Source organism: Manacus vitellinus, unplaced genomic scaffold, assembly GCF_001715985.3.
Source record: "Manacus vitellinus isolate BGI_N305 unplaced genomic scaffold, ASM171598v3 scaffold_7_pilon, whole genome shotgun sequence".
Classification (NCBI taxonomy): Eukaryota; Metazoa; Chordata; class Aves; order Passeriformes; family Pipridae; genus Manacus; species Manacus vitellinus.
In genome coordinates, this window is record NW_021940813.1 from 8,699,873 (window position 1) to 8,771,961 (window position 72,089).

A 72,089-nucleotide genomic window follows, 5' to 3' on the forward strand; every position below is an offset into this window, starting at 1 on the left:
AATATATGGAATCAAGCTCAAAATGATGAAATTTCAAGAATTGCAAAAGACAGGGAAAAAAAATCTCACTTGAAATTTCTATCTGAAGTAATTTTATTGGCTGAATTGTAGAGTCTGGTAAAAAATGGGGCACATATATAGATACGGATTTATTAAATGGAAAAACTGACAGATCTAAACTATAGTCATGCTAATGAAACTATAATTAAAATTTCAATAGCTTGATTATAGTAGCAGAAGAAAAAAAAATTCAGCAATAAAGGACATTAAGTCCCTGTTACTGATTGAAGAAATTTAATAGAACTATTCAGTACATACCCGTGTTTTATATTTTTACCATAGAAGACAAGAGTTATAGGAGGTAAAAAAAACCCAAACCAAAACAAAAAATTTTTACCTAATTTTTCCTCTGGTCAAAGACATTGCTGCAATCAAATTACCAAAACCAATGCACCTTCATTTAATCTACCCTTCCACAAATTGAAAAAAATAAAAATTTCGTTAAAATGCAAAACTTGTAATCATTTTTTACCATTCTGTAAGTACCTTTGAAAACAAACTCCATGTACTGTCTTTTTCTCTGAATATGCCTGGAATTTTCATGAGTACAGGTTGGGGTGCTACATACGGATATGACAAAGCACAAACCACCAGCCTTTATGATTCCTGTACTCTGACCTGGACAGCCTCTGAATGCCCATGCCACCTTTCCACATGTAAGAATACATATTCCATTAAGGAATAACTTGTTGTTTTGGGTTTTTTTTCCAACTCTTCATTGGAAATTAATCCTTATAAAGATTTCCTCTTTGGAGAAGCTGCCCATAGCCAGGATATCTATTTTTCTTATTCATTGTTGTATCAAAGGTCCATATGTGCTGATGTACAAGGCAGGAGAATTGCTTACAGACGAATCTTCTCATACAATCATAGAATTATAGAACAGTTTGGGTTGGAGGGGACCTTACAGAACCTTTAGTTCCAACCCCCCTGCCATAGGCATTTCTGTGGAAGGGGCTCTGCCTGCAGCTATGGTCAGAGGAACATCCTCATTCCCTCTTCCTTTTGTTTTCAAAGATAATATCTACCTTTTCCCTCCCTTTCTCTCACTAATGCTCCTCTCCTCAGGTCCTTGCTATGACAGTGCACCTGATTTAGTAATTACCAGATTAACACCAAGACTTCCTAATGCTCCTATGACAGCTCAGGGTAGTGTCAGCTATAGCACACGTAGAAAATGTAAGACATTTGCTCTTTGGTAAATGAGATACAATGATTATTATATCATATTCGATGACTCTTCAGCTGTGGTCCCTGCCATGTCTCTAATCATGAACTAAATTGACTGACCTGACATACATTCCCATTAACTGCAAGGAAAATGTACTACCACTACTGAGTATGGAAATACACAGTACCTGTCTTTTACATCTACCTTTACTGCTTATGCCTGGGAGACAGTTTGGGAAAGAAATTTGGCAGTTGTGCTCCTCACATACAGAAGCAGAAGAGTTTGGGAATTATGTGGATTCACAAGAAATATAAGTTTAAGAAAGCTTTCTTGCCTTAGACACACTCAAAAGAAAGATTTAGCAGATCTAATTTGAGAAAGGCCAGAAATCATGAATTTCAGTGGATGATCATAAAGAAAATAAGAGGCAAAGGCTTACAGAACTCAAGAAAATTTTAAACCACTGATGTTTTTGAAACTCACTCTGAAAGATCTGTTGTGTCCTTCTATCTAGATCATTTAGCTGAGAATGAGGACCGGCAACTGTCAGTCTTGGTGGGATGGCTAATGAAAAAGACTGGAAAGGCTGGGATCTTTGCTGAAATTCTTGTTTTATAAGGTCAAAAGATCTTCAAAAAGGACACAGGAGTTTTAGGTGACCACTCTTACCTTCATTGTGGTTAAGTGTGTGCACTCACAGCACATTACAGAGCAGTTATTGGAAAGAAAGCTGTGTTTTTCTAAAGGTGCTGCAATGACTGTAGGATAGCTGTCTCATTTTAGGGAAGCCTAGTGTTGGGATCTGGTTGTAGTCAAGATACATAATCCATGGTGTGAAGGCAAGAAGAATATTTAAATCACTCTGTCACTGAATTTCCATGAAGCCCTGATATTATTTTAATATTAGTAAGGGACAGGACTCAGGGTTAGCTGATTATTCGTCTGTACCATCAGTAAGACAAATAAAGGGAAAATAATTAATTTCTTCACAGCAAAAACCTACTCTTCTGATTCTTCTTTTTCACAGCATGTAGAAGTAAATTTGTTTCTGAAGTGACTGAATGTAATATATATTCTGTCTAAAAACTGAAGATGTGTAAGTGGTCCAAAGCATTTCAAAATCTTAGAAAACTCCAATATGTAGAGCTGAGTGGATAAAACCTGTATGCTGCTCTGAAGTTGTTCCAACCATGAAATCTGTGGCTTGGTTTTCAGTGGTGTGAGGTTTGCTTTGGCACACATCATGTCACAGAGTTGTGCCACATCTCCCTGTGCTTCTCCCTCACAGTCAGTTGCATCTCTGCACATCCAAGAAGAGTCTTACACACTCCATTCCAATATTTGCAGTGCAGATGGCAGGACTTTGTAGTGAACAGCAGGGCTCAAACCTGAAGTTCTCCAGTGTTACCCATCTCCACATTTATAGTCAGACTGGCGCTCAGAACCAATATGGATTTACAAGGTGTCTAAAATTGTAAGCCTTTTTTTTTTTTTTAACCTACATCAGCTTATTTTGATCCAGATGCCATATTCTGGGAGAAAATAAACTTATTCACTGCTGTGATGCAATAGCAACAGGATTTCTGCAAATTCAGGGTATTTATTTCACAAGTAGTTAAATTCATGTTTTACTCTCTGCATTTCTTTTCTATTATTTACATTCAACAGAAAATGCTTCACAGAATGGAAAAGTGAAGATAGCAGAATATAAAAAAATACATATTCATCGGTGTGAATATTCCTAATCAAGAGCCAAAATTAACGCAATGTATAGGAATACAAACAAAACCCTTTAAACTGTTTTTTTTATTCAATTAAACACATGCTTTCTTGTTAAAAAAAACCTCACAAAACAACAGAGAAAACAACAAAAATGTCAAGATAAAGAAAAAATTACAAGCTGTATTTTGGTATAGAATTATTCTAAAGACCTTGGTAAAACCTTAAATTTAACAAAAACATTATTCAAGAAACTCATGTAAGCCATCACAGTTTTGAAGAAATAAGACCTGTAGATTAAGAATATCATTGCCTACACAATCCAACTTTTGAAAGCTGTAGACTGTTCTTCAGATAAAGACATGATCTTTGCTTCCTTTTAGCTTTAAACTTTTTAACAGACAGAAAATGAAAGCTTGCTTTCCTTTCCTGATTCACAGATAAAAAGTAGGTTAAAAATGTTGAGACCTGAGATTTGTATAATTATGTGTTGATAAAACTGAAAATAACCCAACTATGTCAGAAAAAAATTAAGACATTAATATTTTATTTTAAGTACTTCAGGTATTTTTTTAAAAACAAATGCATTTTTCATTCAGTTTGTATACAGCATTTTTAAGTTTTATTGAAAAACATAAATCAAATGTTAGATTGTTTATCTGCATTGTTAGTTAGAATACAGTTTCCTTTCAGAAATAATTTGATAAAAATCCCCACAAAAATATTTTTTAAATAACTTTTTTAAGTCACCTTTTCTCAACATTAAATATACATAAGCTGAAACAGTTAAATATAAACTAAGCAATGTAATTCCTTACATATGTAAATAATTCACAGTTTTTAGCAAACTGATCATTACTTTTTAGGTAATGAGACTAAAAAAAAGGCAGTAAGGCTCAAATCACTTATTAAAATCTGAAGAGTGGGAACTGTTGCTCCTACATTTGCCTAAATTGGGAACTACATTCACAGAACCCATTCTGTCCTGAGAAATATTTCTCCCCACTTTCCCAACTCACCTAATTCTTTTATATATAAATTCAAACCCAGGATAAGGGATTATTTTCTTTAAGAAAAAAAAAATAATGCATGTAATTATCTACTAGTGTAGATGGAGAACTCAGCATAGGTAGTTATGCCAAGAGCTGGGATAGAGTCAGACTTCTCTATATTCTGTTTGAAATTTCCTGTTTTCTCATATTTATTCTACTTCATTAGGAGAGGAGGAGTGTTACCTCAGAAGAAAAGCATGGAGATTTGATCAGATTTTAGGAATGAGGAAGACATAAGCTCATTTCCCCAAGATTAATGAAATCTAGCACTTAGTTTGAAGTCTAAAATAGCCATTGAACTCTGTTGTCAAATACAGGCACCCAAAATTCCTGATGTTAGGCTATCTCAGAAGACACAACTGAAACCAAGTATTTTTATACCTAGTATATATATGCATATTCTGAGCAAAAAGTAAATTATTTTACTTCAGAATAACTAAATGATCCATTGCAGCCTTCATGCAGTTAATTTCCTGTATGTGCAGTGGGAACAAGAAAAACCTGAATTTTGCAAGACCAAAGAGATATATCTCTGCCAAGATTTGTAATAACAGGCAATAACAAAATTTTGGCTTTAGAATTAACTGTAATTAACATCAGAGACTGATGATTTTTATCAGTTTTCAGAAGGGATAAGTCTAGATTTTTTGCGTGGAGAAAGCAATAAGGGAAAACAAACACGAACCATCACCATTGCTACAGCATTATTTGATGATGAATAGTTTCCTAGAGAATATCTTTTTATTTCTTAAGTTTTTTCCCCCTATGAATTTTCATTCCCTATCCCAGCTGCTAACATTATTACCAGAAGCTTCTAAATATCCCTAAAGAAGCAAAGTTGCAGTTTCTATTTTTAGTTTACATGAGTAGGTTTTCAAGCATATGTATTGACTTCTGGTACTAATTGCTAGCTCAGTGTAGGATGTAACAGGCCAAGAAGCACAAATAAAAAAAGATATAAATGCACCCCACTTTCTTTATATTTCTAATAATTAGCAAACATACTTTGATTTTGCACTAAAGTGGCATGTTCTCTTCAACACTCCTTTATGTTTAATTATAATGGTTGAATTTTCTTTCTGTATTTAAATTATTTTCCTTAGTTGCCACTGTCTTGCATTACAAAAATAACACTGTAATGATTTCCACATGAAGGTACAGAAAATGTAAACTCTTTATTGATTTTAAATGTCCTGTAGTTTCTTACATCCCAGCTGTAGATGCTGCCAAGTTTTTCTGAATCTCTGAAGATTTCTTTAATTTTGGAAGTAACTGAATAATCTTAATTTGTTCTTAATTTTTACAAACTATTGCTCCATTGAATGTTAACGCAAAATTACCTCAAATCTTTTTTTTTAAATTTCTTCATATAGAATTCTAATTTCTCTTCACAGATGTTTAATACTTCCTCTTTACCAAGAAAAGGAAGGAGTCATTAGAATTAAAGCTACACATCTGACACCCTTCCATTATGTCATCATAACATCTATGGGTTCCACCAAAATAGGGTTTTACAGTATACATTGTATATGTATACTGCACATGATCCTACTGCAGTCCATTGAAATAGCTAGGATCCCTCCCCCACTTTGTAGAGCTTCAGTACTAACTAATTTCAGAAGAAATTTAGAAAATAAGTACTAATGAGAAGCAAGATGGGGTTACTAAAGTATGAATACATTTTACTGTATATAGAATTTGGAGGTGATGGTCTTATAGTCATGATACCAGTATGAGATTACTTCTTTTCAGGGCAAAGTCATTGGACAATTTCAAGTGATATTTTGAAAGAAGTAAAAAACCTCTAAATATTGACAATACTGCTTTAAATTCTTTTTTAATCTGTAGTATTTTACACTTCTCCTACTGATGGCTTGACATGATCTTATACAAGGAGTAGAAATATAACAGGAATCTGTAAATCAAGTATAGGATGAGGCAAAACTTGAGTTTGACCTTACAAAGAAGAGAATTCCTGAGCCCATCTTATGTTGGGAATTGAACATGGCTCCAGCATTAGACTTTTATGCCATGTAGTCCTCTGAATGTATTAAATACTTTTTCCACATCTGAAGATGTATAGAAATAAGCATTCTGAAAGAAGCTTGGGTGTAATTAGCAGTTGATGAATCACTATCAGTGAGGCTACACAGTAGGGGAGAGAAATGATAATAAGCAGGAGGAATAAGGAATCTAAACAGGAGCTGACACACTTAGATATTGACTGTAGAAAAAAAGTTTGTTTTGTTTAGGGGTTTTTGTTTGTTTGTGTTGTGTTTGGGTTTTTTAATTTGTTGTTTGTTGTGTTTGGGTTTTTTTTAAAACAGCATAATCCCTTATTCCTTTCTTATTAATCTTAGCAGATACAGTGCAAAAGAATTTTAAAAAGGCAGAGAAGGGTATAAGTAACATTAAAAATCGTGTTTCTGGTGGTGAGCTTTGTGTAATTTGGAGAAGATCCTGTTGATGGATTTAAAAAATTCTGTTTTATCTGATTTGCATTTCAAAGATGAGGACAAGGAGGTCTGCTTGTGGGGGAAGACAGTGTGGGCAGCAGAAAGCTTGTTACTATGCTTCATTCGTGCAATTACTTATTTTTGTTACATTAAGTGGTCAAAAATGTACTACCTTTCTAGAAGTATTATAATTTTCAAAATGTTTCTCATTGATCAGTCTTTTCTCTTCTCTCTGAAGTATTTCAGTTTTGCAAGCAGGGTACTTTCTACCAAAGAATCTTCATATATACATTTTCTATCCAGTATTGGTGCTTACATTTGTAAAAGCCATTAACACTTATTAACATAAAGAACTGATTTTGAAGCTAAAAAAGAAAAGATATAAAAATTTTGTTCCCATGAATATATACCATACTTAGATATCAAACTAAATAATGGAAAATGTAAAGTATTTATATATATGTGTATTCCCTTTTACTTACCTGCATACACTCTAAAAATATGTGAAATATGTTAGTTGTCACAATTGTCTCTTGACTCTTAGTATACCACATTAAACATTTAAACCAGAAACCAGATACTGAATATATACTGGAAATATATTGAATTACTTGCTTCTCCTTTTTTGTCAAAAGACAGATGCTTTAAGGTTTGCTTTTCTTTTCTGTCCTTAATGAAAATCACCTTTTTTTTTCTTATGTAAAAGTGCTTCTCTCAATAGAAAATCTATAAGACGCTAATTTTCTAGAAGTACATTCCTATGTAGCAAATTTGATGCAAAATTCACTCCAGAAAACCTTTTATTTTTTTTTAAACCAGAAGTACAAAGACATCAGCAGATGCTGGTAAGGCAATTTTTCAAACTCGTAATTGCTATTTATTTCAGGAAATTAAAATCAAACAATAGTCAAATAATGCTTCAAAGAGTGAGATTCTTTTCAAAATGTATTTTCTTTGCTAAATACTGTGTGTGGCTGACTGGATAGTATACAAAGATCAGCTATCTCTGCTGCTGCTAATCTGGGAGGCAATTTGTTTTTATTTCTCTCAAAAGATAGGTTGTGTGTTCCCGAACATTTCACTTTGATCCACTAATTTTCACCTGTTTTACTGTGATTACATGGATGGATTGCAAAGAGGCTGTATCAGTTAAATTGCCAAGATAGGGGCACAGTGGTTTTCCCAAGAACAAATATGTCAATTTAGAATTCATCAGAAACTCACTGTGTGCAAAATATTTCTCACAGTTTTAAAAAGCTACAGATGGGTTGTTTGAAATACACCTTACTATGCAAAGTGCTGGCCACCCCCCTTTCTTCCAGACTATAGGAACCAAGCACAGGTGTCTGTTTGAAGTGGTAACCCAGACTTTTCTCCTGGAGCATTACCAAATTTCTTTGTGGCACCTAACACTCCACCTTTCTGTAAGGTTTCCAGGGTCTAAGCTTGTCTCCTTCTTTTGCAATTTCACTGGCACAGTTTCTAGGCATTGATTGTCTCTTAATTCCTCTTAGTAGCAAAGGGATCCTGTGAGCCAACCGCAGTAGACCTGCAAAAATCACCCCTGAGATCTCCATGGTATCTTCAGCCAAATCCTGGAGTTTCAAACATATCTTGTAGCTTATTTCTGCAGATTTCTCCAGATCTAACAATTGAACTGAGATGGATTTTCAGAGGACGTTGTAGAGCAACAACAAGAAAAATCACTCTGCAATTTGGGCAATAAAAACAATACCCTACCTTCAGTAGAGAAGGAATTGTACATGAACTCCTGCCTGAATTTTCTTTTCCCCAATGAACCGTTTTGTCCTCCTGAGGCACCAAACCCTGAATTTAAGACACATTTCTCCAAGTTAAGATTTCCTTGAGCTTTGTGGAGGGTTTCTTTATGCTAAGCATCAATATGAAATATCCCTCTTCCCCACACCTGGAGGGAAAGACTTATTGTCCTGAGAAGAAAACAATTCACACACCTTTAGATATAACACTGATATTTTCTTTTTGTTGTTGTTCCTTTTGTGGTTAAATTCTATTCATTCAGCTCCCCTCCCATATGCAAAGTACTCAGAAAACTCTTATTCTTCTAATTATGATGAAGTGTTCCTGTTTGATGGAAAACTGTGAATAAGTTAATTCTTGATCATACAGTCACACCGTCCTGGTTCACAGCAAAATATTTGTTCTGTGTAGATCTTATCTGACTTCTACAAGTCTACATGTTTTCTGCCACCTCGAGTGGGTGGTGGGTCAAAATCCACACGTGACTTTAAACTTTCTCCTTTTTGATAGCAAGAAATCCAACCTGTGTCAAGTTTTGAATAAAACGAGATCTGTCTGTGTGTGTATACATGTATATGTTTCAGATATACACTACCTATTCTGAAGAAAATTGGTAAGATTTTCAATAGAAAGCAAAAACGATCTAAATATACATTTTTCACTGCATTCATTGAATGCAATTATAGCTTAGCTATATATAGGTAAACTTGCCCTAATATACCCATACAAAATAAATTTTTTGTCATTGATGCCTGGGGCAGTGTCGGTAATATAAATGCATGAAGTACAGAACAGTGACAGAAAGCAGTAGAGATGATCCTGTTTTTAGAGAGCAGAAAAGGAAGTGCATACCTGTTGCATAACTTGCTGCTGCAGTTAGGATATTATTCTTTGTCCCTAGTGCAGCTGTTAGGTAGTTTTTGCCTCTAACCCATCAGCTGCTGTCAAAATGAGGATATCATTCTGCTTGTCTTCTGTGTATAAGGATTTCAACAGGTACCCCAAAATGACAACCCCCCAATTTCAACAGGAACTTTTGCCTTATCACTGTAATTTCCTCCAGTTTATTCACAGAGACATGTTTTCAGCCTCTACTTTTAACTTAGAGCTAAACTTATTTATGTATATATGGAAAAAATGGAAAACCAGTAGAGAAAAAGGAAGAAATAAAGTACTGACTTAAAAGAGAAACAAGAAATGCTTGGCTAGGGTCTTTACAGTTTCCTCTTGTGTCTGTCATGTAAGTATCCTTCCTTGTCTGTGATATTAGTAGGTATCACATTCTCTTCCTTCTGTCTCAGTAGGACATCCCATTGCATTATATCATCTCTTCTGACTGCTCAGGGACTGGTTCTGCACACATGTACTCAGTGGCTTCCATTTGACTAGTGTTTCCATAACTGACAGGAATGTCTCCTCCTTGCTTAAACCTAATATTAGTCACTGCTGTCATCCATGTGCAGTCCTTCAGACTGGCATATGCACTTCTAGTACAATTCTGCTTCTATCTCCTCCCATGTTTTTCTGTCAGAAAAAGAGTGACTGCTAACACAGATGGCATATTTGTTTATTTAAGTCTTTGCATCTACTTCTCTATTACAAAAAAATTCTAGATCCCCCTTTCCTGTCAACCAAAAACCAAAAACTTTTTTGTTGCTATGTATTGTTACAAACAATACTTCCTCTCCTTCAGCTTAATCTCCTTAGCTGTATGCACAGATCTCTATTTTAATTGTTTAAATGTTGCCCATTCTTTTCATCATAAATTCTTCCATTCGCTAGAATGACTGTGGTCAAACCTAATCAGAACTGAAGCACATTCACACTTCCAAACCAAAATTCAGGATAAAAAATATTTCAAAAATTGTTTTTTTCAACTTCTCTTTGATTTCTAAGAGCATTTCTATACATTAATAAGTGAAGACCGTTCGGGTTAATAAAAGTTTTTTCTTGATGTCATAATTAAGACACATCTCTGAGTAGTTTGAACCCTGTCAAGGGAAATAAAAATTTGTTCTTTTCTTTTTACCTGTAAAGTATCTTCATAAAGATGTAATTACATCTGCATACATTTAGCATGTAATTAAATTGATCTATTTTGAATAAATGGGGCTAAGACCTACAAGAAACTCCTCAGATTCCCTTTATAAGCAGCAGAAAGACATAAGGCAAGACTATTTTAATCTAAAATAGACATTTAAATTACTCCATGTGTTTTGTGCTGTAAAAGCCCTGTGCCTCTCCATTGACTACAAAAAGATGAATAAGACAGCTGAGGTGTCTGGCTCAAAACTGAGCATCTCTCTGTAGACATTCACAATTAGATTAATTACTTTCCATCTGTCATATTTCAAAAAGAGAGAAAAGAGGAAGAAGACAAAGCTTCCCTTTCAGTCCCAATAAAAACAGTTTTTATTTAATTATCTCACTATCCTTGAAAAAATGTCCATAGATCATAGAATCCTAGAATCCTAGTGTAAACTCTCTGCAGTGGACATCCCTGCATCTTCCATAAGGTTGCTCAGAGCCCCATCCAGCCTCATCTTGAATGTTTCCTGGGACAGAGTATCTACCACCTCTCTGGGCAACCTGTTCCAGTGTTTTACCATCCTCAAAACTTCTTCCTTATATTTAATCTAAACCTGCCCTATTTCAGTTTAAAGCCATTCTCCTTTATCTTACCACTTACCACTTTGTCTTACCTCTCCAGCTCACTTTTGGACCCCCTTTAGGTCTTAAAAGGCTGCTATAAGGTCTCCCTGGAGCCTTTTTTTCTCCAGACTGAACAGCCTCAACTCTCTGGAGATTTCCTAATAAGAGAGGTGTTGCATCCCTCTAACCATCTTTGTGGCCCTTCTCTGGGTCCATTGCAACAGGTCCATATTTTTCTTATGTTGGGGACCCCAGAGCCGAACAGTTCTCCGGGTGGGGTCTCATAAGAGTGGAGCAGAGGGGTAGAATCACCTCACTCGACCTTCTGGCCACACTGCTTTTGACGCAGCCCAGGACAAAATTGACTTTCTGGGTTGTGAACACACATTGCTGGCTCATGTTGTGCCTCTCATCCACCACTACCCCCAAGTCCTTCATAGAGAAACTGCTCTCAGTCCCTTCATCCCCCAGCCTGTATCAATACTGGTGTAAACCTACATATGTGATAAAAATTATGTATATGAGAAAAATACCATGTGGTATTATGTGACTGCACCTGCTTTGATATTTTAGTACAGATCAGGAATAAGCTTTTGAATCAACTCTCCAGATCATTCCACTTGCTCTGCACTTTTTTACACTATGGGACAGTCATGAAGCTTGTGAACTGAATTCCTTTCAGATGAAACTAGGCAAGACAGGGTGTTCCAAAATTATACCCAATTCTAGCTACAAATAGAAATTTATTCCATGGGTGTAAGCTGAGATCCATGGTACTCTAACAAAAAAGTCCTTGAGAAGCCTGCATAATTGGTTCTCACCACCCCGTTCCCTTGATCCACATATACTGATGTGCACAGCTTTCTGCACAAGAAATGCATACATTGGTAAGGCTTTGGCCAGAGGAAAAACAATCAAATTTCTGATTACTGCAGGTACACTAGGTGGCAATAAATTGATGTCTGTTTTACTCTGGATATGAAGGATTCCCCTAAAAATATGTCTGTGTTTGACATCTTTCTTTATTATAGCCTGGCATAATTGATGCTTAATTTCAGTTATTTTTTCTTAGATGCCTAGGAATGAACTCTGAGCTCACTCCATCCATTCATTTAATCTCTGTTGTAAACTTTCAATGACTAATCTACAACCACAATTAGTGAATCTATATAAGAAAATCTCTCAAGTCCATGTATCCTTGGGGAATTATGCTGGAGTCAAGGAGAATGGGATCACTGCTGCATGATTTTTTAAAAAATTAATATTGTACTTTCAAGAAGTGTGCCATCTGCTTCGAAAGACACTAACTACAACTGCCTACATCTGACATACTGTCCTTTTTTACCTATTCCCAATGCTCTCTTTTTATGCAGAACATAAAATATGGAACAATGTTTTTACATTTCTTACCTGCCTTTCTGCCTTTGAAAATTGCCCTTGTAAGAATCTCCCTTCTTCCTTGCAATTTCAATCCCAATATAACTTCCAATTAATATTATTTAGATTGACAATTGCACAACCTATCTTGAAACATGGTGTAGATGAAAGATGTTGTATAAAACAAAAGCTTTCTTAAATTTTATGGCCAACTACAACTTTAGTTCTCCGCTTTCCTGCATATATTAGTAAGAGTTACTGTTTAGATAGTTAACTTTTTTTGCAGAAAAAAAATAAATGTGGAGATAGAAATGAAAAATACTATTACTCACAAAATACAAACCAATCTTGACAATAAAGAAAGTGGACATTTTTGTTGAAAACTCTATTGCTCCTTCTAGGAAAGTTAAATCCTTCCCTTTTTTTGTGAGCATGAAATTGAAGTAAAAATGCCTTCAATTTCTATTCTTACATGATTTATACAGTCTTGTATTCTAATTTTTATTCATTTAATTCCTGGTCTTTTTTTGTTGTTGTTGTTGTTTTGATAAGCTATTTCTGAGATGAGTGATTTTATTAAATAACTCCTTTGTCTGACGTAAAACCACAATGTTCTTCTGCATTCTCAAATAAACTTAAATTGGTTGAAAAGCATAAAGAGTTCTAGACTTACAACTGTGTAATTGAAATCAAATGTGGCTTGACTGTTGCTTTTTTCTCTAGTAAGCCTTGCGGAATAGTCCCCAAAACATCTGGAGGTGTTCCAGGTCTGTGAAAAGGGGACAACTTCTGCCCAAAATAGCATGGACAGGAGGATGTACCAAGAGTTAATCATATAGTTCATGTTGGTTTCTGGTGCAGTTGTTTCCAGCTTCTTTGACTATTTAATTCAGTTGAATCAATACTCATCCATAAGGAAAATCTTTTCCAGCCGTTTTGACTCTTGAATACAGTAGTGAGGTGATCCTGCAGACATAATATTCCTAAATTCAGAGAATGTTTCCCTAACCTGTTGTTTTATACACGTATACTAAAAAAGTAAATTACAAATAAGAGTTTTCAGAAATCTGTGAAAGGCATAGTAGGACTGCAGGGCCAGTCCTGTCTCAAATCACCCCATAGTAGTACCCTAAGGTTTATCTTCCACACATCATGCTCACAAAGTGACTGAGAAGGAATACTACTCACTAAGAGGAAGAAAAGAAGGAATACTTCTCATTAAGAAGAAGTGGGTTCTGCTCTTCTTTTGGTTTTCACAAGCCTATCTGAAATTTTTACTTGCCCATTTCACATATTTTTCAAGGATCCTCTGTTTATTTCAAGAAACCTACTGGTGTAAGTAGTAGAGGTACCAATGTTGAAAATGTAAATGCTCATAAGTCCCCTTTTAAGAGTTAAGGGTTTGTAAAAAAAAAGACAACCTAGCATTTTAATGTGGAGTTTGTTGGATTTCTTCTTCAGAAGGTCTGGGGATGTTCACTTCTGATCCATGCTGCAATGTGCACACAGCCATTGCTTTCACTGCCATTGCCTCCAAAGCTGCTGCTCTGGGCTCTCGAAGAAGCTCATGTGAAGCACACTGGAAGCTGAAGTGCCAGCCATGGGTACCTGTGGTGAAGGTGCCAGTGTGAGCCTGTTTAGTGTGGTCTGTACAACAGCAAAAGACACTCTGTTGTAGTAGAACCCCTTGAATAAAAACCCATTTTGGCCATGAGGCATGTGAAAAGGAATGTCACATTTCACAAGTAGATTCAAGAGTCTTCCTGTGCTATTATTTTAATTATCTTGTTACTTCTCCATTTCCGTAAAGTTTAGAATACCTGGTGATTTTCACTATATCACACGTGAATTTATATTTAATGTGCCCAAATAATCTGACCTTTTTAATGTGAAACTCTGCTTTGATTAGTCTTTAGAAACCTGGCTTCCTACTGTGTAATAGGCTGAAAGAACTTCATTTTCTGTTATAACATTGATAAAATCTTGACTATCTTTCAGCTATAAAAACATATGGTGTAAGTAAAACATGTACAGATTGAAACATTCTGAGGTAAAATTGGTTAACTCTCATTTTTTTGAACATCAGTAAGATTTAAATTTGGATTTAAATGATTAAATCTGATGTAAATTTTCAGAATATAAAAAATTTTAGTTACTTTTTAATAAGACCATGAAACTTTTTTGCAACCTGTTTTCTTTACTGTAGAAATTTACATATCTTAATATTCAATTTATTTATTTTTAAAGCTATTGGACAGGAGAATACTCCTATCAAGACCAGATCTAAACCACCATCTTGGATGGATTCAGGTGTCTTAAATGTTCTCAAATGTTTAAGGGACATGGAACATGTTCTTAGACATGGTTTCATAAACTTATTCTGACCTCTGACCAAATGCAAAGGCCTGTGATAAATATCTGTTTCATGAATATAAAAAACCCTCTAAATTGTGGTCATGAAATGTTCTTGGAGACAAAATAGTGAGGTTTATGATCTTTAATCATATCACATATGTATACCTCTGTGTCTGTTTGCATGCATTTGCACTTCTACTTTTCCTGAAGTTTTACCACACAACAAAAAATGCGAATAAATGTCTCACTTATATATTGAGGGAACAGTTTTATTTGTCTCTGAAAATGTAAATTTTTTCTCACAGGTATGTATTGTTCCTTATAAAAGTCAGAGCTCTTTTCAAGTCAAGTTAAATTGCAGCAATTCCAATGTCTACTAGTGCAAGGTTAGAGAAGATGAGCTCAGTAATGAGTGTTTTAATCTTTACCTTGACTTCAGATTTTGCAACTCAATGACAATTATTTTTTTTCCTTTAGTATTGGAATTAAATGAGAATTTACTGTGTGGAAGATGTAATTACTTTGGCCTATTTCAGCGAAGTATTTAGATGATGATATAGAGAACGAATTTAATCAATGTCTGACTGATGTGTCAAAATATTTATTCAAGTGAATGCATCTTGTTAAAAAGGTGAATGTTTACAGGCTTGTAAGAGTAGATACATTTAAAGGATCATTTAAAATACATATTTCCTAATCAAAATTGAAGCTAAAGAGTTTCTGAAGCTTTCCCTCACCTCCTCCTTTTTTTCCTAATTTTTACAGTAGCAATTCAGCTTTAACTAAGAGACTCAAGGAAACTAAATACTTCTTAACTGTTAAAATATAACACCTTATATAGATACAGCAGCTGTTCAAAGTTAAAATATTCCTTATTTTCCAAAATAAATAGCTTTATAGGGATACAAATCACATCTGGTCTAAAATTCAATATTTAGAGACTTCTTCAGCTTGCCTGTATTCACTAAATCCCTCAACAAACATTTATTGCCATTATTTTCCATTATTCAAGAAATATTTTGTTTGTTTATTCATTTATTTATTATTATTATCGCTGTAATAAACTGTTTGCTAGAGTCTTGATCCGTTGAGTGCTAAGTCTTTCATAAATGGTGTGGTATAACAGAAGTAGTAATGCCAATGTTTTACAAACACAAGTTAAAATGGAGTTTCAGATTAAAACAGTTGCAGAGTCATAAAAGGCAGTTTTAACAATGCAAAGCAGTCTCCCACGAAAACATTATTAACACTCTAAGGCAGTATTACTGCACCATTTCAATAAGAAAATATAGCAAATATCTAATAAGTAATTTGGAAACAAAAGAAAAAGAAGAAAATAGGCCAACAGATTACCAAATATATTCAGTTTTATGGGACAAAACAATTACACTGAGCGGTTATGACAATGTTCTGCAACAATAGAGAAAATTGGAACATTTGTGTTGAGTAAGCAGTTGGCATCTTCAGCCCCCTTATGCTCTGAACTTGCAAACTCTTACCCATTGAGCAGAAGGTCCATTTGGGTCTGTGTCACATCCTGCTGCTAAGATTCTCTGTCATTCCGGGTGTTCATTCTTTTCTTTCATATCCCTGTACTTTCTTGGGAATCCATGAGGCTGGAGAGATGGGCCACTTGTAACCTCTTCCACTTGGTAGAAGTTTGGGGCAAACAGAGATCTGGGAGATTGGTTTCTTTCTGTCTACCAGTTGCTTGGCATCTGGTAACAGAGATAGTAGACTGCTTCAGGATCCAGTCTAGAGAAAATCACAGTTTCTTTGACAGGCAAAAAGTGATATGGATCTCTGTGCAGCAGGGTTTACTGGGTTGCTTGATGGATTTGAAGCAGAATGAATAAGAATAGTGGTGAGGACATTTACTTTTCCTCTCTGGAATTAAAAAATTTTCATTCTTTCATTCATTTTAGCTAACTGTTGAAAAACTTCTGTTCATATCAGCCTAAGCAGGTCTGAAGCATTTTTAGTCTGTCACTGATGATATCTAAAAAAGATTAAATTTGGAAATAATTAATTATTAATTCTTGAAATGGTTTTATGATGAGAAATTGCTTCAAGTAGCAGCAGCAGATAGTCCATAGACAAAAAAAAAAAAACAAACAAACCCAAACAAACCAAGGATGAGCCTAACAGGGATTTCTAAGTATTCCACAAAAAGTACCAATCTTTTTTAAAATTTACTTGTTTTAGTAAACAATTAAATTTATTCTCAGGAGTTTTTGCTATTCCCATGTAGAATTCAAGAGCATGCAAATTTATCCATCAGTTTACTGCTTTAATCTGCAGATAATGTCTCTAGAAACATAGAGGAAAACCTACTTAGAAAATAGAAAATCAAGTATCGGATCCACGAGCTGAGGAATTTATTATAGGTTCTCACTCACCTGCTCTTGAGTAACTACTTCAGTGTATTCCTATTGCTGTGTTTTACCAAAAATCTTTCTGATCTCATGTGAATCTCATGTGACATTATGACACAAGGCAGGGAAACTGATCCTATGTTTCTTACAGCATTTGACTCACTTTAAATTTTACACTCCCCACACATTTCAATAAGTTGTTTCCAATAGTTGCCAACTACTACGTGTTGTATATTTCCTTCACAAATACTTATTTTGGCCACTAGTAAAACATATGAAACATTTATCACTCCTCATACTTGTGAAAACAGAAAGCCTTTAAAAGTAAATCTGTAAAGCACTTCCTCATCCCTTAGTCATGTTTCTAGAAGTTTTGAATTTTCTTTATTTATATGTTTTTTATAAAAATAAAGATTGTTATATTTTCTCTTTATTTCCAAGTGAGGGGCAGGAATGGTGCAAAACTTTTCAGGTAAATGTGTTGGGAAAATTAAATTTCACATAAAGCTCATTGCAAACTAATATCACTGGCTGAAATAGGCTTTGGTGCGTAGTCTTGAGAAAGCGTCCTTGACAGCTAAGGAAGTGATTTGAAATCCAACTTTAACTTAGCTTTTGTTAATGTTTATACTGTACTATTCCCTCAGAATTGCATAAAATAAAACATTAAATTAAATAAATTGGTTACCACATAAGTGAAATAATCCCTGTGCAGCCAACCAGCTCAGATTTACCTTTATCTAAGGTGACAGGGGTCAAATTCTAGGTCAACTGAACTCCAATTTTAATCAAATTAATATTAAAGAGCTTCCACAAGACTTTATAATTTGACTGTCTTTTGTGTGATTAAGCTTTCATCTACACCAACTTTTATTTCAAAGATTATATCAGCAGAAAGTGGGAAAATGTAATCTCTTTGCTAAGCAGTCACTTAAAAAAAAGCTCCCCCCAAAGCAACAGAAACACAGAATGAACTCAGAATTTTTGAATAATACATATGAGATTCCTTACAACCCTGCCATGAAAAGCATTGCAGATACTAGTGTTACATCAGTCTTTCCTAACTGTCTTAAAAAATATGTGCCATGTTACAAAGAAAACAGCTCACCAGCTGTTTATGTAAAAATTATTTGAAGAAAAACAAGCATGGCCATATGGCACTCTAGCAATACAGTGGAAGCAAGAAGAATATTTTCTGTAGATTGTAGTAGATAATGGTCATGCTAAGTAGGGTGTCAAATATTGATGACACATTGCATTAATAGTTAATCTCTCCTTTTATCCTCTAAATGCCTACATTTCTTAGCAGTTTGTATGTTGGAAACAAATTAATAACTTATTATGATGAAGAATTACATTTTATAGAATGACAAAATATTTAATACACTGAAGAAGTCCAGGATATTTAAAAATATTATGCAGTCAAGTGGCATCATGCCATTTTGTAGTAAAGAAAAGACTATCCTTAGAGGTACCAAGCATTTTTCATTTATGGTTTGTTTGTTTTGGTTTTTTCTTTAGCACATATATAACTCTGCATCTGTATTTGGAACTTAAAATTTTATTTCCAGGGGAAAAAATATTCTATTTACTCTTGGAAAAAGAGCCTCAATGTGAAAATCTAAGTTGTCAATAGAGAGGTTCTGCAAAGATTTGTCAAACCTAAATGCACGAATCAAAGATATTTATAAGGTTAAATCCTAGGCAAGCCCAGAGCTACCAGATGAAGGATTAAAATGGAAGGAAAAGGGAAGCTTGGCAAGAGCAAGTGCTAAGTTGCCAAGTTGGAGAGTGAAGCATAACAGGGAAGGGTGAGGGAATCAAGACAAGTAAATTAATAAGGAACACTTTTTAACAGCTTGTGTGTATATATCCTTAAGTGCGTGTGAGTACTTGCTTTCCTTCATTTCAGTATTGTGTACTTCTAAATATTGATTCAGAGGGTATTCTTTCTCTCTTTCACTCTCTACTGGTAAGAGACACTGACTCAGATTCACCTGACATATACCTATAGATGTTTTTGTGCATTTGCCCTACAGCCAAGGGGTGAGAATTTTTGGGAGGTGCCTTTATTCTGTTATGATAAAGTCTCTCATTTTTCCACCCTGGTTCTTTTTTTGCATGCCAGTTGGTCAGAGAAACAATATATTCACTTTTCATGCACTGCAGAATATTTTGGGAGTTTTTTTGTTGTTTTGGTTTGGTTTTTTTTACTACCATGAAGCGCATTTACAATTGGAATAGAAGAGTTGTGCACAGATAGAAATAATAAATTTCCCACAATGGTATATAATCCTATAATAGCAGTTAGTCTTAAAGGAGTTTGATGGAATGGTCAAACTTTAGAAAATGGTCTGAAGTTAAATAATCTCAAGTGGGAAGTGGATTCCTGAATCAACAGTCTTCCTCTGAGACACAGAATAATTGAAGATAGACTAATTGGCTCACTAGGACTAGGACATTCTGCTTTCTCCATGGAGTAAATCCTATTATGGTTACTATATCCATCTGTTAAATGGTTGTATTTTTGCCTGCTGAACAAAAGAATGTTTTGAATTGTATTCAGAGAATAGCTTCTGTTTTCCTTCAACAAAGGATTACAGATATAAAAGTCCTCTACTGAGAATGTCAAAAACTGTACTTCTCACTGCATCAATCCAAACACTGAACTTCTTGTTCTGGTCTGTAAATAATACAGAAGACATGCTTGAAAAAATCCACAAGTAATATAGTACCATGGACTGTTCTGAGCTTGATGTATATTTTACAGCTGCTTGCTATTACAGAGAATTAACCTCAATATTTAAGAGGTTCTTCTGGCCTCTGTTTGCTTCTCTACTCCTGTGCTGAACTACATATGTGAAGTGGTTGAAAGCATGTGCCTCATATTTGACATTTGGTCATGTCACCCATATATGAATGCAAACCACTTATTTTTTGAGATTACTCATTACATTTCCTTTTTACATTGCATTATGTTTCTAAAGCAATACATTTTAATTTTGATAAGTTCTAGTCCAGCAAGAGTGTCCCACAGCACTTATCAAATAGATTTATCTCACGCTTCTATCTATGCATTTAGAAGTAAAACTGAGTTCAATTACCTATACCTTAACACAATTGTTAGGGAATACTAGCATGGCAATCTATTCCAGCCATTTCTTCCCTACTGCATCATACTACCCTTATTGGCAATAAATTTGACTCAAACGTTATTTTCAGCTAACTGCTGATACCTTAAAATCTTTGGGCACCTGTACGAAAACACTGCTAGAAACCAACCTGTCTGTTTGCATACTGGTAGCAGCGAGTCCATGGTACATCATGACCTTTCCTTGAGCTTGCATATCGATTCACATATGGCTCTCCAGAGTAGCTTCCTCTACTCCTGTCAGGAGAAGTAAATACCTCATGCCCATCATGCATCCAGCTGAGTATGTTGGGTTTACTTTGTGGGCAACCGTGCAAGTAACCTGTGAATATCAAATGCATCTTCATTTTAGATCAAACCTAGAGACATAATGCTGAATTTAAGGATAAGTTCCTTAGCTCCCTGCCCTACTTTCACTACATTTATTTATTCACAGAAGTGTTGAGTCTGGAAGGCATCTTTTGAGATCATCTAGTCTTCTGCTCAAGCAGGTCAGCTAGTGCTTACTGACAATGACTGTCTTGACACAATAGTTTTCATTTAACAACTGCAGAAGGTTAAAATATTTCACTTTTCAGCACTAAACCAAGGTCTTAGAAAAGGTAACTGACAATTTCCACCCACCATAAATACATGACTGTCTCTATATTTTGTATAGTTTTATAAATAACTTGAAAGAAACGGTGCATTTGCTACTTCCAAACTACAGCTATGTATTGACTTCTTTCCTTTACGCTTCTAAAATATTTAGAAAATTAGTCTTATTTAAATTGAAGGTTGCATTAGTAACAATCAGTCTAGTATTTCCTCAGTTTTATTAAACTGTACTCATTTCTACTGTTACTGTATCAGTGCCTGAAATTTACTTTTGTTAAAACCTGGTTCATGCCACAAATAATGACTTTGGAGGATTCCATCTTTTTGATCATATTATCCTTCCCTCACATTCAGTTGTTATCCTCAGGGTTCTAAATGATGTTAAAAGGAAAGAACTGGAGGCATTGTTATGCTCAAGAAACTGCATTTCAGTTCTCAGTGCTCCTGATTGTGTCAAGCTTTTGTCAGCTCTAATTAGAAGTGAACTCCCAGATTTCAGTAAACCAGGTAAGGGCCTCACCCTTTATAGAGGTTGCCCATTTGGGAGGAAACATTGCTTAGTTGAGTTGTTAGACAGTGCCAAACCATTATGTGGTATTAGCAAGAATCTTCTGGCCTGCAGCATGACTAAAGTCTCTTGAGGTCACTATTAGTGTCTGTGTGGGATTCAAACGTAGGGCAAGAAGTAAAGCAAATGTAAATGTTCTACCTTGGAAATATAAATTGCTGGAAACAGTGACAATCTGCAATATTTTTTTTGTGCTTCATTCAACTGCCAATTTATAACATGATTCTTTCATTAGTTAAAAAAATAAATCTCCAAGCAAGCAGGTACTTCTATATTCCCCCAGTATTTCTTCAGTCCTTTCCCTCTAAACATTTTACATAAAAAATAATGACAGAATTTGTTCTCTAAACCTGCTATGAATAATTTGGCAGAGAATAAGCATTTAAAAGTCATAATAAATATAGGGAAATATGTAAAAGTTGAAAGATGCCAGTTTAACTAATTAAATTCACTGAAATATGTTTGATTGATTGAACAAAAAAATTCTTTTTTTCCAATTTTTTTTTTTGGTGAGTTGCTTAACTATTTTTTTCAGTTCATTGTTCTTCTGTTTCTCAGATTTTGAACAGTAAACAGATTTGTTTGTACATAATAAAACTTTTGACCAAAAAACAGGCTGGTTTTAGCTTGGGTAAAAAAAAAAGAGAAGAAAAAAATTGTTCCTTATAAATAGGTTTTCCACAAAACCACACTACCTTGTCTACTTCCATCTGCTTTTGTTAGCACGAGAACAAATTGAGGAATAAGGGTGTCACGGTACTGGATGGGACTTGTCTATATGCAAATTGCAGTGAAAGGAGATTTCATCTATTTCAGGCGTCATCAAGTGATCAAAAGCTGATGCTTCAAAAAGTGGACTTTAAAAAGTGGACTGCTACATTATGAGCTTATTGAAATCATAATAATTCAGATAGAGGAAGTGAATTTGTGGTATGCCATAGTTTGCTGCCTGATGAATACTCCAGTGCAGGAAAATTCATGTCCCTACACTACAAACGGATAGGAAACCAAATGTCAGAAAAATCATACTTAGAAGATGAAAGCAAATTGTAGAGAATGAATCTCCTGGATTCTCTCTCTCCCCCTCTAACAATTGAATTTCTAATTATATCAGACTTGAAAAGTTATAAACTGCTGAGACATTGAGGTTTCTCAGTCTGAAGTCCATGTGTAAAACAAGAAAAAACAAATGCAATTCAGAGCGTCTTGGTGTTCACATACTCACTGTGTCATGTGCTGTAAGATGTATCTCATTAAATGGGTCTGTTCTGTCCCTCTCTACCATTATTCCTGTGAAAAAGCAGCTAAGATTTAGTTAAGGTGAAAAAAAGTAATAGCAAAGAACATTGAGAACAAACTGCAGACATGAAAAGAAACATTTTGAATTCCTGTAATTTAATACAATTTAAGTCAACATTATCCTTTCACTGCAGAGTTAGGTAACTAATGGTCAACAACTGCCATTTAGTTAAAAGGATCACTATAACTCTTTCTGATGAGCTGCTTGTTAACAGCTTTGCTTTCATAGCCATGTTTTCACAGTTCTGTTGTCCAAAGCCATTGAAGTCAGAGGAAACCAATACATGAAACACACTGTAGAATAAACTCATGTTTAACACCATTCCTTCCAGCTATTCCCCCTAAACACATTGTGAAAAAGCATGATACATTTCTTTGAAGAATCTACTCTGCCTTGTGGAAGATAATCTGTACTGATGATTTCTGAGCCTCTTCAAGAAAGCAAGAAAAGGTAAAGTCTTTGTAACATAGCTGTTACTTATACTAAAGCACTCTGAGTATCAACAGTGCTTGACAGTCATTGACATCAAAGTTATTTGGTAGATCACATTACATTTTAACTTATGTCTGATGTTTATTCTGAGGAAAAGCATAAGCAGTGAAGAGTTACTGGGTCAACCTAGAAGGACAAAAGTCAAGGAGATTAGAATATTTCCAAAAGACAGATTATCTTTTTTGTTAGCAGTCTTACTCAGAAATAGAAACCTTTTCCAGATGTCAAGCCTGTCAGGCAGTAAATTGGTCAGAATATTGAGGTCAAGTTATTGGTTTTTCATTCTAAGATGCACTCCAGCAAGCAGGTTTCCTCAGCACACTACAAGCAGCACCTCCACCTGATGGTACCTTTACATAAATGATCCTGTTACTTCCTCAGCCTTTATCCTGTTACTTCCTTTGACCTTTATCAAAAAAAAAGGGATTAGGGACCAGAGAAAACAGGCCGTCTGAGTAGCATTAACCAATAAGTTGTTTCCTTTGAAAACAGCATTAATAAATCAGGTACAGGCAATTCCACACTTACAAATAGATTAATAATTAGATCAGGAACTATTAGTACAGTCATCTAGTACTGAAAGTGAGGAATGAAATTTCAAATATGATAGCAGATGAACAGTAGCAATATCTTTGAAGTAGTGATATGCAAAACAAAACAAAAAAACCTTGCACAAGTATGTATTAAGAAGCAACTGAAGAAATTCGTACTTCCTGTAACCATCTAAAGTCTTGGAAGGAATTATATTCATTGATTCATCTTTAGGAAATTAATATTTTAACTGTTACTCAATAAATTTATTTGTGTATATTCCCATAAACCTTGGATCTCAAGTTGTCTAGGTAAGACATTAAAAAATTCAGCATACACTTTAAAACAAATTTTAAAACAAATTTTAAAACAAAGTTGTTTTTAAACTTTAAAACAAAGTTTCCTCTTCATTGTATAAAATGAAATTAACACTGCACTTCTCTGAAAAGAAAATTTAAGCACAGACTCCTGAACAGAACATCTGTGTTGTTTTGGCACTTTCCTACAAGAAATGAAAAATAATTTCACACTCCTGGTACAACCAGGTGTCTTCAATATACAAAGCAGGATGAAGTCGTCAGCAGCAACTTTGACTTTCTTAAAAATACGTATGTTAAAAATCTCAGCTCAGAGTGTACTTTTTCCTATGTTCTTTAATGAAGAATTGGAATGTGGGTCCAGCAGAGGAAAGCAGAACCAAATCCAGTAAAAGTATTTTTATATTTTGTTCTGATCTATTCCAATGTTAAGTTAGATTAATTTTGTTAATCCCACCCTAGAAATTAGAATTTCACGGAATAAAAAATCATCTGCTAGCAAGCCCTAAGAAAAGTGAAATAATGTATCAAACACAATTTTTATTTATAATAAGTACTCCATATTGCACTGATAGAGAAATGATACATTTCAATCAATTCCAGATCACTTATTAGGAGGGGAAGGAGGAATATCAATAGCTATCATTTGAAACACGAATCGTGTGAGGCATTGTAGAGGGTAATGACAATAATTGCCTCTTTCAAATGTGCTTTTTCTTAATTAGATGAGTTGTAATCAGGAATAGAGTTTTGCAAGTTTGCAGGGGTCCACTGACTTCCACCTTTAGTGGAATGAATAAAAAGGTCCAGGGAATGGAATAAGCAGTAGAAAATAGAGATAATACAGTGGGATGGTGAAGGGGAGCTCTAAGAAGAAATTTTAAACTGTATTTAGTATTTTAGTTACTTAAGATGAAGGCAAACTTTAGGAAATAGTATAATTTACATACTTCAGAGTATATACCAGCATCATGTTCTATACCTTGAGGATAAAAGTTCAAACAAAACGAGATTTCAAAGCAAGATAAAATGTGCACCTCCCTACAAAATCATTTGGCCCAATATAGTGATAAGGAGAAAGGATTATGGTACATTAACACCCTGTATAACGATCTGGAGTTTTATTATATACACTAAATAGAGGGCGACCACTCTGTGTTGCTCAACGCCATACTAAAAACTGGATAGTGTAAAGCAAACAGTAGTACTTGTGAATGATGAATTCTATAAAGAAATGCATTCATTTCTGTAAGAAAAAAATTAAAATAAATAAATTTTGAATGTCTGAGTAGATAGAAAATTGATAAAAATCATATTTGCATTTGCTCCTGTACATGTTATGGCTAAGAAGGAGCTAATTTTCTTCAATAGAAGCTGATAAGGGGTTATGTTATGGGACTGGGTTGTGTTGATAACACAGGGATGTTTTAGCTATTATTGAGCAATGCCTATAGAGGGTAAAGGCCTTTTTTCTTCTCACCCACCTCACCAGCAAGAAGGTTGAGGGTGTACAAGAAGATGGGAGGGGACACAGCTGAGACAGCTGACCCCAACAGACTAAAGGGACATCTCATACTGCATGGCCTCATGCTCAACAATAAAAACTAGGGGAAGAAGGAGGAAAGGGAGAGGTTCAGAGTTACACTGTTTTGTCTTCCCAGGTCACCCTTGCATATGATGGATCCTGACTTTCCTGGAGATGGCTGAACACCTGCATGCCCATGGGTAGGAGTGAATGAATCCCTATTTTGTTTTGCTTGTGCATGCAGCGTTTGCTTTACGTATTAAACTGTCCTTATCTCAACCCACAAGTTTTCTCACATTTGCCCTTCTGATACTTTCACCAGTCTCAATGTCAGGGAGTGAGAATGTGACTGTGTGGGGCTGAGCTGCCTACCAAATTAAATCCCAGGGAGCTGGTATTGGCAGCAGAGGAACTAAATGAACTACAGCAAAAATTTAAACTTTAATTCTTTCCATTTTAATATTAGTGTAATAATTCAAAGAATCTCTTAAATACTTAAGATTTACCATTCATTTTACATTCTATAGAGTTCAGGGTTTGATTATTTTTTACATATTTAGCTAGTCTGGAATAAGTTTTTCTGTTATATTAATATGAAATATGTTTCAAACAAAACTGTTCAACAAAAGAAAGTAGCTCTGACAGTTGACTTTTTCATCTATTTAATTACAAAAAGACACTACTGGTATGGAAAAACAAGGTAAGGATTTTGTGCTTCTGAGAGCAGACATTTTAAAGGAGGAAGTCTGTAGGCACTGGAGAAATTAGCAATGGAAGTGATGTTAAGAAAATTCTCAACTTTGTCATCACAATTTTTTTCACCTGGCAAGCCACAATTTTTTTAAACCCAAATAAAAATGAATCTTTATTGAAGAAGTCATCATTATTATGCAATAGGAGATGGAAATTAAGGGAAGAATAGAATTAATAATCATCTACTAAAATCAGTCATATATAAGATCATGAAGAATGTTTGGTTCTTTTAATATTAATTGGAATTTGCAATTATTTTCCACTATTTTGACTATGATAACCCCAGAATTAGAAATTTTCAAAGCCTCCCTTTCCTTTAAAAAAACCCCACAACTTCTGCAATTTTAATTTAACAAGTTTATATGTGAATATTTGAAATTTGGCAAATATTTCATTGAAAAATTACAGTCAGGGAAATTAAAGCACTATTCATTTTCAACTGTCTTGATCATTAGATTTCAAAATTGCTGCTGCTCTTTGGCATTTGATTTTTTCCCACCATTATCTCAATTTAATAAAAAACCTGTTTGTTCTCATTGAAAAAGCTGTAGAGGCAGAGTCTATATTTTATAGTTAATATAAATTGTATAATAAAACCTCTTAAATAAATACTAGTACTTCCTAGTGTGCTATTGACTTCTTATATTCATTTAGGGAAAAAAATAATTGCCTAATAAACATTCTCCTAGCATTATATCTGTGGTTTTTGGATTGGGCTTTTTGTTAATTTCTTTTGTGGATTTGATTTTTGCTGTTTTAACAGATATATATATGCTTTGAGTAGTAGTAATTGTATTTCTTTATTTGCAAGATATCTTTTTAAGTCTTGAAACTTATGGAACATTTTTTGATGTTTCTCTTTAAGTCTTCCTCTCTTTACTTCATTACATTTATTTCCTAATGCTTTCCTGCAGGAACTATGCCTCAGTATAGTTATATGAAGCAAAGCTTAATAATTGACAGAAGAATTGTTGGTGTCACCCAAAGAACTCAGAGAATACTGAGAATCCCATTGTTAATCCAGCTTTATTTTGACCACGATTAACAAATGCCAGATTTCTTCAAAGGCTGGAGGAAAACTGGAGAAGCTGAGCAGCCATCATTTCCAACCATTTAGTGGATCATTGCTGAATAAAACAATTTCATTTTCTCTGGTGTATCATTGCATCCAAAGAAGAGTAATGAAGCTACTGAAGGATCTAGAGAAGTCCCGTGAGGGGTGACTGAGGGAGCTGAAGTTGTTTAGGAAAGGAGGCTTGGGGGGGGTCCTTATTGTTCTCTACAACTACTTGACAGGAGGTTATTGAGAGGTGGATGTTGGTCTCTTCTACCAAGTAGCAATTGATAGGATGAGTGAAAATGTCCTCAAGTTGCACCACGGGAGGTTAAGACTGGATATTAGGAAAACTTTATTCGCCAAAAGGTTTAGTAAGCACTGCCCATGGAAATGATAGAGTCATTATCTCTGGAGATGTTTAAAAGGCATGTAGATGTGGCACTGAGGGACACAGTTTAGTGGTGGACTTGCTAGTGTTTGGTTAATGGTTGGATCTTAAGAGTCTTTTCCAGCCCAAATTATTCTATGATTTTATAATCTCCTAGAAACCTTCAACTTTTGCATAAAAATTTAGTTCTTTTTTTTTATTTATTTAAGCTGGGTTGAGCCTAATATAGGAAACATACACCATTTGCTGTTTATCCAAACTTGTTTGTGTCATTTCAGGTCCATAATAAAAGTGTTAATCCCCAAGGTCAAGGTACAATGAATTAAAGTATACTGCTTCATTTTATTAAAAATACATTACTTCTAATAAGGTTAATGGAAGACCTGATATAGTTAGTGGGAACAAACTATTAAATTCATTAATGTTATAACTTCTGAGAGGATTTATACCCTTTATGGGATTGACTTTATGTTATTCTATTCAAATGAATGCTTTCAATGGTATCTGCAGAAGCAGAGCACATCATCTCTATGAATGTCATGCTAAACTGACAGAGAAATTTGGAGAGGTGTGACAGTCTTGTTGACTTCTCTACCTTTGTGTCTTTTGTTTCGTTTTGATGAAAATGATTAAGAGTTTTTCAGAGAAAATTACATTGAGAACTTACTGTACAAGAAGGCATTTGAGATTGATAAAGGAATGAGTATATATTAGAAAGACTTTAGGGCAATATTCAGTTGCACTCTGGGCAATTAGACACCCACCGTTAATTAAAAGTCAGTGGAGCTGAGTGACTAAGTACCACTCATGAGTTTCAAAGTATCATTTAATTGATAGAGGAATGAATTTAAAAAAAGGAAGGGGGAGACTACATTTTATTTGAAAGAAGTAGATTTCTGGGAATGTGAAATGTTTGGACTGAAAAAATGTCATTAAAATATTTCTGTAAGGCAGATCAAGAGAAGAGCTGGTAGTGCAGAATAAAATAGAAAAGAAATGGAACAGTTGAAGTTTCTGGTTGATTAGATATCTGTCACTGAACTGCAAACTGTGCTAGGACTTTTATGTGAACAGTAAGATAATGGAGTTACTGCTGCTTCTTCCCTCACACTTCTCTGCGCTGCATAAAAAAAGATCGATGACATGGCATTTTGAGTGTTGGGGAGAAGATGCTGCAGGTTCAGAAGATGGCAGGAGCAATGAGAGGCCCAGCACAGGGTACAGGGCTCCAGAGACGAAGAGAGGTGGATGGCTGAGGGTCAAGCAGCACTTCCTGGGAATAATGTGTCAATGAGCCACTTGCCTCCTCCCTTGTAGCTGAGTCCACCTCACCACACACACCTCACCTTCAGGGTAAATCCAAGCTCCTCTGCTAACACAGGGTAGAAAAGTTACAGGAGGGTTAAGTTATCATTCTTTTGTAGTGGGTCATCCCCTTACTTGAAAGACAAAGGGAAGACTAAATGCATAGAGAATAATATATTCAGCGCCAACAACTGCTGCTAAGTACACGAGCATATGTGCATATACAAAAAATCTGTTCTTCAAATTCATTTGCTGTAGTTCCAAGAAAATAAAATCTTAGTAAATAATAAAGCCTTTGGAAAGGATCTTGGAAATGGTTGATATAGGTCGTTACACTTCCTCACATATACTCACAGTTGTAAGAAACAAGGTTGCTGAAGGTGCCAGGAATCATTGAAAATCAGACTGGAAGGAACCTCAAGGGATCATCTCATCCTAACTGCTGCCCTAAAGGCAAGATAAATTCTACCTAAACCATTCCTGACAGGTTTGTCAAAGATATTCTTAAAAACCTTCAGTGAGAGAGACTCCACAGCATCGCTGGGCAACCTGCTGATTTAAGTGGTGCTTAACTCTCCATAATATTGGATACAATTTGTAATAGAATATTGACCTATCTACAAGGAGAATATTATGCTATGTAAAATATAAATAAAGGTATTAACAAATAACTTTATGATATTTTCCCTCAATATTGATTTTTTTCCCATTCGAATGAACAAAATACATAAGATTTTACAAGAGGTATAATAAATGATAATATTTTTATCACTTAATAAAATAAAATAAATTTCTTTTGCTGGAAATAGCCTGGTCCAGTTATTAAATTCTGTTTAGATTCTAGAATATCAATAAAATATATATAAAGTTATTCTGTGGTTATTGATTCAGTTTTGGGAGCTAATAAACTTGATATAAAATAAATAACAGTGTCAGATTTATCTGTTTAATAGCAGTTCTTTATTTTAGGGAAAAATCTTTTGTATTATTTTTTAATCAAATATCAAATCCTTTCCTGTAGAAGCATTTCTTTCAAGCACTAGGAATTGCTTAGAGCAGTGCATAAAAGTGTTCATACAGGTAATTTATTAACTGATGTTGCTAAGACTATATACCTGAGGATGGTTAGATGAAACCCACGAAAAAATTTAATATTTATCTTAGAGAATCCAACCCTGCTTATACTTATACCAGTGAAAGCAGGAAATTACTTATGCAATGTGAAGTCCTTTGGTGTTTATCTTCCAAAATACTGAAACACACTCTAGGCTTTAAGTTTAGTGTTGAAGAGGGAGTTCACTTATATAGCCACACAAATTTGTCTTTTGATTCTCTGTTTGCCATGTTGGCATTTTAGAGAGACATGTTTGTATCAGTTGAATGCTCTCAGTTTTAGCTTCTGATGGTATCTATTATTGATAACCTTCGTGGGGAAGAATAGGACAAACAGGATTTGCAGGCTTGTTTAGTTTGCATTTTTGCTTAGATTTGTTAAAAATATAAAAATACTTAACAAATAAAGATTTGAGACAAACAAAAATTCAGAGCATCTTTTTCTCAGGTAATGTTGAGATATTCATAAAATGTCCAGGACAAAAATTAGAAGGTAAGTATATGCTGTCATTATTTCATAATGGTTTTCCTTAGGTTATGTTTATCTGGGTGGAACTTTTGCACCATAGTTGAAAGGATAAATGTAGATGCATAACAGTTATAAAAGAAGCCTTAACAGCTAAGCCAAGTTTCATTTTTTGTTGCTTAAAGTAATCATATTTCTGTCCCAAGATATACTAAAGCAAAAGCAGAAGCCCTGATGTGAACCAGTGCAAATCATTGAATTTCAGAATGCATTCAATATAAGCAGAAATGTATCTGTGGTTATCCATTATGGTTTAATTTTTGAGGATGTCCACCACTCTTAGTCCAGGTCAAAACACATGGAAACAATTAGTATATTTTGATAGTTTTGAAGTGTCTCAAGATCTTTACGGTGGAAATTTGAAACTGCGTAACTGAGTTTATTGACCCCAGTTTAAAGTATTTTGGGTTAGGTTCCATCAGAAGTCTGGGGAATTCTATGTGATTATTTGTGAAAACAAGATTTAATCTCAATTTCCAAGCACTGATGCAAGTGCCAGAACTCTCATGCTACAATAGGCGCTAAATATTTTTTGGCATATATATACTTAAAAGTAAGTAAGGAGAAAATATTTTTAAAAGCAGAAAAGCATATAGAAGTCAAACAATAGAAATTCAATATTATAAAAAGAAACTCAATGCAGTGAGTTTGAATACAGTGATTTGAATAAAGTGAAAGATTTACTTAATAATCAACTTAATTGCTATCAAGTTATTATTAAGGTCAAAGTGTTTACAAAAAATGTGAGATACTTTCATGTTAAATTAGATGGGATGTATGAATTATATTCTTTTTCTTTGAACCTTGAACAAAAAAGGTGTCTGCTTGTGCTTAGGAATTATTTTCACTTTACTTAAAAAAAATGAAAATAGGAAAAACCCACTTTCATAGGAAGGTGTGTGACTGATAAACTTTGTATAGAAGAACAATAGGAAAAATGAGGATAATGTGAGGATAGATAAAGTTTTGCTCAATTGTATAGAAGACATACTCTAATTGTTCATATTTTTTGAAATTTTCTGTAATTTTTATTTTTGTCCTTTTCATTGCATTTATGTACAAAACCAATTTACTTTGCCTAGTTTCTTTGTATTTTTAAGCATACGCAGAATATTGAGACTCATGGACCAGGTTTCTAGGTCTCTTGAATTACTATAATTTAGAGAACAAAAGAGAGTGTCTTTGAATATAAGTCATGTAGGTTTTTCCAGTGTGTAGTCATATACTGGTTTTAAATATTATGTTGAGTTCAGTGTTGTATGGAGACAAGACATGGCAAAATTTAACTTTGTGAGATTAAAAATTCTAAAGGGGAATTTAAAACAGCAGTAGATAATAAATGGAAAATAACAATGCAAATTAAAATTTGTTAGTGAAACGTAAGGTAATTTAACTCCTTGGACTTAGAACACTAGCTAATTAAAGATGTGTATAGAGAAAATTAAATTGGAACAAAATTCCATACCCTTAAACAAAAACAAGATAAGAGTAAGGTGAGGGAAAAATAATTAGAGGGGTTTGATTCAATCTGATACCTTTTAAATTAACAGAAATGTTTTCTAAGTGAAACTAATAGATCCCCAAATACACTGACGTCAGGGAAAAAACCCCTCACGATGCAACAAAAAGCAGTGAAGGTCTCTTGAAACAGTGGAGGGAGAATCTGAATAACTAACTGTCTGAAGACACTCAAATAATAAAGAAACAAGTGAATTATATCAGAAGCAAGAAAATAGAAGGAAAATATGGATTATAGAGAATGGAAAATAAGTAATAGATTAAGGCATCCTTAATTCACATTTGTATTGATGAGGCACACAACAACACATTCATGAATTTTAGATAACACTGAAATCAACTGACTACTGGTAAACTACAATATATTCAGTCAAATACGTTTGCATTTAGCAATTTATGTTCTTATGGATGTTTTTCATATATTGCTCATTGAATGCAAGAAACATACTCAAATTTTAGGAACTTTTTACCCCCTAGCATTTGATTTCAGTTCTGACTTCACAGTTGTGATCCCTGTTAGCTAAGACTGAAGGATTTTTTGGGTAAAAAAGTTTGGGCAAAATTAAAACCCCTTTCTTGCATATTATTTTATTAAGAACAAGCTCTTGTTTGGTGCTCTGGTGAAAAGAAACAATGAAATTGATTTCTAAGCTCTGCTACCATGGCCAACCTCATAATTTAGGCACTTATGCACCCTATGCGCTGAGTATGTGTGTGCACATGGTGTGCTGATGGACTCAGCACTTCTGGTCTTGTGAATGGAAAGGAAGGAATGACATGGCCATGGGGATACTGTCAAGGAACATGTCTCAGATCTGAATATGTAATACTTCATACAGAGCTGTGAACAAGGAGCAAACAAGTGACTTAGCAGTTTTTTGAAGGACTCCCGAGGTTTTCACTTAGCCTGGAACCTTGGAATTAGCAACAGTGAGAACACTTCTGGCTTTATTAAGCAGAGCACTGCCTAAGCCCCAGTCTTCAGACAGCAACACTTACCTTAGTAAAGACTTACATAGGATTCTCTATAATAATTTTACTAGGCTTAGTGTTGAATATGCAATTAAGTCTAGAAAAAACTTGACAAAATGGCATATCACAAAATTATATGCTAGTCAGAGAAAGCTGTGAAGACTTTTGGAGGATTTAATGGTAACCAAATACAAATGAGTTAGTAGTCAATTCACTAGAGGCAAAACCACAGCAGCATACATAACAAGAGATAATGTCAAACAGTTGTACACACTGACCATGTTAAATTAGCTAAATCAACTAGGAGAAATTATCAAGTCCATACTGCTCTCAGTGTAAACAAGTAACTATCAGTGATTAAGAAAGAACCTATGTTAGACTGTAAGAAAAAATGAAGCCAACAACCACAGCTTTCTAACAATGGATATAATTATAAGAATACATTTATATTGCAGTGGATGAGATCAAAAGTTTGATAATAAATGTTAGAAATATAGAAGGTATCAGAGGAATCTAAAACTGATTTACACAATTTAAAGTACAAGTGTATATTAGTAAAATAGATTATAAAATATTTCTTTTTCATTCTGCAGTTCTGAAACAAGCAGACACCCAAAGAAAAAGAAGCAGACAATTAAAAGTTGTGAAAATAAATACAACTTTACATGATTTTTAACATAATGTGGTATTGAAGCCAGCAGCTTAAAACAAGTTCCAACAGGACATGAATAGGTTGATAACTATTTAGGTAGAGAAAATATCCAAGAGTTATTAAATATGATGATCAGGAGAATAAATTTTATCCAATTAGGTGAAGCTTCATCTGTAAGTAAGCTTTCCCATTTATGTTCTCCCTCTATTTGAAGCATCTTATCCTGAATTCTTTAAGGATGAGATAAGAAGGCTATACAGCAGAATCTGATTTGGAAAGATCCCTACAGGAAATGAAGAGGAAATATGATATCACTTCTTTGGATAACATCTTGAAATGTCATCTACTTTTAGGATTTCCTTTTTCTAATTTCAAAAGAGATATCCAACCCCCTCTAGCTTTTACAGCAACATATAAATCAGAGTTGTCAGTGCTGAACTGCCTAATCATCTTTGCCTGTCTACTTTTAGCCACCATTTGCTAACAGCATACTCACTGCAGAATCGTGTTTTCCAAATTTAAAAAACCAAGAATACTACTTAAATAACTCTAAAACCCACTACTGTCTCTTTCCTACTTCATTGAATGACAGAGATTTGTTTTATAAATAACAGGAAACACCCTCTGCAGGTGTTTTTGCAGGATCTTAGGAGCAGCTGTTATCTACTCTAGAAAAAAAGAAAAATAATAATTTGTATATGGCAAGCAATAGTTTGTTTGGAGACTGCAGAAGATATGTTTGCCTTTAAACATTAAATCAGAGGAGATTAAATATCTGTTTTGGAAAATCTGCAGAAAGGTGAAAGGCTATTTTGAGTGGGACCCATTAAATGAAACACTTGCATTTAGAAGAAAAAGTATCATCATACATCCACTTTATTGTAAACAATGCACCTGCAGTGTTTCCCACTAAATGAGATGAATCAAAATTTGCTTAAGTGAGAAATGACTATCAAGTCATGCATTACCCCAAAGCTATGAAAGGGATTACAATTTGCTCCTGTTTCTGGGGGGCTTGTGTTTATGTGATACACGAGTAAAAAGAACCCCGTAAGTGCCATGTTGCATTTCATTACAGACAAGATAATTTTAAAAAAGATTCTTAGAAGATACACTCTGTCAGTTATGTGATTTACATATTACTATGTCTGTTACAATGGAAAAATATTAATGATAATAACTTGCTTTCTGAATGAGCAAAGTAGGAACTATACTCATGGAAGCAACACCCAGCAAATGCAACCTTATGTTGATTTCCATGAATACTCTACACATTAATCCACAGAACTTCATTACTCTTTTGTTTTATGCTGACTGAGCAGGGTATGCTGGTAAGATGCTCACACAACTAAAAAGTTAATAATGCCATATAATTATTGCCACACTTTTAATAACTCTTCTCTGTTCCTCATGGATATGTGGCAAGAATAGAATAATATTCCCATTCTATTCCTTTCAGTATTGTTTCTGATATAAGATTCTGTCTAATCCCACACAGCTATTCTTATGCAATTATGTGATGTAATTGTACTTATTAGACATTCTGCTTGTACAGCCATAGATAACCAAGACACAGGCTTCATATTAACTTACTGTACTTGGTGCCTTTTAACAACTGGTGATAAATCTTGCAATCCATCTTTTTTTTTAACGTGGGACTACTTTTATTTGAAAGCAGTCTTCAAAGCATACACTTTGATGACTTTGCATAGTCCCTATTTAGAAAGAGATTTGATATATCCATGAAAAGATATGAGTCAATATATAAACTCAAAGCCAAGAGAGCACTAAAGTTGAACAAATTCGTGGAGGAGATACTTTGTTTTGAAACAAATCTGTTGGATCTGAAACTCCGGGTCTGTTTCTGACTGCACTAGAGTTAACTCTCATAGCAGCTTGCATGATGTTTTGGATTTGTGGCTAAAACAGTGTTGGTAACACATCAATGTTTTGATGCTTGCTGAGCAGTGCTTACACAGTGTCAAGGCTTTCTTTTTTTCCTGCTCTGCTCCCTGCCTATCAAGTCAGCTAGGAGTGAGTAAAAGGCTGGCAGAGGACATAGCTGGGACAGCAAACCCATATCAGCCAAAGGGATATTTCCTACCACATGATGTCGTGCTCACAAACACAGAGTTAGAGGAAGAGTGAGTGGTTTTGGCTTTCAAGGTGACCATTGCTTGGAGACTGACTACAGGTTGGTCTGCTTGTAGAGGGTGGTGAGTGATTTCTTTTGTTCCACTGATATATCTGTTTGGAGTTCTTACCCTCCTCTCTCCCCCTACCCTTATATTAATCTACCTTTATCTCAAACCATGAGCTTTCTCGGTTTTGTGCTTCCTGTTTTCTTTCCCCCATCCCACTCAGGGTGGGCAAGCCAGCAAGTGGCTGTGTAGAAACTTGACTGCTGGTTGGCATCAACCCTCACAACACTATTGAATCATACACCATTTGTAATCTATATTATGCTATGATCGTGATGACTAAGCAATTTCTTTCTGAACTAATCTGAATAAATTCTCAGCTGTATGGCCTGAGAAATTAGAAGCAAATAGTTAATAGAAAAAAAAGATGAGGGAAGAGATATTAACCTCTAACTGCTGAGAATGTAGAGTCCTAGATAAAAAGTATACAAATACTGATAAAGCGTATCTGACTAAATTAAAATAAATTATCAGCATGCAATGACAAATATGTCATAGCTAAGGAATAATAACAAAGAAGTGCAATTTACTTTTTAAAAAAAAATTTTTTAATTTTGGATAAGCTACTGAAGTCACAGTGTTATATTTGAAATCAGTCTGATTTCCTGAAATAAGCAGAGTGTTTGACCAACAATAAAAAAAATTATTTGAGTTCTTCTGTAGTGATGCTATTCTCGGTTTAGTTTAGTCAAGTTTATATTTACCAGGTAACTAAAATATGTAAATTTATTATAATTACTCTTCATCTTCCCCTTTGCAATATAAAAATGTTTCACATTTGAATTATTACTGATTGACTGAAGATAGTTTTATACTATCTTACTTAAAATCTTTGCTTGCCTCTTAACTTGTGTTTACTACTCATTTATTAGCATTATCTTGTTATGTCATCTTTTTTTTCCTTATATAAATTAATATGTTTGTCATAAGAGTTTTGTCTTAATTCATGTGACATCAAGATCCAACTGATCTTATAACATTTTTCTTTCATTTCCTCTGAGGTGCTGCTAGCTTCTTCCTCTCTACGTGTCTCTAAGTTCTTGATCCTGTCTTTCATTTACCCTAAATTTTTGAAGTGAAGTCAAAAACTACTAGAATGTCTCATCAAGGAAGCACCACTGGTGACATCTACCTGACTTTATTACATGAGTATTCGCAGTACACTCTTCCATCATTCTCAAACTAGGACAGGAAAATTGCCCCAGATTTCTGAAAGAGGTTGTCCCCCATGCTGGGCTTTTTTGCTGCTTCCTTCCCAAAAAGCAGTGAGGTTTCTGTGGTTGAACTTAGGTGTTACAGTTGGAAAGTACAAATGGTACAATTTAGCTGACAAATTGCATGGAGGAAATAATAAATAACCCCATACTCAGCTGACCTGTAGTATACTGGAAGAGGCAGGATAGTCTGAACTGGCACTGATATTGCAGTAAAATCTTCATCTGCTTCTTCCCAGAGGAATACAGTGGAACGAGTCTCCTGCAATTAATCTCTCTCCTTGGAATATCATGGGACTATAAAATTTACTGTGAAAAACCTCTGAGGGGATATTGTAAAGTGGACAGAAAAAAATTAAGGTTTCTGAGAAATAAATTGAACTGACTAATATAGTTCTTGAGGTCTGTAAGGGCAGTGTGCATGTGTGAGAACATAGTAGTGCCATTATGTCTGTGGGTTTTATGCAATCCTCATAGTTTACAGATAAGCACATATACCACAGACATAACTGATTAATTTATTCTGAGCTTCTTAATGCATGTTTGCCCTTGGAATCTTCTCATATATACTGATATAGAAGCAGTGAAAAGTCTGTTAGTCATGTCCATGGTCACTGTCTCCCTCTGCATTTCATGCACAGTAGATCACTCACTACCAAACTGGCCTCCTGAGTGGGTCTGTGTGAGTAGGTTGTGCTTCTGTGAGGTGCAGACCCTCTGTGGATCACAGTGTGAGAAGGGCAAGAACCCCACATAGGGGCATACAGTCCTGAGCCACTGATTTTCCCATCTACCCTTAGTGCCAAAAACGTGATAAGGTCAGATGTCTGTTGTTCCTGTAGTCACCAATGATCCCACAAAACTCTGCAAAGATTTCTTTCCCCAACCATCCTCTGCTCTTAAGCTTTTTGACTCTCCTAAACTTCTTCCCTGTCCTATATCAAAACATAAACTAAATACCAGTAGCAAAACCCCTCAGCTTTTGTTTTCTCTTTGGCTTGTTCTGTTGTCTTCCATTAACCTATTTGTTTGTTCCTGTTTCTTTCCTTCTGCTTCAGTCATCTGTGTGCTTAGTGTACATACAAATTTAATAGTGTGCTACTATTGCATATAAAGGCAAGCTCTGGCTTAAATAATCATAAAGGTTTATCATAAAAGTGTATCTCAGTGCTCCTGGTTTTGTCATATTCTGATACATACAGTACATTGATATATACTTCTCAAACTGGAAATGCCATAGAGGTAGGCAGCCACCTCCATCTCCCATCTTAGTAGATGTGCCTGTGTGACTGAACATCTGTTTTAAAATCAGTGTGGTGCTTAACATTTCCCAAGTGAAGTCCAACTCACAGATAAGGTCACTTGAACCTCAGTAACTTCTGGACAATGGATACAAGTGCCTCCTCAGAGTCCCACATCAGTGGGGACATGTTCAGCATAAAGAGCCAAAGCTGAAAGGGATGACACCACAAAGAAAAACAGCAGTGATCCTGATAAGGATATTAAACAGGAGGATCAATGGTAGAAAATAGCTGGAAAAAGTCAAAAGAAATCAGGTATAAAGGAACAGCGGGATAGACTTATCTTCTCCTTTAGAACAAAGAACAGTGAATTAAAAACCAGATGAGATATTTTATAACTGCACATTTTATCAGAGCTAAGAAAAAAAAAAAGATATTGAAAAGGAATATTCAAGTCTTACTCAAAATTTGAAAATGCCTAATGCCCAGTGGGCAACTCAGCCCTGCAGAAGAGCTGCTCAATGTTCACTTCTCAGCAGAAAGAGGGAGAGAACCAGAAGTGTAAAAGTGAGAAAACCCACGGGTTGAGTTAAAGACAGTTTAATAGGTAGAGCAAAAGCTGCACAACCAATGCAAAATCAGGGATTCATTCACCACTTCCCATGGGCAGGTAGGTGTTCAGCTATCTCCAGGAAAGCTGGGCTCCATCACACGTAACAGTGACTTCACAAGACAAACACCATCATTCCAAATATGTCCCACCCTTCCTCCTTCTTTGCCCAGCTTTTATTGCTGATTATGATGCCCTGTGGTCTGGGATATCCTGTTGGTCACTCAGGGTCAGCTGTCCCAGCTGTGTCCCCTCCCAGTTTCTTGGGCACTCCCAGCCCACTCATAGGTGGTATGAAAAGAGAAAAGGCCTTGGCCCTGTGCAAGCACAGCTCAGCAGTGCCTAAAGCATTCCCATATTGCTGACACCCTTTTAGTCACAAATTAAAAACACAGCACCAGAACAGCTACTATGAAGAAATTAATTTTATTACCACTAAAAACAACACACACATATAAAACATCTTTTCCTATTCCGATTCTCATTTTTTGCACAGAGCATCACATACAAATTCTACAACCTGAGGAATGTCCTAAAATCTCAAGGATGGCAATGATGGGATACTTTAAAAAGGAACTATGGTGTTTTTATTTAAATTGTTCCTTATTTGAAAATCATTCGATGTACCTCATGAAAAGATTGTAAATAAGTCTTGCTTATCTCAGTGGAGTAAGGAAACCAGTAGAAATAAAAAGGAAAGCATAAACATTTCCTTCAAAATTAAACATGCCTACTTTACATCTGATCCCTCAAATCCTGAACATCCTTCATAGTCACATAGATTTCAGCAGCAACAGAGTATGCAGAGTACCTAAAAGAGTCCATCCTGTATGTACCATTTTTGTGCTCATCTCTCATGTTTCTTTTTTAAAAGAAATTTAAAAGAGTGCAATTTTTTGCATAGATACAAAATTATAAATTGAATATTATCAGTCACAGTTTTGAAAACATTCCTTTTGCATTTGAGTAAGCTGACAGAAATGTTTCAAGTATTTGCACATCTTTGCAAATCTTTGCTTGTTATTTCTTATCATCAACTCATAAAACAGACACGCGTAAATGGTTAGATGAAGGGAAAATAACTCAAACAATAGATTCATGTCATAATTACAAATTATTCTCAGAATTATAAAGGGAATAATAATGAGAAAGAGAAGAAATAGCAAACAACAGACTAAATAAACTGCTTTATTTCTGAATCATTTGCACACAGTAAAAAAACCCTAAAACATACATTATATATTGCATATTAATTTATTTTGTAAAGATAAAATTAGTATTTTAGAAAGTAATTTAATTTACAGAGATGAGAGTTTTATTTAAGTGCTTTCACTGCTTTTCCAACATGAAAATTATGCACATGGTGGTCTCCAATTTGAAATAAAATCATGGTAGAAAAAAAGGTACTTTATCTGGAAAATTATTGAATTACAGTTAATTAGAAAATAAGTAAACAGTCATACTTTTTTGCTCCATGATTCCAACAGCAATAGAGAGTGGCAATGGGTAATTTCAAACTAGAATCACAGAATCATAGAAAGTAGTCCTTTAGTACTTGTTTTCAGCTTGCTTTTTCCATTTGGCTATTTCAACTTCTAAAAAAAAAATTAATTAAATTTTTAATCTGTTGTAGGAATGTTAATTGCTATTTTCTCATGAGGTCTGAATGGATATAGAAGCATCTGCAGGGTGAGCAAACAACAGCTACTAAGTAATCATTATCATATTTGGATTTAATTTAAAGGGTTTTTTCATTTGTTTTCCTTCTGTGTCTAGAGGGTAAAGAAGTAACACCTGCCTAGGAAAAAGCATTCAGAAGTAATTTCTCTCAATTACTTATTTAAAAATTCTCTTCTTCATTCTGAAAACATTGTTATGGTGCATTGTTATGCTAGGATACTTCAGAGCTGTAAACTGGGAGGCGATCACATCTCAAAATTTTACTTCTCTTCTTTGAGTCTTCATCGTCTTAACAGAAAATGTCTTCATTATTTATACACAAATAATTGCTAAAATTAACATAGCAAATTTTGCATCTCTACTGTGTTTAGTTGAGATGGAGTAAATCTTCCCCATAGCAGACCTCACAGTGCTGTGCTTTGCATTGGTAGCTAGAAAGGTGTTGATAACACACCAGTGTTTCGGTTATTGCTCAGTAGGACTCAGTACCAAGACTGACTCTCCAACATTCCCCCCTCATCAGTAGCCTGAGAGCAGGAAAGATCTTAGGAGAGGACACAGCCAGGGCAGCTAAAGGATATTCCATACCATGCAGTATCTGCTCAGATATAAATACTAAGAGAAAAGAAAAGGGGGCAAATTTGCTGTTATGACATTTGTTTTTGGCAACACCCACCAGGAGGAGGCTGGGCATCACCTGCTGATGGGAGGTACAGAAAAAAAGTGTTTTGTTTTCCTTTTCTTCCTTGAATGGCCTTTGGTTTTGCTTTTTAAAACTGCCTTTATCTTGACCCACAGAGTTGTTTTTTTCATCTTATTTTCTCCTCCTGTTTTTCTCCTGAGGAGGAGAGTGATAGAGCAGCTTGGTGGGCACCTGTCCTCCAGCCAACATCAACCCACTGCACCATCAAACTCTTTCTCTCTTTGATTATTTCTCACCTACCATGTTTATAAAAATGTAGGATTAAATTCTAAAAGTCATGTTTTATCAAAAGAAGAGATTATTTTATGAAGATGTATTACTGAATTTGACATTGTGCGGTCATAGTTCTACTCCAGTTAACTTACTATTAGTTGAAACTGTCTGCACAGTATCTAACTTATTTCCTCTTTTGGGCGTATATCCTATATTAGAAAAATGTCCTAAATTTGCGTATTTGTACTGCTAATGTACTTATGCAACCTGTCCCAGATCAATAATTAACATTTGTGTGATATTAATGATGGCTTAATTTGCTTTTTTATTAGCAAGTCATTATAAAGAAACAGGAAAAAAACAAAACAAACCCAAACAAACAAACAAACAAACCTCAATGAAAATGCATCCAAGTCCGGTACTAACATACATCCGTATTCTCAACTCACTTTTAGTCACATCTGAAAAGTTGTTTAAGGTGCTAGACAGACATCACCTCATTGGCTAAGGATAAGAAAATTTCAAGCTTCAGCAAACCAATGGGGAACTCAATCATGAGGTGATAATGCTACCCGAGAATGTCCTTTTCCTAAACCTGAAGTCTGTGATTTCCCAGAATTAATGCACATTTGATCGTGGCTTGCAATTATTAAAAAAACACTCTATTTTTTGAAAGATTGCTTAAAATCTTAAAATACCTGGTCCTTAACACATAAACACACAGATAATTCTCATACTGATTCCTTGCTTGATATTTATATGAGTCAATGTTAGACTTAATGGTTTATCAACAGTCCTCAATGTTTCCAATATTTTTGTGCAAAGATATCTAAGAGCAAACTGAGAAGGCTGTGTTCCCAACAGCAATTTCTTAGCAACCTTGTATGTGAAATGCGTAGCAGATGACTTGCAGTAGGGAACGAGCTGACTACACATGGAGAATATGGAAACTACAGAGACTACAGAGAGATCTGCAAAGCAGTTCAACACAAAAAAAAAAATTCAACCAATGGAATTATCAGGTCTTGAAGAATGAAGATGTCCTGCTCCGTCTGAAGCATAGAAACACTTAGCCCTTTAAGAAAAAGTTATATAGAGAAGAATAACAAGACTATCAGGAAAATCTTCAGTACTGAAAGAATCACCAAGTGACTGATTACACTTAAAGTGCAATGGCTTGAAGAATATGGGAGAGACTCAATAACGCTGTTTGTACAATTTCTCAGAAAACTGCTAGTCTAATTATATGTAGGATAGCATGAGCTAATACACTTTTATCACACTTAGCAATGAAAATTCAGCATTCAAATGTTAACTGCATCTAACACTGCATTTAGATTGTCCTTTAAAATCCATTTTCTACAGCATTGATTTTACAACTAATAATTAATTTTTCTCTGTGTTACCAGCTCACCATAATTAGAGGCAATAGAAATAAAAGTAAAAAGTAAACGTAAAGGGTGCAGCGGTGCTTTGCTGCCAACACTCGTACTAAGAAGGACAATTTACTAGCTGTTACGCTGACAAATAATTATTTATGCAGAATCAAACAGTGTTGTAGGATGTTGCAGTGGATATTCTCAACCAGTTTCTTGAGCATTTCCCTTCAATGCCTGAAAAACATGACAGTCTCAGGCATAACTTGCAATATGGGGGGGAAAAAAAAGCCTAGCAGCAGATTTTCCTATCTCAACGGAGCCTTTATAAAGATCATCTCAGAATCTACAAAAATACATCATGCATGTGTACTGTCCTCTTAGCACTGAGGTATCCCAGAACCAGTTGCCTTATAAAGGTACTTCAATGCTGTTTTTGTACAGTGACTCTCTGTGGTCTTAGTCTCAGCAAAGCAATATTACTGATCAGGCAGTAAAATTTAACTAAAACATGTCGTCTGGTTTGGACTAGAATAGAGTTAATTTTCTTCATAGTAGCTTATATGGGTCTGTGGTTTGGATTTTTGACCAAAATAGTGTTGATAACACAGGGATGTTTTAGTTATTGCTGAGTAGTGCTTGCAGAGTCAAGACCTTTACTGATCCTCACCCCACCCACCAGTGAGCAGGTTGGGGGTGCACAGCAAGCTGTGAGGGAACACAGCTGTGAAAGCTGACCCCAAAGACCAAAGGGACATCTTATACCATATGACCTCGTATTCAGCAATAAAAGCTGAGTGAAGAAGGAGGAATTGGGGACATTTAGAGATATAGTGTTTTGTCTGCCCAAGTTATCACTAAGTATGATGGATCCCAGCTTTTCTGGAGGTGGCTGAACACCTGCCTGCCCATGAGAAATGGTCAGTGAATTCCTGGTATGCTTTGCTTGTGTGTGCAGCTTTTACCTTACCTATTAAACTATCTTCAATTCAACACACCTGTTTTCTCACTCTTCTGATTCCCTTCCCCATCCTACCTGGACAGAGTGAGCAAGCACTCACTTGGTGGCTTGGGGTTAGTCCTCAACAACTATATTGCCAAAGTTTGTGGAAAAAACAGTATTTAAATCCACAGAAAAAAAAAAAAGAGAGATAACTAAAAATAAAGGTGAGTGCACATTTTCAGAACAAAGTCTTATGTTCTTATGGAGAAAAATGTCATCAAAGAACAATGTAAAACATGACTCAATTTTAACTTTGCAATGTTTTCATTCTTTCAGATGCCCACCCAACTCTTGCTGCGCTTATGATGCAAAATGTGGAAAGGAATATATACAGCATAGAATGCTAACAATAGCATCATATGTTAAACTCTGACCCTTTGCATTGTTATTGCACATACTTTGGTTGGTTTGACAGATCTGAGCATGAAAGCAGGAAGGAAAAAATAAAGTTTATTTTTGGTATGTACAGGGCTAATAACATGCTGCCAAATGTTTAACAATTTTAAGGACATGAAGGTGTTACATGCCAGTGTTTTAAAGATCCATTAGAAGCTGTTCTTTGATAGACAGAATCTGAATGTGTTTATCCATTTTGTGTTAAAGGTGTTGACCTAGTGAAAGGCATTTTTATCACCTTTCTTTCTGTTAGATGAAGAGTTTATAGTACGCTTGCAGCATCAGTGGACAAGTTCCCCATTGAATTTATTTTGTGATTACTACTGAAGCAAACAGAAGCTTTTTTTCTGTTCTTCCTAGCAGAAAATTAAACAATGTCACAATTTGGAATGGGTATGAACTGACATTTTCCCAGTGGCTTTTACCAGAATGTAGTCATTTAGGTAAAAAAAAATTGCTAACATTTTTCATAAAATTTACTAAAATAAAGATACACTGAAAACTTGGAACTGGATTCCATATATCAGTAAATTGACATTTAGGGAGGAAAACAGTGTAAAAATAAGTTTATGTTCTTCTACTCATATCCTTATTCACTGTAAAGACCAATTACAGAAAACATGATTATATTTACTTAAATGTAATTTTGAAATATTTTTTTAACCAAGTTTGTCCACATCACACAGATGTTTATTAACACTCATATTCTCACCTTACTGTCTGTGTCCACTGTGTTAGGAACTCACACGCAACAGAAGATGCAGTTTTTGGTCCCAATCTCTTTTCAGACTACCTCAAGAAAGGATGATAAAATCAATGAGCTATTTATATTCTTTTAACATTTTTTTTATACAGCTATCAGGCACTTTCTTGCAGTTTCTGCACCAAGCCATTATCGCTTGGCTAATTTCTTGCAGATGTCACAGAAACATTGATGAACAAACTATTACTGGAAGCTGGATCTACCCTTATATAGGGATAATGACTTTTTTTATAAATACAAAATGGATGAAATATTTCTATCATATTTTCTGTTCAGTTTTCTGAGTTAACTGAACAGAATTCTATTCTAAGCAAATTCAGAATACAGTAAGTATTCATACTGGCTTCAGACACCTATACTTTCTCATTTAGCCTAATTATTAACTTTTGAGATCTTCTTAATGAACTCGTGGCTGCTAGTATTAAAGCACCAGTGCAACTTTCCATCTACGAGTTGATAGTTCTGACCTATAACGAACAATTGAACTAACAAAGATGGTAATGCTTTAAACACAATTGAACATACCAGGCAAAGAATCAGACCAAAAAAGACAAAAAATCAAGCTGGTGGACATTTAGATGGACAAGCTTGAGTGCCAAGAACAAAAGGATATATGTATTGAACACAAATCTGATCAGAAATGACAGTCTGCAACTTTATTGGGGAAACTAGGAAGTCTGGAGGAAGAAACTGCAAGAGAGAAGCAATCGTGTAGGATGGCCAAAGAACCCCAACCAACCAATCAACCAACCAAACCCCCACAAACATTATAAAAGGATTCCCAGTTCAGGACGTCATAAAATTAAGATCTAATTAATCCTTTATTAAACCTGATCCAAGCGGAAGAGATGCTCGATAAGAGATTCTGACATCCTAACAGTACCATGCAATTCTGTAGCCATCCAGCTGGTTTCACTGTTTTGTTCTGTTGTAACTTTCTAACATACTGTTTATTACATAAAATTTAACTTTTCTTTTACAAATATTAAAGTACAAGTTCTTACTGGAATAACTGCTGTTATCCTAACTTCCCAAAGCATTTCTGCTGCTCTTTCTTATGTGTGAAACACTTGTGGGTCTTTGAGTAATTAAATTCATGAGGAGGCCTGTTATACACAGTTGGTTTTGTACAAGCCAGTTCCTTCAAGTTTCTTAACCACTGATCATAGAATCACAGAAGGATTTGGGTTGGATGGGACCTTAAAGATCATCCAGTTCCAACCCCTCTACCATGGGCAGAAACATCTTCCACTAGGTCAGGTTGCTCAAAGCCCCAACCAATTTGACCTTGAACACTTCTAGAAATCCATCACTTCCTAAAGTCTCTTTGCAAGACACGGAAATTTTTTTTCCTTCCTAAGTAGATGGTGTATAAAAAGTAAGGCATGTCAAAACATTCCATGTTGTCCTTCTGGAACCTAGACTTGTCCTATTTTATATGGAGAGTTGCTTATATTTATATTTTTGTGTTTCTCAGATAAAATTTTGGGACAGCAGTATATGTGCAGAATCTAGGACTAGAAGAATGGCTATAAAGCAATTGTTGACATTTGCTTATTTCTTTATTTAAAGAGAAAAAAATCTGACTTAATTCGATATTTACCTTTAAATAGTTTTTTAAGAAACTTACATAGAAGAAAGGAAAACGTATTTTATATTTGGTATGTAAACTGGGACAGTACATTTGCAAAAATTTTCTGTAAAATTATTTGTCTGCTTTTGACTGCATAAAGAAATTTGGAGACAAGGGAATCCCCACAGAGAAAGACAGAAGAGTTTAATAATTACAAGACAAGTTCAACAAAACAGAGAGAGTATTCAGAGGGACCCACATTCATCCTGCGCTTGGTTGGATAAGAACCAAAAGTAGAGACAGAAAGATATGGAGGGAAATAGGGGGAGAGGAGGAAGAGAGAGAGACAAAAGTGACAAACTTGAAAAGTCTTGGAAACTGCAGCATATTTCATTCAAAAAAGTCAAAAGAGCACCAGAGTTTGTAGAGTCCAAAATGGGGTCAACACAGGGTATGTCCAGCAGAGGGAGATTTACCATGTATGTGACACTCGACTGTAATTCAACCTACAGGATTAGTTACTAAATACCTTCCTTTTTTGTTAAAAAAATATGTTTGCGTGTTTTCATATGTTAAGATGCCCTTGAATTCAGTCAACTGTGAAGGCTTTTCAAGATTCATCCAACTGTGAATGTCAAACCCACAAATTTATATTCCAGTTTATAATGCAGACTCTCCTTTGGAGTTGTACCCATCCTCAATTTGGAATAACACCGCATAGTATAACATAAGGCTTTTTGCTGCAATCCATGTCAAATTTTATTACACAAAGAGAAAAATTAAACTGTGATGACTAAACTGTGATTAAGAAATTGTTACGGATGAAAAATACGAAACATAAAACTTATTATAATTAAAAAAAGGTAATTTTTTTTGGTTTTAGCAGAAAACCTTCCTCTGTCTGGGAAAAGATTGTTTTAACTGGAATAAGGAAATATTTTTCTGTATTCAAAGACAAATGTGAAAATTGGTGATGCTCTACAGAAATCAAGGCTTCATGCCAAACACCTGCTCTTTGGAGTGGGTGATAAATTGATCTGAAAAAAACCCCAAACTTCACCCTTTTTTCTTTCCTATAATTTCCTTGCTCTACTGTCATTACACAAGTACATAAATGGGAATGGATAACAGTATTAAAACAATTGATATGCACTGAAATATATTTGAATAAATATGTTAAATAATTAAAAGCTGAAGAAGAAATTTAAATGTTTTGGTTAGATGGATCTTTTTTATGAGAAATGTTCAAATGAAAAAAATATTGGTTTTGGAATAAATGTGTAAAGTCTTGAAGAACTCATTACTTAAAGGTAAATCTTTTATCATGTAACTCAACTCAGAATAATGATTTTAAGTTAGTTGTTCTGAGGTAGAGTTTCTTTATATGAAGTGTTAATAAGATGGAAAGATGTGGTTTCATGTAAGTGACCCACAGGGCTTCCTTTGAAATAAAAGGAAAAAAAACCCTTGTTAAGTAACAGCATCAAGGGACACCTTTCTTTGCTTTAGAGAATAATTTATTCAAGATTAGTAGTAACAACTCAGCAGAATATAAGCAACTTGGCTTCTTGATAGGACTATATAAAAATCCTTTTTTTCTTAACACAACAACAACCACTCTACTTCACCTAGGAAATGATCCCAGCATGAGCTACTTGTGTTCTCTAGAGGCATCCTTCATGCCAGCTGAAGTATTTTGTCGTCAGCTCTTCAACCACTTCCTTCAAACCACTCTTTAGATAGATCTTTCAACAGTAGCCTCATCCAAAAAAGTAGGCTTTTTCAAAATAGATTTTTTTCTTCTGTTTTTTAGCCTATGCACATAGAAAACTTAGAAACACAGTGACCCATTAAAAATCACAATTAAACAGCTTAAGGCAGTATTTCAGCTTAAAGCCTTTTTATGACCTACTGCTCTAAAAAGTTAGAGAGTAAGCATGAAAAGAGACTGAAGGTTAAAGAATGACAATGCTTAACACTCTGTTATGAAAAATACTTTATTCCTCTAGGCAGCATTCGTCTACGGTGTGAAGGCCAATGTGAAGACCTCTGTACCTGTTGAACCTTGGGGTAAAATTACACAAAGCAGATGAAACCATCATTTAGAGACACTTGGGGTGGGGCAAATATAGGATCATGGGATGTGGGGCTGCACAGGGTCCAGTGGTGCATTGCTGTTACTGATTAAACTGGTAAATAATGAGCTCAAAAAGTTTGGAGCAGCTGTTGGTGTCAGAGATCAGATTCATCTTCAGCAGAAAGGAATGAAGGTAGCAGAGTTTAAAGTGCTCCGGAACAGACCAGAACCCCAAAGGATTACACCCCAAATGTTCTTGAACTGCAATCTGGTTTGCATTGTTTTGTTTTCTTTTTGGTTACCAGACTGTCCGTAAATTAGACTTGATTTCAAAAACATGTTAATTATTCATAGACACTCACTAAACAGTTTGTATAAATACCATTAAGATTATGCTATTTTTCTCAATTTACTAGCTTCAGATTCTTCTCTGTTGTTTGCACTGTGGTTTTGGCCACAAAAATAATAATTAAACACAAATTCAAGAGCAGATTTGTAGGATGTGAAAACAGACCTCTGACCTCAGGTTGTTTATTGGGGAACCAATCTGTTAAACACAATGGAGGCATTTGCCCAACAGTCATCAACATAAATAGTATGACAGACTACTGGGCTGCCACAGAGGGAAACATTGTAAAGATAAAAAATGCCATTCTGAACAATGTCTCTACCTTTCTTTACATCACTTAACCATCTTTCTGCTGTTTTATTTTCACTTGTATGCAGATCACTTTTATAAAAAGAAGTATCACTGCCTCTGCTGGCCAGACAGTATGTTTATGTCATGTGTTGCAATCTCTGCTGTGGAGTTGTTACTGGAAATAATCTGTAAGATGTGTGGAAGGAAAGGCAGCGATTAGGTGCAAACATTGTTTCTGAGAAAACACTCTAAGCTTTCACATGTACTGCTGAAATCCTAGTGATTCCTACCTAATCTGAATTCCTGTGTAGAACAGCAGGAGGAAGAAGCTGGGACATCATGATGGTGGAACTCATGATTCTAATTTTAGCTGCCTTAGGCTGGATTTTGAAAAATAAATGAGAAAGAAAATGAAGACACCCAAAGTTAGCAGTTATTTAGGTTTTTATTTTCAATAGTAAACTTCTTGAAATTATATAATTCTGCCAAAAAATACTGGCATTTAAAAAAGCCTAAAATATTGACTCTCTATCCTAGAATTTTAAGTAGATGTCCAGTTGTTTCTTGATTAAAGGAAAAACAAAACTGCAATTAATACTTACTGGAGTTTACTGGATGTGGTTTAATGAATATAAATGCACTGTTGCAGCTAAAATTATTCTTCAAGAACAAGATCACATGTAATTTCAATTGACTGGCCTCTGGCATGTCACAAGGCAAATATTATTTTATTCTTAGATGGAAAAATGCAATACAAAATTTTTTATAATAGAAGAAAAAAATCTAGTATTTCACATATTAGTATATATTTATGTAAACCTTTCTTGGGATCTGCCACCTCTTTTACTAATATATTCAAAAAATTATTTTATTGAGTAATTTGCTTTTATTTTCCAGAAAGGTCTATGGGAATTTTGACTGTGTGTATTAATTGTAAATATTTTACTTTTGTTGAATATTTGATGAATACTGAAATGATGCATAAAATTACTTGATATTGCTTTTGCTTTATTTTTACATTATAATAACTTTGAAAATCAGGTTTCTGGTGGTAATGCATCTGTGAATTGTTTTTATTTCCGTGGTTATTAATCTGTAGCTAAATCTCACTTTCTTTTTCTGAACATTCTGGCATAGGAAAGAATTCTATATTATTCTCAGAACGTAGCTTCTCTGCTAACATACATTAGAATTAAATTAGAATAAAGAATTTTTCTTTATTCAATTGCTTGTAAAAATCGCTACAAGAGAGATCTTTTGCTGCACTAGAGTAGTAAAATATGTGCATGTTGATAAAAGGAATTAATATGATATATATACATTGACTGCTTTAAGCAACAGGTGCTAAGCACAACAAAATCATTCTTTTGCTGGTTTAATTGCATTACAAAGGCTTTTGCTGTATAAGCAATATGAATGAGCAGTTTATTTGTTGATCAGTTTTTTTCCAAGATTTGATTTTCAGTAAAAATACTAGCTTTAAACTGAAACAACCTCTTTGAGTGTCAAAGATGGTTTTAGTTTCTATGATTTCTATGCTTTCACAATAATGAAGAGACTGAGAACTCACCAGTGAAGTTAATATTGAGAAACAGATAGTCCCCAGGAAATTATATTGATCCAGGTCAGACTGAGCAGCAACGTAGTGTAGAACAATTCCATACATGTGGTATTTTCTGCACTTCCAGTCTTGAAAACCTAAAACATAACGGAAGAGAACAGAATAGAATAGAATAGAATAGAATAGAATAGAATAGAATAGAATAGAATAGAATAGAATAGAATAGAATCTGAAGATGTTTTAAAAGTGGGCCCACAAGTAAATTGTTGAGGTTACTATGATAAATACTGAGTGATGTTCTCTGGCTTGTACTGTTCAGAAGAACTTTTTTAATGTCTGGCCTTTTCTGACCTCAAAAACCATAGATCTTCAGCAGCTGTAACTCCATATATAACCACTGCCATCAGTAGACTTATCTTGGTCTATACTGAACAAAGATCCAATTCAAAGAACCTAAAAAATTTCTGTGCCATTACAAATCTCTTAAACCATTTACTGACTGGTAACAGAATTTTGTTTCTACCTTGTACCCCTTGTACTGAAGTGCCTGCAGTAAGAAATTATTTTTAATAATAAGAAAACATTTAAATATTATTTAAAATTTGTGAATTAGTTGTAAAGCTTTATTAATTCAAATTTTTAAGTTAAACAAAATTGCTTTATTTTCCTCAAAACATAATATATAACATATAAAACATATTTTTTCCAATCTAGCAATTAATCAAATTTTGAAAACTTCCCTGGAAATTATGCCTGTTGCTTTCTAAAGAGTGACAGAAACTGTTTTGCTTTAAAATATTACTCAGTGAAATTCTGAAGATATCACTGCTGTCTCATCTGCGCCTTATTTTCTGAGTCAAGCTTAACTATATAGACATTATTCCTAAACTGAGAGACTTAGGCAGTTTAAGAATTACTATTTGTGAGAAAAGGGTGTAAAACTGAGTTGCCGGGAGCACAAGAAAGAAAATATGAAATCATAGAGAAAATATTTTTTTACTCATTTATTGCTATTCTCTTGCAGTTCTCTATCAAATTAAACAGAAGAGGAAAAAAAACTTAATCGAGTTTGTCATGGTTTAATCCCAATTAGCAACGAAGTACCACTCAGTTGCTCAATGTCTGACCCTACTGTTGGAGAGGAGCGTTGGGAAAAAAAAAGTCAGTCATGGGTTTATATAAGAATGGTTTAATAATTTAAAAAATAAAATATAATGACAGTGTTGTTCTTATCATCATGGCTAGGTTTCTCGAATGAAGATTTGGGAAGGGCTCTACCCACGTTTGTTACAAGCACACTGGTGGCTAAAAACACCAATATGAGATAGGCATGTCCAGTTGCAAAAGGCACAGCAGAAAGACTCCTTAGATGGTATATTCTGCAAGACACGATTCTTTCTGCGATGTCTTTTCTCCTCAAGAGTGATCCTGCTTGTGTTCTCAAAGGAGACAGCTGCGTTATAGTTGGTGTGTCTCCAGGCCTCCTGATTGGAGGCCAGAGTAGATCAGTTATGATGATCAATATGGCCAAGGCTGAGATGTTGTTTCAGGGAGTCCTTGTATCTTTTCTTTGGGGTTTCTCTTATGCGGCAGCCAGTGGCAAGTTCACCATAAAGCAGGATCTTAGGAGGGTGGTGGTCCTTCATCCTGGAGACATGCCCTGCCCAACACAACTGTGTTCTCAGCAACATGGCCTCAATGCTTGTGACTGCTGCTTGTTCTAGAGCAGAAGTATTGGTCACATAATCTGACCAGTGGATATTTAGGATTGAACGGAGGCAGCGTTGATGGAAGTGTTCTAGGAGATGCAGGTGGTGGCGATAGATGACCCATGATTCAGATCCATATAAGAGAGTAGACAGCACTATGGCTCTGTAAACACTGATCTTGGTACTTTTCTTCAAGTGTTTATTTTGCCAAACTCTTTTATAAAGCTTTCCAAAGGCACTATATGCCTTTGCTAACCTGTTGTTTATCTCTCTGTCAATTTTACCATCCGAGGAGATGAAGCTGCCTAGGTAATTAAATTGCTGGACTGATTTGAGCTCTGATTCACCAATGGTGATATGGGGATGAAGGAAGACTTCCTGAGGTTCAGGTTGATGGAGAACTTCTGTCTTCTTTAAGCTGACTTCCAGCCCAAAGAGCTCAGCAGTGTCTGCAAAGCTACTTCTGAGTGGGCAACAAGGGCGGCATCATCAGCATAAAGCAGCTCCCAGACAAGATGGTTTAAGGTCTTGGTGTGGGCCTTCAGTCGCCTTAGGTTGAATAGGATTCCATCAGTACGGTATCGAATGTAGATACCCAAATCTTCGTTCGTGAAGCCTAGCCATGATGATAACAACAAAACTAACAAAACAGCAACAAAACGACAACAATATTAATGCTAATTGTAATGAAAAGGTGGTGGCAATGAATAAACACCAAGGGAAACAAGTGATGCACAGTTCAATTGCTCACCACCCTACTGACTGATGCTATAGTGAGCCCAGTGTTCTGTGATATAGAATATCCCTTTGACTAGTTCAGGTCACCTGTCCTGGCTATGCTATGTCCTGGTATCTTGTACACCATGGCAGAGCATGGGAATCTGAAAAGTCCTTGATTTAGAGTAAGCACTGCTCAACAACAACTAAAACATGAGTGTGTTATCAACATTATTCTCATATTAAATTCAAAACACAGCCCTGTACTGGCTACTAAGAAGAAACTAGGACAAAATTATTTATGACTTATTTTATTTTAAGGACTATTGGCTAGTTTTTAGGGTTTTAATAAATGTCAGGTTCTTGCAGATAAAAGGATTTTAGCTCAGTGAAATATAGATATGGGCAGAGGCATTTTTGGTGTATTACCCATTACTGATGGAAGTCAAAGACACAGCACAACATTTTAGTTCATAAGATGTGCCTACTAAGGTATAGCACGTTAAATAAAGAAAAAGTAAGCTTACAATCTGTCTGTCACATCAATGAGATGCTCACCAGCCTTCACAAAATGCTGACTTCTACTAATGTGATAGTACTATCTGAGTTACAGTTACCCAAGTTTTTATATCAGAAATATATAGGTAAGGTAAATTATTGTTATATTTTTTGTTCTCCTACTATATATGTTTGTGTTTAGAAAACAATAATCAAAATGAGTTATATGTATAATTTCTTGTCAGTAACTATGAAACTACATGCTCTAAAATTAAATAACAAGACTGCCAAGATGAAACATATGGTAGACAAAAATTATATAAGTAGAACCCACATTTATACATAGATGTGGGTTAAAAACAGTTTATAGTTTTTAGCAAAATAGATATAAAATTGTATGCATGGTCAGACTTCATTTATTAATTCACCACACATATACGAAATATTGTGGGGCTGTCAGCTGGTCTTGGAGCAAAGATCAGAACTGAACCAATGGTTCGTAGTCTATTTTTTATGAATTCTCCAGAGTGAAAAATTGCAATACAGAAATTTCAAGTTTCCTTTCTCATTTGCCTCAGAATTTCTTCCAAAGGAAAAAAGAAATAAATTCAACACAGCTCTAACTTTAGTTAAAAGGCCTCATTCAAATCCATAGTTTAAGGCACTAACCTCACACTCTTTGGCCTGGCATTTTTAAGAAAGGTGATATTTGGTGCTGCTCTTGCAGTTGATATGACTTTGCCTTATTTGCTGGAGCTCAGACTGGAGTGACATGAAGAATCAGGACACAATAAGAATAGGAATCCTTCAGGAAATGCAGCCAACTCAAATGCATAAAGGTCATGCTCATTTATTATTTAACTTATCACTAGGAAACTCATGAAAAAGCTTCTTAGAATTTGTAAACATTACACTACCTTTATTAGTGTGATCCTAAGGGAGCAATGCAGTGGAACTGATGTGGAGGAAATATGTACATAACTAGAAATACAGGTGTTAATAATATTCTGCACTGATATGGGGGTGGATGGAGCAGTTAAAAGCACATTACTGACTTCACTGGCCATGAATAAATGTCTACAAGATTATTCCATGGAAACACTAAAATAAATCATTGGAGCATAAGAACAGGAATTATTTCCTAGGGGGAGAGGTAGTTAAGTCTGCAGAAAGCTTATTAAAAATGTGGATGCTTTAATAAAATAAGATCAAGGGAGAGGGAGAGAGAGAGACAAACGGAGAAAATGCTGGCATAGCTTCAAAGATTATAAGTACTAAAAAGTATTATGTGGAAATAAAAAAACCCACACATTTGTCTTGGATGAACTGTGACTATCCATTACATTGAGGTAAATATGGAATAATCACAATGGCATTTATACTAGAATAGACAAAAATTGTATTATAAGAGACTAAAAGGACAGATTAGTTTTTTTAGTCATGCATGCCATAGAAACCAAATTAATCTCAAGAAGGAAAGTGCAACATGTGACTGCATCCAATATATTTGACTGGGATACACAGATCTGAAAGAAGAATGAGAAAGCTGAAAGAGCAATGATGGGACACAAATTATCAGTGCAGTGATACTCATACAGATTTTCTGAAATTAGATTTAAAAGAGTCACAAACTCTGTGCTGCTGTTAAACAGATGCCCAAGGTGCATCTGTTATTCTCAAGTATGCCTGCATTTCTAAAATAATTCAAAGAGTCTTCTGGGCTGTGAAGTTTGAATGCCAGAATGGTGAAAACCCATTTTTTTTGGAGGCACTCCAAGATTCAGTAAACAGCAGCAATAATTTATTGTAAACCACAAAAAGTTAGGTCTCCCAGCCTTATCACACTGATTTACTGTGACAATCCTCCACAGAGTTATTTGTTGACTAAGTCTGTACTAGTCAATGGAATTTTGTATTCTTGATGCTATGAAGTTACTGTTTGAGGTAAGTAAGTCTTGTGTGATATGGTCCAGCCTTTCAAATGGAAAGCTATAAAATTACAGGGCATCACCAGTATTCTTTCCTTTTGCACACATTAAAGAAGTAATTTGCAATGGGAATTTGCATTGTTCTAAGAGAAATCTGCCAGGATTGCTTGAGCAAGCAGCTCTAGTACTTTACTGGGAGATGCCTCCAAGTGGGAGATTTCCCATTAAAAGTTTGTTAGATTTCAACAAATCAGAAAGATGAGCCACAGGAAAATCTCATTGAAGTTGTTCTAGTGTTTGCAAATTGATTTCTAAACTGGTAAATGACTTGAAACCATGGGAAGAAATCTGTATAAGACCTTAAAAAATAAAATAAAAAAAAAAAACAAAAAACAAAATAAAATATTAATCTGGTGTTTTGTTGGGGTTTTGGGGGACAGTGGATGTGGGCTCTTTTTAATTTTATTTTATTTTTTTCTTCAAACTTTCAATACCGTCCTTTGTTTAAAAGAAGTTACTATAAAGATTTGTAGCCCCTGGAGCCCTGGGGAACTTTTTTGCTTTTGGGAATATCTCCACTACTGTTTAGAACGGATTGTCTTAAATTCATCTTAGTCTATAAACTTTTTCTTTAAAAAAAAAGTTCGATGTACTGTGTACTTAATGAAAATTTCTGTTAATAAGATTAACTTTTTTTATTATTATTATTTAGATGCGGAACTTGGAAAGTGTTTTAAAATTATTATAAATGAGTCTGGTAAACGTTAAAGTTATATCAGATTCCAAGGATATTTAAATGTGTTTTCACAGCAACTGTTCCTTGAGGATATTACCACATTATTACACTGCTGGGGGAGGGAGGTATAACGGAACAATAAAATTAACATGGATGCTAAATAATTGCTAATGTTTCATCCTTATTGTTTATTTCCTGATACTTGTGTGTTCTCTACTGAGAGACCATACACACCTTGCAGAAAATCTCAGGGAAGGACAGGTTCTGAAACTTGAGAACAAAATCAGTTTTATACCAGGTTTAATAAAGAAATTACATCTATCATGACTAACATTAAGGAGATTCTTAAAATTTATTTATCAGGAAGACATTTAAGAATATCTGTTATATTCTTATTCAATACACTATTTCTATAAAAAGGCCTTCCGCAGCGAAAACCATGGAACTTGCTTTCCCAGTTTGTAGTTATTAATTTTATCAACAATGTCAGACTGCCTTTTGAATAAAATTAGAATCATGATAACTTGCAAAATAATGCTGATTTCTCTGTACTAAATCATTCTATGATAAAAATCAAACAACATTCCTTTTTTTTTTCTTTTGGTTGGGTTTTTTTAATTATTTTTTTTTGGTGGGGTTTTTGTTTTTATTTTTTTTTTACTTCAGGCTTGAAGAAAGCTTAAAAACCTTGTCACCTAACATGGCAAGTCAATTAATCATTTTTTGCATTCTCTCCGTGGGGTCCTTGATTAAGACATGAAGAATTCTTCACCACAGGTGGAGTAAATATCTCTGAGAAGTTTATATGATATTAAACTGTGCATAATTTGGACACAGGAATTCAAAGGCTTTCATGAAAAAAATGTGTCCAATAGGACACAATTAATTGCTACAGCCTGAACATCCAAAGTCACTCAGTTCATGATCCTGTTTCCTCTTCTACCAGCAGTTTCCTCTGTGTTCTTCAGCAAGCCATATAACTTTTTAATGGCTTATTTCGCTGTCAGTGAGTAAGAAGGGAGTTATTTGGGAGTGGGAAGATGTATCTCTAAATGCTAATCAGATGAAAGGAATTACTATTCCATTATCAGCTGATTGAACTCTCAATGCTGAGTAGTAGTGTCAGTGGTGTTATTCAAAGTATTTTACAATAACAGCCTGCAATTATACCTCTTAGACAAGTATTAGTCATATGCAAGCATTATTACTGAATTTTGCTTTTTCTTGATATCTCATTAAAAATGAATCAAGTTCTTTTGGAGGCTGCTTTGTCTGTTCTTGTGTTGAGCAAAACAGAATATCACTTGTTTAAATAAATATTCATATCAGATTCTGAGGAATTTTCTTTCAAAAAATACATGCAGATTAGTTCAAATCAAAATGGAAACCAAAAGTTTAAGTACAGCTTACACATACTGCAATTATCAAGTTTTTGCTATATTTTCATCCTGAATGATTATCTGTTTAAGTCTAGTCCAAATCATTTCTGATCAAACTTACCATGCTTAGGGCTTAGCATCTTGAGTTGACTTATTTCTAGCAAATTGGAATAGATATTTATTCACAAAATCAGAACTGATTTTTGTACTTGATCAAAATCAAAACCCGATTTCTTGTGCTCAGCACTGTTGAGGCTGCACATCGAATCCTCTGTTCAGTTTTAGGCCCCTCTCTACAAGAAAGACCATGAGGTGCTGGAGTGTATCCAGAAAAGGACAATGGAGCTGATGAAGAGTCTCGAGTAGAAGTCCTATGAGGAGCAGCTGTGGGAGCTGGAGTTGTTTAGACTGGAGAAAAGGAGGCTGAGAGGAGACCTTGTCACTCTCTATAAAAAAACCTACTACTACACTCATGGAAGCAGGTAGTAGAGAGGTGGGGGTTGTCTCTTGTCTCCTGTAACAAGTGACAGGGGAGGTTTAGACCAGATATTAGGAAATACTTCACTGAAAGGGTGGTCAGACAATAAAATTCACTGCCTAGGAAAGTGGCAGATTCACCATTGCTGGAAGTGTTCAAAAGGTGTGTGGATGTGAAACTTTGGGATCTGGTTTAGTTACGAACACGGTGGTGCTAAGTTAACAGTTGTACTAGATTATCTTACAGGTATTTTCCAGCCTTAATGTTTCTATGATTCTTCAATTAACTAGAGCCTCAACAAACAGGTGAAGTCTGAGCTTATTAAACTTAGTGAAGCTCACTGAAATATAATGTTCAGATATTTGTCTCTTTTTATTTTTAAGTAACATAAAAGATGTGTTAGTCTCTCTAAACCTCAACCTATTTCAATACTACAATTCCCATTTCTTAGTGACAGTCAGGATGTAAGGACAAAGTGTAGAATTTTGTATTTCTGCTGTTCATGTATTTTTCCTCATTAAAATATGGTATTTTTTTCCTATAAACATGTCTCTATATCAATCTTCAATATCAGATTTTACAAGTGAAAATAGTACTATCACTTCAGATACAAAAAGGGATATATTCTCTTTTGCACTCATTAACATACTAGTTATTATAAGAATGATAGACATATGAAAGAACAGAACGCCAGAAGGCATTTTTTCCTTATTCACTGAGATATATGTGTTGTTACTCATGCAGCAGATAAGGAGCTGAACTCGTTAGAAGACACAATAATACTTTAAAAATTATGTAATTTGGGGAATGCAATATTTTTTTTTGTACATTTGTACTGAACTCCTACGGAAGGGATAATTATATATGAATAGCTCTGCATGTCTTTGAAAATCTCTTTGAAACTCAAAACCTGTGTTAAACTTTGTTTGGTACATTTCAGATCTAAAATTCTGCCTTTCTTTCATGAATAGAAATCTGTACATCAAAGGTGAGAGGAACTGGCATCCTCATTTTATTTTTGTGTTATAAAGAACAAGAAAAGACTATCTGATAATAGAACTGTAAGAAGAAAACTGTCAATGACACCACAGGTTGAAAAACAGAAGGCTACACAAAAATGCAGCCACTGTTTTAGCTTAGATAGCCTCAGTACAATCATCATTAATTTCTTTAAATACAAACGTCAGACAAAAAGTTTTAAAGCTGTACACAAAGAACTGATCACTGTTCAGAAGTACAATTTGTGGAATCCTTTTGTCAAAGCAAAATTGATTTTCACAACAGAAAAGGTACTTCTCAACGAAGGTCAAACTTCAACTTTCTGCTTATAATTGTTTTGGCACTAGAGCTGTTTAAAACATAAATAGAGAGAAAGCAAAATCCAACAACATGTAATTGTAGGATTTCTTCTTTTGTAACTGAAAAAGAACTGTGGGCAAGAAATATAGAAGTCGAGTTCATTCTCAGTAAACACTTAGTCCAGAAAAAAATATTGGGGTAGGACTCAGAGCCTGTCATTGGAGACCTGAGAATGTGCCTTGAAAAATGTGAAAGACTATATTTAAATGACACAGAAATTCTCGGTATATTTTACTTATTTTGTTGTAACATGATAAATAATTTTTCCTGCCTCAAAAGGCAGTGGTATTCTAAAACCGTGTGGATGTAGGTAATAAAATTGAAAGTCAAAAATTACTCAGCTCCTCCCATGTTAGTTCCAGGTGTGAAATACCTTTATTGTACGCACACTTTTACTGCTTTACACACTTTACTTTTTTTAGCATGGACAGAAATCAACATGATCATGCTAAAGAGGCATTAAACAGAAAAACAGTTTCTGATGTATACAAATGCACTGGGAGATGAACAGATCAAGAGCAGCCCTGTCAAGGACTTGGAGTTGTTGGTGGATGAGAGACTGGACATGAGTTGGTAAATCCAATCAAATGCTGGACTGCATCCAAAGCAGTGTGGCCAGCAGCTTAAGAGAGGTGATCCTGCCCCTCTACTCTGTTAATACCCACCTGGAGAACTGTGTCCAAGTCTGGGGTCCTCAGCACAACACTGACCTGTCGGAGCAAGTCCATAGGAGAGCCACGAAGATGATTGCATGGATGAAACCCATCTCCTGTTAAGACAGACTGAGAGAGTTGGGATAGATGAGATTGGATATAAGAAGGAAATTTTTTATGATGAGGGTGGTGAGACACTAGAACAGGGAAGTTATGGATGTCCCATCCCTGAAAGCTTTCAAAGTCAGGTTGGACAAGCCTTGAACAACCTGACTCAGGGAAAGCTGTCCTGGCCCATAGCAGGGGGATTTGGACTAAATGATTTTTAGAGGTCCCTTCCAACCCAAACTATTACACGTTTCTATGATATAATGCTTTTCAAGACTTTTTTTCCAAGATTTTCAAATTCTCTCTCTGAATTTGTGTCTGCTGATTTTGGACAAGTTATCATCAAACTCAAACACCACCAACTATCTGACTGCTCATTGGACTCCTATGAACATTCTCTTAACTTCTTTGGCAAATCATCTTCATCTAAACCTTAATGCTTTCATTGACATTTTTTTCATTACTTGGACTCTGGTTTTTTATGACATGCGATAATTATACATATATTACTCAATTTACTTATCCTACATTAATTGTTTGGTCAATATACAAACAGTTCCTGAACCTACATTTACTGGTTTTGAAGAACATCATGTCTGAGTAGATGGGTTTATATCAGTAAATCTTACTTTGACACAACATTTCTGAATATAGGCAAGTAATATAGAAAGATGGCAGAATTTTTCCTGAAAAGACTTAAGATAAATCTGTAGATATTATGGAACTGTTTCAGTTGTCTAATTCTTTGAGACCTTAAAAATTAATAGAAGCTTTAGTTCAGTAAAATTGAACATAAAATATCAAAATGAAATGCAAATCATGTAGGTCTCACAAGTATTGTAATATAGACTATCCATACATCAGTAGAGCAAAAAGCAGTCTAGGTTTCAAAGTCACATGTTATCAAAACAGAGTAATCAGAAAGTCATGTAAAGTGACATAGGAGATGTATAGTAAAGACAAGCATAAAATGTTTCTCGAACAAAGGAACCATTTTAGAAATATAGAGTCAATGACATATGTGACAAAATAACAGCGTAAAAAAACATAATATCAAATATACTATGTTCTTTTCATTACAGTACAACCTGTACTGTCTCTTGAATAACAGGAGTAAAATATATAATGAAAAATTACCAAATTCTTAAACATCAGATTATTTTATGGTAGTATCCACAAAAATGTAATGTAGAAAAATTCCACGTCTCCAAGTGTCAGTGAAGCATTTTTGCTGATGCAGTCACAGCTTTTACAGTATCTATGTATCAGTCATTCTGTCCTGAGCTTTTCAGCTGTCATCTACAAACAATATATGTGAAGATTTTCATGGGAAAGTAAATGGCAACAAAAAACTTTCCTTGGAGACTTTGTGAAGTCACTGGGGCTATTTATTTTAATGGCACTTCCTGAGGAGAGAGAGAAAAAAGAGGATACAACTTCTGCTTTCTAAAAGGCCATCAACTGCTATTTCAGTTCCACAGGTCAGTGCAAGAAGAGAAGATGCTCATGATCCAATTTCATTTCTTTATCTGAAACACTGAGTGGAAACAGTCATTTGGGGTCTGCCTCCAGCAGAGGTCTGATTGCCTAAACTGCTTTTTAAATGGACATGACGGCACTGATCTCTTCACATGATGTAGTCAGTGTAGCCATCTGTTCTGGGACCAGCTTCTCCTCTTCAGCAGTAGAATATAAAGAAGTTTTACCCATTCTTGGGCCACCATTGCCCATATGTTTTCCTAACTTTGAATGAAATTTAGTCTTTTTTTTTTTAACTCAGCAGAAGTCCATATTTTGAAGTGTAGCTCAGTTTTGCTCCTACACTTGAAGCTTTCTAACATACCCTTTTACAGCTTTTGTGGAATGATTCTCCTGCCGACGTACAAAAATTCACATTACTTTACCGTGGTTCCTTTGGCATGTTTATGTACACAGCATAATTCTTTACTCAAAATCACTGTGTGGCTGAGATAGAAGCCTGGTGTAATGCTCTAATGTTCTAAAGATCTTCTATAAGGATATTCAAATTTCTTAAAAGGCTTTAATTTTTTTTTTTTTTGTAAGGTGAGATGAATAGTTCAACAGGACATGAAAATCCACCTTTAAAGAGTAGATGATACGTTCAGAGTTTCATCCCCTTTTGGTTTATTTCTTTTTTTTATTATTATTTTCCATTTTTTTGATCCTACTTTGTCTCATAGTTATAACACATATTGACCACAGGAGAAATGTCATTCCTTTTATCTATCATGCCATACTTAAGGTGTGCTAGAACTCATGGAAGAAAAGTAACATTTATAAGCTCTCTCTCTCCCTGCACACTGTTCTTATATGTGATAACCTAACAAAGTGTCTAATTGTGAAGCAAATTTCATCAAAATAATTTTGTTTTGGCTTGTTACTATTCAGTCCTTGGCTACAAGGCTATGCTTGTTAAAGCTCATACCTAAATTCCTCTTAAAATTGCAACTCTTGCCTCCAAAAAGAAAACGGGTTTTAAATTACTGTTTTTTCTAGTGATGTGAAACCTGTGAAATAAAATTTGTCTCTTTTATTAAGGATTTTTTTTTACTTATTCCTCGATCTAGGTCGTCAAATAAGTGTCATAAAGGCAGTCTTCCCAAAGTCCTGATGTCCCTTAAATACTGAGTCCTACTATGCTGTTATATGGCATAGGTTTTCTTGGTGATGGCAGAACAAGCATGAACAAAACATGTCAGAGACTAAGTTCTTGAACACGATGATAAAAAGATGATAGTTCATTAGTGTTTTTATTTTTTGTGTTTATTTATCTATCAGCGTATTATCTATTCTCAGAATTGTAATCAGCTGTCATACACCTAAAAATAGTGTTGTTTCAAATGAAAATCTGCTTGTTTATTTAACTCTTTCATTTTATGCAGGATAATTTGAGAAAAAATAGTTAAGGAATACATTATATAATTAAGCAATAAATCCCATATAATGATATTTTAATTTCTTTGAACTTCTCTTTCTCCCTTTAAACAAGAGAGTATGCTGAAACTATAAGAACTGTAAAAAGATAGTGTCTTCTGGGGATTCTTTGACAGTCATGAAAAATGTCTGACAAACTAAAGTTCACACAACTGTCTCATTTATGAGCAAATACATAAGAGGTACATCATGAAACATCATATGTTTCCCAAAGGGCTATATCTCATTTGGCAAATAGACAGTTTTTAATTATCACGTGGCACATAGAGGACAACAAGGGTTTGCTGGGTAAAAAACTGGCTGGATGGCTGGGCCTACAGAGTGGTGGGGAATGAAGTTATATCCAACTGTGGACTGGTCACAAGTGGAGTTTATTTATGCATTTATTTTGCCCCTCAGAACAATTTATTTGCTGACAGCAGTGGAATAAAGATCTTCGAGACTGTTGGCGTTATATATGAGGGTTTCCTTTTATGGCTCAGATCACCATATGTCTCTTTCTTCTGATTTTTAAGGTTCATTCTTTGAACTTTTTCCACTGTTTAACTTCAGTAAATACATAAAAATATGAAAACAGTGTATTACAAAAAGTGCTAGAAAACTTTACTTATAGCTACTATGTTACTCATAATAAATTGCAGACCATGTGAAAAGCCAGTGCACGTCTGTGCATGTCTCAGTCAAATATTATGCACCAGCTTCTTCTCTGCTTACTAATTTTGTGTACAAACTATATTGCACTATGTCTGTTGGGGTGTTCAGTTTGTTGTCTTTTAACCTCCATCTTGGACTGGGATCCCAGGGGATGGGAGCAGATGGCTAACAATGCGGGGCAATCAAAATTTATTAGCCTGGAGGATGTGTAATTCAAAGAGAAGTATCCTGTCACAATGAGCTAGGACATGAAAATCCCAACAGACCATTCTCCCAGATGCACTTACATGTAAGCAGTGGGACTTTTTAAGAGATTTAAAGTCAGCATGGAAATCCAGTATGGAAAGTGGGTTGGTAGAGGGGACACTAGGAAGCAGAAATTTGCAAAGCCCTCTCTTGTATGCAGTGGACATAGGAAAGTGCACATGGCACTGCCTGTATGGCTGCAGGAGAATAAGAAGAGCTCTGAAAACCATGACATAATCCTAAAAGGATTTTATGCCCAGAGTCATACTGATGAACTTTGTTTTCTTCTTGTTAATAGAGTGATGGTTTTGAAGGTCATCTGTTACTCTTTGATCTCCACTGTGAAGAGAAAAAAAAAAGGTAAGGAAAGTTGAAAGAAGAGAAAGGGTCCATAGTTTCAACATGGAAGTATGAAGAAGAAAAACATTAGAAAAATAGGCACTCACTCAGGACTGGGATATGGGAGGGGGAGGTCCTATCTAAGGCTTCCAGCTCTTCAGAAGTCCAGTATCAGAAGAAGTGCCCACATTCAGCACCTGCACTAGAGTTTAGCAAATGAAACATTCAAAAACCAGTTTAGAGAAGTCTCACAATTGCTATCCTTTGTTCTCGTGGGGGACTTCAACTTACTAGACGTCTGTGGGAAATATAGCATCACAGACAGGAAATAGTCTAGGAGGTTCTTGGAATGTGTGTAAGATAACCTCCTGACACAGTTGGTGAGAAACTGAAACAGTGGAGATGCCCAACTAGACCTGTTGTTTATGAACAGAGAAAAACTGGTGGGTGATGGACAGTTGGAGGCCATCTTGGGCAAAATGATCACAACATTTTAGAGGTTTTTATTCTTGGAGAAGTAAAGAAGGGTGACAGCAAAACCACTACCCTGGACTTCTGGTGGGCAAGTCTGCTGAGGGTGCGGACTCAGAGAGTCCCTTGGGAGACAGTCATGAGGGGCAGGGGAGTACAGGAAGGCTGGACATTCCTCAAGAGGGAGATCTTCAAGGCACGGGAGCAGGCCGTCCCCAAGTACCAAAAGATGAGCAGCAGAGGAAGAAGACCATCCTGGCTGAACAGGGAGGTCTTTCACTGTAACTCAGGGGAAAAAAGAAAAGAATTTACCAGCTTTAGAAGAAGTGTCAGGCAATTCAGGAGGACTACAAGGATGTCATTAGGTTATGCAAGGAAAAAATCAGAAAGGTGAAAGCCAAGCTAGAACTTAATCTGGGCACTGCTGCAAGAGATAACAATAAATGCTTTTACAAATACGTTAGCAATAAAAAGAGGGCCAATAAGAATCTCTATCCTTTATTGGATGTCATGGGAAACATTACCATAGGAGATAAGAAAAAGACTGAGGTGCTTAGTGGCTTCTTTGCCTCAGTATTTAATAGTCAGATCAGTTATCCTCAGGGTACTCAATTCCCTGAGCTGGAAGACAGAGACAAGGAGCAGAATGAAGTCCCCATAATCCAGGAGGAAACAGTTAGTAACTTGTTGCTCCGTTTAAAGACGCAAAAGTCTATGGGACCAGGTGGAATCCAGCTAAGGGTACGAATGGAGCAGACAGAAGAGATCACCAAGCCATTCTCTATCATTTATCAGCAATCCTGGCTCAGCAGGGAGGTCCCAGAAAAATGGAGCTCAAAGAATATGACATTCATCTATGAGAAGAAAAGGAAGGAGGATCCAGTGAACTATAGGCCTGTCAGCCTGACCTTGGCGCTGGGGAAGAACATTGGAGCAGATCATCTTGAAGACAGTCACACAGCATGTGCAGGACAATCAGGAGATAATGTCCAGCTGCAGGGGTTTATCACAGGCAAATCCTGCTTGATCAACCTGATCTCCTTCTCTGACAGGGTGACAGTAGTAAACAATAAGGCAAGGTGAAATGTCTTCAAGTTGTGCCAGAGTAGGTTTAGATTGGATATTAGGAAAAATTTCTTCCCTAAAAGGGTGGCCAAGCCTGAAATGCTGCCCAGGGAAGTGGTGGAATCATCATCCTTGAAAGTGTTCAAAAAAACTGTAGATGTGGTGCTTAGGGACAAGGCTTAGTGATGGATCTGGCAGTGTTAGGTTAATGGTTGGATTCAATGATCTTAAAAGTCTTTTCCAACCTTAATGATCCTACGATTCTAAGTTTGTGCAAGCTGGTGGCAACTTTTGTTTCTTGCCCTATAACCCATGCTTTCTTTTTCTGATATTAGGTGTTTTAGTAAGACTAGATTGTAAAGAAAGGAAAAAAATCTTTTCTGAAGACAAAGCCTCAGAACTTCAGCTACTATTTAAGGGAACCATGACAGTACTTTCACACTGTTAATAACTGAAAAAAAAAAACACCTTGGCTCTTTTCAGCCAGATGTTCCACTAAACATGAAAATCTTATCAATCTGAACATCAGAGAGCACCGTCAACACATAGTGAAACACAGAAACAAAAAAATACTGTTAGTGAATTCCATTTCTCTGCAGTAATATCTAAAGCATAAGTGATGAGAAAACAAAGTAGCTCATTAAACTCTCACAGATCTCGTTGACACATTGGGAGGATCTCACAGGATGTTGTGTGGCTCCTCTGAGAGTAGAACCCAACCTACCTGATGAAAGAATAGGTTAGTTTCTACTTAATATGGACAAGCCTGCCTTTTGATTAACAATGTCACTTAATATAATGTTAGCTACTGGGATCAAGGCAAGAAAAATATCTTACTGGTATTACTTTTTCAGGTGACAGACAGCACTTATCACAGGATGCATCCTCGAAATAGAGGTGCAAGACAGACAAAAATATCCTCATAATGCTTTATTTTTAACTGCATGTATGTGGAAGTATTTTTGTAACTGTTATACAAATATTGTTAAAATATTCTAAATTTAATGGGACAAGCACCAAAGCAACTTTTACCCAGATATGATCTCATCATGTACCATGTTTCAGAGAAATTTTTGATTGTAAAAGTAATTGGTGAAAAGTGCTGTAGTCACAATCTTGTAGAAGAAGGGACATCCGTCAAAACAGGGAGTCTGCATTGGTATCCGAACTCCTACCCAAATTCCTAGCATATAATAATGTTATCTTTTTTAAGTGAGGTTACTATTGAAGTGATCTTTCTGCAATTTACAACAGCCCAATTGAATCTAGGTTTAGTGAGGTGGGTTTCCAATAAGATTACAGGAAGAAAGCAGCACAGATAGCATGACTGTTGGTAGACCTTGTGCCTTTGCTGAGATTCCCCTGACTGTTAGCAGATTTTGAACGCTGAAAGCTGCTGAAGTGCTAGACAACCTGGTGAAGTGAGCAGAGCTGCTGTTCAGCTCATACTTTTCTGATATCTTCCAATTGGTGGTGACAGGTGTTCCCCACTAGAATTAATTCTATTTATTTATAACTGAGTGCCCTGGCTGACTGGGAAAGATGTGAAACTAAATAAAACAGTATTTAGTCCTTCAAAGTCTGCTAAAAGTATTGAAGGAGGCCACTTTTGGCTGCAAGAGATGACACCTCAGTGTAATCCAAGTTAAATCTTCTTATTCATTAAGAAATGCTTTACTGAAAATGTTAATTTTGGCCTGACCCCATTTTGTTTTGTTGCATTGCCTTAAATTCATCCATATTAGAATGTGAAAGTCTAAATATTGGCATAAGTCTAAACCTGCAGAAATTTCTGAACAAAGTACGGAGATGTGTGTCATATTTCATTGAAACATGATAAAAGATGTAGGAAAAATGTTAGCAGTGACTTGAGTTTGCCTAGCAATGACAGTTCAGTGAAATACAATATCATTTATGGAGGAACAATATTTCACAATTTAGAATTTTCAAGCTGATTATCAAAATAATAGGTAAGGACCAATATGTTACAGAAAAGACTGTTAACAGTTGCAATCTCACATTATTGCTGTTGTTAATTACTGATATTGTAATATTAAGGTAATATGGAAATATTTAAAGTTATTTGTTTTAAAATATAAAATAATTGTTGCATTTTTTTATTTCTTTTGCATTTAAGAAATTTTGACATGCAGCAGGATGTGGTAAGTTCTATAAATAAAAATTTAAAAGATTTCTTTTTTTATGGGAAAGATGAAAGTAGTGAAAGATCTTTTAGTTCATTACGAAATAAGAAAAAAAATTGTCTTAAATAATAGAAAATCAACTTTTAAAGGTATAGTAGGAATGAATGAAAGGAGAAAATCCTAAACAAGAGAGTAAAAGAGAAAAAGTAAATTAGACCATCCTTTAGTTAATAAATAGAATCTCTGTTCAAATTACTGATTTTAATGAGAGAGAATGGGAAAGGAATCCTCAGTACAGATTTAGTGAAAAATTCTGCAGCCTTTGTTCCCGAAGAAGCAATAAATAAAAAAGGCAGGAAGTAGCCTAGAAAGAATAAGGGATATAACTGATTGTTAAAGGTAACACAAAGATGAAGGGGCAGTAATCTACCAGGGAGTCTCTGGGTCGCATTGCTGGACTGAAGGTTATCCGAAGAATGGGAGCCTTCAGGCAGAAAATATGGGAATGACACTTCTACCTAATTTCTGAACAGTAATAACAAGAAATAAAGAAAACTACTAAGATATTCTGAAAAGAAGAATGCAAGTCTCACCAGCTCTATCATTCTGGAAATATGAAGACAAGTATAGAAGATTTAAACAGTTCTGTACCCAGTAGCCTCAAGTAATGCATGAAAGTAAAGGAGAAGGCAGTCAGAAGTACGGTTCAATTCTGACAATAGCTGGCTTTGAAGCCCTTGATGTTTTTTAAACAGCTTTCAGTTAAGTCAAGTAGAGGAAGCTAACCATGAAATTCCCTCTACAGAAATGTGAAGTGCAGCACCCAATGCAGAAATATGGAGAATAATTTTTAAAAATACATATTGCAGAAAGGACAAGAACCACAAAGGCTTCTGATTGATGTTTAAGGTATGGATCTAAGACATCTATTGTAGATGAGATAATGAGAAAATTAAATCCTGCTAACTATCAAGAAATTGAGATTTAACATTTAATAAGCAGTGGAATTTGAGAGGCAAAGGCATAACATATTGAAGTGTGCTAAGGATGGGCAGTGCTTAGGTTGTCTTTCCAGAGTGAAGAGTCTAAAATTTGTTAGAAGGAGATGCCTTGAATAGAAAGATTTGTCAGGACCTGTTCTGCAGTACACAGAAAGAACATGATGTACTTCACAGGTTAAGACCAAATAACAAGACTGAAGAAATAATCTGGTGTTTGGAAAAAAGATGCAAGAATTGTGCTGCACTGCACCACTTTGTAGACACCAGTACTAACAGATTACAGTATGACCTCTAGCTCTGCAGATTCTTTTTAAAACCCAGTTGGATATTAACTGATCCTCAATCTGAAGGAAAAAAAGTCAATCAACAACTTTTGTTTCTGTTTCTAGTTCATAAAGTCACAGAATTACAGAATTACTGAGGTTGGAAGGCACCTGTGGAGGTCATTTGATCTAATCCTACCTACTCAAGCAAGGTCACCTATAGACACTTTTTCAGGACAGTGTCCAAGTGCCTTTTGAATATATCCAATAATGGAGGTTTCACAACCTTGCTGAGTCCAGTGCTCAGTCACTTTCACAATCAAAAAGTGGTTCCAGATGTTCAGAAGGAACCTCCTGTGTGTCATTTTGCACCCATTTCCTTTTGCCCTGTCACTGGGCATCACTAGAATGAGCCTGGTCCCATCCTCTTTGCACCCTTCCTTCAGGTACCTGTAAACATGGATAAGATTCCCCCTCAGCCTGCTGTTCTCTGGTCTGAACAGTCCCACCTCTCAGACTTTCCTCATAGGAGAGTTGCTCTACTTCCTTTCTCATCTTTGTGGTCCTTCACTGGAGTATCTCCAGTATGTCCATGTCCCTCTTGTTCTGAGGAGCCCAGAATGGGACACAGTACTCCAGGTGTGGCCTCATCAGTTCTTAGTAGATCAGTTCAGATTGCTGATAATTCTTTGTCTAATGCAGCCCAGGGTAACATTAGCCCTCAAGAAGACATTTCTGTCTCATGTCCAACTTGATGTCTGCCAGGTATTTTTTGCCAAAGAGCTTTTCAGTTGGATTGTCCCCAGCATATAGTGGTATCTGGGGGTATTCTTCCCCAGGTGTGGGACTTCTTCAGGCACTTCTCCCAGTTGCCATGATCAAACAAGATAATTGAGAGGTCTCACAGTGAGATCTACCACCTTCCTCAGCTCTTGTCAGTGGATCAGGGCTATGGACTTTTGTATGTCCAGTTTCCTTAAGTATTCTCTAACCTGAGCATGACACAAATTCTGCTTGCTCCAGATTTTCATTCATTCTCTAGTGTCTGGGATTCCTGGATGCTGGACACAAGTATAAATTGGGTATTTCTGGCCCTGAAGAAAGAGATCTGGGTGTGTTGGTTGGCAGTAGGCTCAATAAGAGTGAGCAGTGTGCCTTGGCAGACAAGAGGAAAAAACACAGCCTGGGGTGCATCAAACAGCCCATCAAAAGAGGTGATCATCCTGCTGTATTCAGCGTTGGTGCAGCCTTACCTCGAGTGTTGTGCAATTCTGAGACCCACCATTTAAGAAGGATGTGAAAGTCCTTAAATGCATCATACCTGCCTCAGCAACTGTAGCACTGGCTTGCAATTTAACAGGAATTCAGATAAAATTTGCTGTGACGATTGAGTCATTCCATAGTACTCAATCATTTTGTTGGAATAATGGTGTCAAAATAACATAGAGAGGAATATGTGCAATGAAATCTACTTGTAGAAGTCAATATATTAATTACCTTCAGAGTCAAGGGAGTGGAAGGAAGTTACAGGACATGAATCATCTTTTTCTTAAGTAGATATTTAAATAGGTCAGATGAATCATGTTCTAAAAGGGCCTTTTTTTCTCTGGTAACTATAAAGAGAATCCAAAGTGACTAATTCAGATCTAGACGACTGAACTATAGATGTCTAATGTTAGCTGCAGTGAATCCCACACAGAATGGTTTGTACCTTCCTAGTGCATGGAAAAGGCTGGGGAGTAAGTTCACTTTCATATCTGGTACAGTTGCAATGTATAGTCACAGACAAATTTGATTTGTCCCAAGCTGACATTTTTTCCAACAGAAACCTGAACTAAGAACTCTTTGAGTAGCAGAAACAGTAAATCTACTTTGGAATTTGTAAACACATAAAGCTAAACAAATCTCAAAATATAATTGGGGATTCCCAAGAAGTGTCTTAGTTTACCAAAAATTATACTATGATAACACTAATGCTTTCAGTGAAGTAGCAACTGCATCTAAACCAAATAACATAGAAAAAAATGTTAAGTAAAATGTCACATGGATGAAGTAGCTGCCCTACAAAGTCACCCAGTGACTTACAAAATGATTCCCAGGGACAGGATCTCATATAGGAGAAAACCAAGAAGCAGTATAATTGAGGCTTACAAGCTTGTGCTGGACTATTCATTCACCAACTTTCACAATACTTGAACTGAAGGTTCTCACTGAAAATGATGGAAATTGAGGTTCAGACATGTAAAAGAAAGCATTTCTTTTCTTAACATGTAGTGAATTTCTGTTATTTGGTGCTGTAGACTACTGCAAAGACAAATATCACCAATTGAAAAAAAGGATTAGATAAACTCATTGAAAGACAGGACAATAGACA